The sequence below is a fragment of the Ixodes scapularis genome, unplaced genomic scaffold, assembly GCF_016920785.2.
Source record: "Ixodes scapularis isolate PalLabHiFi unplaced genomic scaffold, ASM1692078v2 PGA_scaffold4__175_contigs__length_147842914, whole genome shotgun sequence".
Taxonomy (NCBI): domain Eukaryota; kingdom Metazoa; phylum Arthropoda; class Arachnida; order Ixodida; family Ixodidae; genus Ixodes; species Ixodes scapularis.
In genome coordinates, this window is record NW_024609879.1 from 15,104,823 (window position 1) to 15,176,911 (window position 72,089).

General features: G+C 47.8%; 1 protein-coding gene and 1 pseudogene across 1 annotated transcript; both read left to right on the plus strand.

Moving 5' to 3' along the window:
* The first annotated feature begins 11,431 nt into the window (after positions 1 to 11,431).
* LOC120846173 (sodium- and chloride-dependent GABA transporter ine-like) lies at positions 11,432 to 55,146 on the plus strand. Its single transcript, XM_040503654.1, has 5 exons — positions 11,432 to 11,574; positions 18,927 to 19,167; positions 23,713 to 23,886; positions 49,809 to 50,120; positions 54,848 to 55,146. Exons 1-5 carry the CDS (start codon positions 11,432 to 11,434, stop codon positions 55,136 to 55,138), a joined length of 1,161 nt encoding a protein of 386 aa, XP_040359588.1. The 3' UTR covers positions 55,139 to 55,146.
* Positions 55,147 to 66,436: 11,290 nt separating this feature from the next.
* LOC120846172 overlaps positions 66,437 to 72,089 on the plus strand; it is a 10,141-nt pseudogene continuing 4,488 nt past the window's right edge.

The following is a 72,089-nucleotide window of genomic DNA, read 5'->3' on the forward strand; positions in this document are numbered from 1 at the left end:
CTACTAATGATATTAATTCAGATATTACAAGTCGCCGGGCACGGGGTGTACTAAAATGTAAATAAGGATTCTTGAGGCGGTCCCAGTGTTCTTGAAACTTCCTCTGCATTAAAATATAAATACACAAAAGCATCATCAATCAGTCACTATCAATAATTTGATACAAAACAATTATCTTGGTATATAAGTAGCATAGACGTAACTCAGATATCAGATTCTTGAGCTAAAGTGACTGCCGTAATAGTTCCTTCCATTTGACTGTGATGTCATCCCAAACGTTGTGATCGAACGGTCTTCCTCAGGCTGACTTTAGTCAGCTTGAAAGAGACCGTAAACTCAATCGTATGGTCTTACTTGAAGACTTCTCTTACCCTGTAATTTGCAATTTTCGTTTCCTTAGAAGAGTTTCACTAATTGACGGGAAAAGCTTTCTTCTAGCATAACGCTGGTTGCCATAGTGGGGTTTTCAATTCAAGCGATCCCTTTCAGAGTACTTCCTGAGCTTCTTATCTTCACCTTATGCTTCCGCCTGCCTCAGGGGTGTTCCTGCTTATATACGTTGCATTTCTGGTGGCGGTGGGCCACCCGCTCTACCTACTTGAGGCCATCCTGGGCCAGTTCAGCTCTTGCGGCCCGCTGCACGTCTTCAGCTGCTTCCCCCTGGTCAAGGGGCTGGGCCTGAGCATGTGCCTGCTGTCCGCTCTCAGGGCCCTCGACGGCGCCCTGGTGCTGGCTCAGGGACTTCTGTACTGGGTCGGATCGCTGCAGTTGCGCATACCATGGATGGACTGCAATGCCGATTGGGGCGCCGACAGGGACACCTGCTTCATTCGCTCGGAAGGAGTGGTGAGACTAGGATAACTACTTCAGGGTCCAGAATGCCCACCTCAGAGCGTTTCGATAGTGCACGACTAGACCTACCTTCACTTTACTGGAATCTTGTTTCTGAGCAAGCCCAGTGCCCTCAATTTGTGTGGGCAAGCACGGACTTGTTCCTATACCGCTTTTTGATCCGTGCTTGTTTCCAAACAGCGTTTTAGTTTCTATTTAGGTGTATTGCGCACAGCATTGTGCAGTAAAGGATATTGAGCAAGAACACGAGCTCTCGGCACTAGATTGTGCAGAAGTTCTTCTAAATTAAGTATTTTTAACTGCATTGTACCGCGCCAGTGCCCACGGAAATGGTGTAAGCAAATTATGAGACAATATTGATTCCTGTGTTTGTATATATTTATCAATTGCTATTTGGTATCCACAGCTGCCGGATGCGCGGCACATCTAGATAGGTGTACAGTGCTGGGCAGAAGCGACAGCCAACTGACTAGAGAAATTGTAGAACCGGAAGATATTGCCAGGTATGACGATAAATGTGTTAGCACTCCGTCGCTCACTTCATCTGGAAAAGAATAAGCTTATCTTTCTACTGTAGGATAAACGCGAATGATCGTCGTTTCATGGGACATTGAAGGAAAACAAGCCAATTTTCAGGAATCTATCGAAAAGGACCAGAAGGAAAAGAAGATCGCGTTGTGAGTCAGCGCTGTGTGTTTTGTCTGCTGTGATTTTGTTACTAAGTGTGGTCGTTTTTGTGGCCGGTGGTGACGTGTGCTTGCGTATAACGCCTTACTTGCACTGTTATTTAGAGACTCTGGAAGCTTACGCCATGAAAAAAATAGGGGGAGAACCGATGTGTCAGCGAAACATCGCTCCTTTTACGTTGGAAGGATGTTGCCTTCCTTGACACGTGCTGATTGACAGTGACCGTTTGTGTTGTTTTTGTTTTGCTGCTGTTAGTGTTTTGTGTTCCTTTCCATTAAATGTTTCATTCGAGAGTCAGCGTTTGTTCCATGTTCTCGTCTTTTGCGTGCAGTGTTACAATTCTTAAATATATGCATCAACTAGACCTCATCGGCACCTTAATTTATGAATGAGTCCTCAATGTATTAGGCTACTTATTTTTTAACAAAATCTGCAATAATCACTGCTACAAAATAATGATCGCTCACTTCTTCAAAAATAACTGTTCCCTCTGGTTTTCCTCCTTTAGTCCGCACATGTCTGACCATTGCAGGATTTTGTTAGTTTTCCACCTAATGTTTTTTTTTTCTCTGTAAACTCATATATCATTGCTTCCAATCATAGATGTGCCATATAATTGAGATATTTATTTGTCTATTAGACTTGGCCTCGATATATCTATATAAATGTCCCCTACGACTATTATGTTCATGTATTTTTTATTGTTTAACTTATACATATTACCTAAAAATTCAATTACATTTTCCAGTGGTGCTTGGTATAATCCCAGAATAAACGATTTTTTTTTCTGTGATCTTCAATTTTGATATGCAGTGCTTCGGTTGATCTGAGTGTAATTTTCTAATGTTTGGCTATTTTCCTTTTGTTATTGATACCTTAAACCAATATCCCCTCCTTTCGTGGCTATTATGCGAAAACGCTTCCAAAATATAAAAAAAAGGTTTCTTTCTCAGCTTTATGTTTTATTGCGTTAATGCAATCACATCTATATTATCGAGATAAGAGATGACCAAGCTATTTATTTCATTAAAACGTTTTAAGGCTGCGTAGATTGTGTGCAATAAAATGAAGCAAAACTGATTATACACTTCTGCCTCTTTTCCGAAAAAAGAGATGTTTGTGTTCTATCCATTTTGAATTCAATTTAATAGGTATGTTACCACCGTAGGTTGTACGGTGGTAATATACGAATACAGCACTTTTCTCCTCACTTCGTATCGTCGGGTAGCTTTCTTGCTTTCTCGCATAGGAAGACCCTTCCCTGGGCCAGATAAACTTGTTGTTTTACTTTTGTCCTGATATCAAAGCCCCGCTACGAATTTAACGCTATCGTATTTTTTTTTTTTGCTGATGGATTTTACCTCCGTTTGCGACGGTCCTAATTTGTGTGTGTGTGTGTTTAATTTACTCATCTCGATCGTTCCGATTGATAGACGTACAATCACCATGGGTGCTTTCTTTGCCTCCGTGGGAATGAGATACCCTGCTTCTACTTTTCCTGCTGTTAGCCTTGGCGATTTTATCTGGTCAGCAATATTGTTCAGTTTTTCGAAAACATTTTCGTTTAGGGATTCCTCAAGTCGGTATATTCGAGGTTATTTCTGCGCCCGTATCGTACCAGCTTCTTTCTTTCTTTCACTGGTGCGTTTCGTCAGTCATTCTCTACATTTCCAGTTTATTTACTCTCGTTCTAAGATGTCTAATTTTACTGTATGATCAATAATGTTAGGACATCATCATAGTTATCCGACATTGCTTGCAAAAGTTCTTCAATGGCCATCACGTTTTCTTTTTTTTTTTATTGTGACTAGCTTAACCACTTGTTGTTTGAGTGAGCTCAGTGTTTCAGCATACCCACTTTTTGTATCAGTTGTTCTTGGACATCCATCTCTTTTTCTGTCTCTCATCAAGTGTACTGCCAGTTCTCATATTTGCTCGTTTATATGTTTTATATTTCCAATAATTTTTTTAATCCTAGTTTCTTCCCCTCGGAAGGCGGTTTTTGCTACTCCTGAACACGTCCCTATATGGTATTCCAAATGACATTCATTGCACTCTAGTACAGCGCCTTATTATTTTATGTGTGTTGCATACTGCAAGCACACCCATCTCACTTTCATTTGTCATTTCAATAGTACAGCCGGCCACACAAGCTTACGGACCATGCGAACCGTTACCGAACTGCATTAGCACGCTTCCCTGAGGAGCGGCACATGTTGTCGAGACCCATAATGCGCAGATGCGCGCCCTTCGGTACTCGCAGGCATGTCAACTCTCCCACCTCCAGTTGACGCCTCGTTATTAGGGAGTCTACGTAGATTGTTTCCGCCGTCCCGCAACGCTCGCTGCAACTCTCTACGGTACCCGGAACTCTACAGTCAAGGCCTTCGGCGCGAAGGCGCAGTAGCCGTTTCTTCGTTGAGAAAGGCTTAGAGGAAGGGAAACGTGATCTACGAAAACTCTCTATACTTGCTAATACGGCGCCAAGCGACGCTTTGGTAGCCGCCGTTGGTCACCGTGCCGCAATTGTATCTCGGTGGCGCGATGACTGGCAGAAGCTGCGATGTCAATTACATCTTACGCCAATCGGCATGGAATTGTTTTCTCCAGCTCAGCAGCCAGGAAGACGGACACGCTGCCATTTTTTTTTTTCATTTCTTGTTTGGGTTTTAATGTCTTTTAAATTATATTGATAGTTTATTTATTAATTCGCGCAATATATTATAAATTACGCCTTCGAAATTAATCGTTGTCACTGAGTAGTTGACAGGGCAGCAAAAGCAACAAAAAAAAAGGTTTAAAAAAAAGCAGAATGGTTATTTTCCTGACCGCTGAACTGGGCAAAGCAATGCCACGCCGGACGGCGGAAGGTAGAGCTTCTATCTGGGCTTCTGCCAGTCACTGCGCCACCGAGATACAGCTGCGGCACGGTTGCCTAAGGTGGCTATCGAAGCTGCGCCCGGCGTCCTATTCGTGGAAATAAGAAGGTGTCGACCGGGACAACAGCTCCTAGACAACTCTCAAAGCCTGCGCGTCACGCCCCGGAGGCCGGCACGGGCGCTGATTGGAGGCGAGTGCCGCGTCAGCGTTCGCGTGGGACTCGTTTCCTATCATAGTCTCACGCCAAAGCTGACGCCCCACTAAAGTCCTATCAGCACCCGTGCAGGCCTCCGGGAAGTGACGTCATATTACGTGACGCGCAGGCTCGAAAGGTGTCTAGGGGGTTTTGGTCGGGAGCGGGAGAGTTGACAAGCCTACGAGTGCCAAAGGGTGCGCACACGCACTGAACGCGTCTCGACCAGAGTAGTATGGTTGGTCTGGCAGGTCCCCGCACCCTCAGATCACGCTTCAACCTAACGTCTGCAAAGAACGGCGATCTTGATGCAGCGGAATGCACATTGCCGAAGCACTTGGAAAGCTTTAGCATATACACGTTTTCTGTTTTTTTGTACTTCTCAGTTACGTGGGTTCCATGTCTGGTATGCGGGACGCCAAAATACTAAAACATTTCAGCCTGGAATATGCCAGAAAATATAAGCAAAGCAAAACAAGAATGTATGACAATCACGCATTTCTCGTAAACACGTTCCAGCGGGGTGGAAAGATCAAAACTACCTCTTACCGTAACCAGAAGTTACGACATTCCAGATGGCTGCGCCCATGTGGAAAATATGTATAGAACGTAGTAAACGCGTTATATAGTGAAACCGAACCTGGACACCAAAGGAACGAGAAATATAGAGGAGAGAGTTGGTCAAAGTTACGTTGGTGTCCAATTTTTGTTTTTTATTCAACATATTTGCAGCTCTTTAGAAGCCACAAAAATGGGTCTCATATTTCTTTTCTCTGTTTAATATAGAATGTGTGCCTTTGATGACCCACAATTGATTATACTACGTCGTTGTGTCTAAACCATAGAAAACGGCACGTGACCATAGAGTGAGCGCGACTCAAACCGGCCAGTTATTGCTCGGCAGTTTTCGGAGGGAAAAGAAACGAATTTCGAGCAGCAAATTGCGTTCTGAGTAGTTGGTCTCTCATATGCTATGTACAAATAAAAACCTTGGCGAGCCTATATACCTCCTAAATACCGAACTACGCCTAAAGACGAGTAGAACATCTGCATAGGTAGTTTCCACAGGTAAGCGTACGGCGACACAGTGCAGTGACGCGCACGCATCGTTTCTTGTTTTTTTGTTTGTATTATAATCGGAAGGTTGTCATCAAATGAGTAGTGAAATCGGAACCCTGATTCCACAGTGTCGTAGACAATACAGCTGATTGGTCTCCACTCACCATGCGGTCCCCCGACGCAGCGCATCTGCAAGGCGGCCACAGGCTACCTGCTGGAGCGGGAGTCCACTCTGCCGGCGCCAACGGCCGAGGAGAGCGCACAACTCGTGCCTCTGCTGCTCTCCAACTCGACGTTGGTGCACGTCCGCTACAGCGGCTTTATGACTCAGCTGCACGGCTGCGTCAACGCGAACGAGTCCTCGGCACAGCAATACTATTTGTGAGCTCTCTGGCGATTGTAATATCCTGGCGTACTGCTTATTTAGTTCATTCTTCAAAGCGATGAAGTCGTGTTTTAATTAAACATGTTGCCATTCTATGATGACCTTAATGTTGCCTGTGATGATCTTAATGTTTCTGAATATTTGCCTGCAAGTGTTACTAGCCATATTTTCAGATAAATATATGTTAAATTTAAAGCTGACGAACCCCAGACCCCATATAATTAACAACTGGAGTGTTTGTTTACACGAACATTGTCATTTTTATTAATGCAGGTGTTTGTGCGTGTTCTCTTTAACCACAACTTTATGTTCCTTCCATTTGTTTAAAATGCGTCGGTGTGTCATCTATCAATAGAAGTTTTTTTATTGAAAACGCTGATATAAAAATAAACCCAGTTATAACTGGGTTTATTTGGGGCAAAGCATACTTTTGGGCAAAGTATACTTTGCCCAAAAGTATAGCCACATGATGTTGTCAAGGTGTAAATACTTCTATTTCTCCTAATCTAACATCGATTCATAAAGAACATAATGAATATATACGACTCAAAACAGCCTACCTTCATTAGAAACAAAATAATAATTTTGGCAGAAGTGCGCCCGAAGGAAGTACCGTTTAGGTCTTTCACTAACACTTCAGTAACATTGTCGAGAATACAGATACCGCGAGTGATGCTTAGATCATAAATATCGATTACAGTCGGCGCATAATGCACGGGGGCTCAGGACTCTTCAACGTGGACCTGCTGCTTTGCTTCCTGACCGTGTGGACGCTCGTCTTTCTGGCGTGCATCCACATGCGGTTCTACATTCGAGTGAGCTTCGATTCACTTATGCATTACCACGCCCATGTGAAATCTATGATGGTTTCGCGCGCCGCAAATATTATTTGGCTTGCAGCCGATTACGTTGCCACATCTCGTTAATAGGCGAAGCATTACAGTGTATGTTTATATTCAGTATTTGTATGTGTAAGGTGGCGCACTTGTCGAATCTTACTCGAACCGGGGACTGCTACAAAGGCGGTTCCCGAAGCCAGTATTCCAATATTCCGATATCTGCTAATATACCCAATCCTATGATCGGAATATTGGCAGGTGCTTGCCGACTAGCGGCGAGCTTGTATTCCAGGCTGTTCTGAGTTGAGCTACGAGAGAACGTTTTGTAAGCCGTAAGCCATAAAGAATGCCAAAGAGGAGAAACCACAACCACTGCAACGAGAAATTAATGTAGCGTGCAAAGTGAATGTATTCTGCTGGACATATGTGAACGGCACTGGCGCCACAAAAGCAAACTTGCCGACGGACCAAAAAATAATACAGTATCAAGTAGAATGTCCTAACTTGTGCATGTGACAGCGGCGGGTATGGGGCAATTACTTTAATTTGGACTTTTTATTCGTATTTCAGGTAGCAAAGCGTTCTGGGCCAAAATTTGGCTTTTGTCCGAAAGTTCAGGGCCTTAAAAAGCTCGAAGAAGCCAAAGAAGAGCCAAACCTGACCTCCCTTGGCAAGAGTCTGGGTATTCTGGCCCTAATTCGCCAAAGAAGTGCCAGAGTTAGGCTTCACTCCCTCGTAGTTTGGCTGTCATCTAGCTTCTTGGGACTAAAATCGCGAAACGAGTGCCAGAGTAAGGCTTCCTACCTGGCACTGCTGCCATCAAGCATCTCTGGACCCAAAAATGCCAGACAAGTGCCGAAGTTAAGCTTCGCTTCCTGAAAGTCTGTCTGTCGCCTGGCAGCTATGTATGGCCCAAACTCGCCAAACAAGTGCCACAGTTGGGCTTACTGCATGAGCCCCTATCATCTTTGGGCCCATATCGCCAAAAAAAAGCCAAAGCTAGGCTTCATTTCCTGATAGTAGAGCCGTCTTCTGGCATCTCTGAGCCTCAATCGCGTAACAAGTGACAGTTAGGCTTCATGTGTGAACGTTTGGTGGTCATCTGGCGCTTCGGTCCCCAATCACCAAGCAGGTGTCAGAGTTGCGCTTCAATTCTAATAGTACGGTTAAGGCTCTGTTATGCTCCGACGCTGAGTGCAGCGACGCAGCGTAGCGCATAACGTGCGCCTTTCATTGACCGGCGAGCAGGAACTCGATATCTGCGACCAATCAGTATCCGTGTGCGCTCCGCTACGCCGCGTTTGCTGCGTTCGACGTCGCAGAGTAACCCAGCCTTTAGCATACGTCATCTTGGGACCTCGATTGTCTAACAAATGCCAGAGTTAAATAGTCAGGGTTGGTCCCGTTGGCGATGGTTTAGTTATGTTTGGAGGTAGATTGCCGAAGAGATATTGGTTTTAGGCGGGTGGTAAGCCACTTAATGAAATAAAAATCAAATTTACTTCTGCTCGCAATTTTTTTTTTTTTTTACCTTGCTTTGAGTGCATTCTAATTTCTTCAGTCCATAAGCGGGCAGAATGTTTCGCCGCAGCTGGACCAGACAATGGCGATTTCGCAAACTCAGATTGCGGTAGATTATTGTACTCTCGCGTTGGTACACGCGCCCTTATCTGGACGCGCCGTAGGACTGGTTCGACGTTATCACAACTGCCACCATGGAGCGAGCGCTGCACGAGGTGTGTGCTAATCTCCTTAACACATGCAATTAGAAGCCAAAGCGTTGCAAAAGTGAGTGGAGATCTGTGCGTGTCTTCCATTGTGATTCACAACTGTGAAAGCCTAGAGATAGCAAAAGCAAAAGCGGCCGTAGCTCTGTAAAACCGCGCCTGCTTCATTCTCGGAAGGACATTTTAGCATCTTTTTAAACAAAATCCTTGTGGCGACAATTTTTTTTTAACGTTCACTTTAAGCATTTTACATCAACCCGGCCCTTGTTGCTCTCACAATCTTTCGCCCCCCCTCCCCCCCCCCCCCCCAAAAAAAAAAAGAAACACAGAAAAACAACAAAAACGATTAAAGGTCCCTCTGAAGTGTGCTCACTTTTTCACAGAGATTGTATGAATGCATCGCAGCTGCATATATGATCATGCTTCTTCACACTCAATGTTTGTTTTACTCTGCAAATATGGCACGATTGATGTTTTTGTCCTTGATATTTTTGTGTAATGTCCGAGGAAATGTGCGTTGCAATGCTCCTTTCATGTTTATCGTTCACTACCAAAAAAAATAAAAAAATATCTGACCAAATGTCAAAATATGGAAGCCATGATTTTTATGCCGATAAAATAAACCTATCCTTCTTTAGGGTGAGTGCTGACCATGTACTTTTCGAATGCTTGGATTGAATTCTATTAGAAACAAATCGTAAATCCACGGAACTTCGCACATGACGCAGCAATTATCGTATAATATACACTAAAATTACAAATACGTAGTAATAACTTCACACTTAGACCATGATTTTTTTCAAATTAACCTCGTATTTTTAGGATAGGTATTTTCACATTCAGGAAACCAAACAGTATCTCGCGCTGCAAACTCGTTCATCAAAGAAAACGCGAACAACGGGAAGATGGGTGTCAGGACCGGCTGAAGTTTATTACACTGAAGCTAGTATTGATTCTAGTCCCGCGTTTAAAAACAAAGGCAGGCTGAAGATTTGGTCAATTTATATCTCGTTGAACCGAATGATGCTTCACTTTTGTAAGGTTTGTATCACCACTTCACAAGCACCAACCGCACAAAAAATAGTAACACCAAAATTTGCTATTTCCTCAGCTAGTGTTTTGTTTTCCCTATCTGCCCCCCGCCGACATCCGAAGACTAACTTCCCATGAACCTAAAAAGGATGTCTACAGTTCGTCTCGCGCCACAGTGGCATAAACACCAAGAGAATTAGAGGCCAGGCAGAAACGACGTATTAAGCCAAATACGTCTCATTTGACCTAAATGCCCGCCCTAAAATGCGTATCTGAACGGTATTCCACGTTTTATCTAACTCGCCCGTAAATGGACCTAAATCTCATGTATACGGCAAAGTAACGCGAACCTCCTCTCCTTATGCCGGTTCTACATCTTCAAGAGGAAGACCCTTCTTTCTTTCTTTTCCTGGCAGACGACGCCATTTTCAGCGAAAGAATGAGGACGGCGGGGGTTGTCTTTCAAAGGCCCGGCCTCTAGCTCGTGCTCCATGCCTCGCGCCGTGCTCTGGCTGCGCGCGAGTGCTCGAAAGGCACGAGACGGCCAACCATTGTCGAAGGCAGGGAGCTCGAGGGCGGGACAACTGAAGTTCCTCGATGCCGCTCTCACATCCTCAGTGACTGTAAACAACAAGGCAGTAGTGCAGAATTATCAACCACGTAAAAAAGCGGGACACGAGCAAGAGTGCTTTGTCAGCGTTTGGCAGATACTCGTCTCCAGTCATTGACAGCCCTAATCTCAACCAAGCGGTGACGTACAACTCGTCTTTTTTTCCTCCCGGCGCGCCCGAAAATGGCGTCGTCTGCGGGTAGGGGATACAGAAATATTTCAAGGGCAAAGAGGAAGGCCGAATACAATGGCCCGCGTTTCTTTCAATATAGAGTGGATTTAAATGGACGTAGTGGTCCGTAGTATTGACTGAAGTTCATAATAGGGCATGACTGAGTTTAAGAACAAACACTAGTCTGTTTTTCCGTATTGATAAGGGGCTAAACCTTTCAAACTCTAACCCCACCAATTAATCATAAAAAAATCAACGGCCAAAGATGTTCTAGTTTGACAATGCGTGACCGTGTCGCCGAGAGCGCACGCTCCCCCCTCCCTCCTCCTCCTCCTCCTCCTCCTCCTCCTCCTCCTCCTCCTCCTCCTTCTCCCCCCCCCCCCCCCGAAGTCGACCAAAGAAGCTAAATCCGGCTCGCCTCACTGAGTGACAATAACCTAGATAGAGCTCCACCGACGTCCGTTTTCTGACTATAGCAGCTTATTTATTGCCGCAATAGTAAAAAAAAAAAAAGAGACTTTTGAAAGAAAAGTTTCTTGCCTTTTCCTTTGTTTTAATGGTGCACATTGTTGTATCGTGCGCTCAACCTCTCTCTCCGCCATCGGCTAGATGACACCAGCAATTTCGCAATGAGCTAGAGAGCTTCGGTTTAAAAAAGGGAGCTACTCAACCCAGCATAGCGTTTGCAATATAACGTCAGACACCTCATAGGCAGACTGGTTGTCCAGGCGCATGCGTGCTTTCCCACCTGGAGAGACGATGGCTGGCGGACAGGCTGAGCAAAGCCTGAAGGCGCTTCCGAACCCAGAAAAAACGCTACGCCAATCTAGCAGTTGAAAACACTCGAATCTAGGCACAATAAAATGCTTGATTAGGCAAGCGAACGGTGATCGTCGCAGGTGCTTCGGCTGGTAGCCCCGTCAACGGTGGTGGTGCTGCTGATGCTCCTCGTGGGCGCCCTGAGGCTCCCGGGTGCCTGGTCGGGCATCCGCCATATGGTGAGCTTCGACACGACCCGGCTCTGGGAGACTGCACCATGGCACGGCGCCACGTCGGGAGTGCTGACTTCACTCGGAGTGGCCACGGGTTCCATCTTCGTGTTCGCCAGCTTTAACCAGATCACAACGCCTGTGATACGGTGAGCCTTCCCGAGAAAAACCATACAACACGGCCCGTTGCCCTAGGGTTCAATGCATTGAACATTTTTACTGTGCACACCGAAAAAAAAAACAGTCAAAAGACACAATGGACCGTTCATGGAGGCTTAAACCCGAAAATCAATGCTCAGATACACGATCAAATATTCACTGACACGTAAGACCAACAGCGAACTTAGAAGACACATTTAGAATTCATAGAAACGTGAAAGCACACACAATGCTGAACGAAACGATAGAGGGAAAGTTGGGTGGGAGTAATGAGTGTGTTAAGCTGGATGACTCTCAGTGAGTGTGTTTGCGAGGTGGTAAGCTGGGAGTGTCATGTAGGCAGTGTCTGCACCAGGGTGTAAGATAGACAGTTGGGGAAACGAGAGCCAAATGAGCGACCGGATTGTGTCCCCTCGGCCTTCTCTTTTTCTGTGGCGCCATCTATGTGGAGCAGCGCGAACTCCCACGCCGAATGGGCGACCGTTGGCGACCGGCTAAACTGACAGAGATGGTTTCTCATGGATTTTCAATGGAGGACTGTCGTGGTCTGTGTTTATTTTGCGCACTCTCCCATAGAGTTCCATGCAAATCTGATTCCAACTTTTTCCCTCTCGCCGCAGCGCCATCTGTCGCGAATCGTGGGTACCCGCAAGCAGACGAGTACACAATCCGGTCACGGCGCTGCGGTAGGCTTCTATGGGCCGTTTCCCCACCTGTCTATCTTACACCCTGGTCTGCACTGACTGTTCGAGTTGTGCCTAGTGTTGTTTCGCGGTTTTTTTTTTTAAATTTTCCTCGATCTGCCATGGGTGGAGAAGGCCAGGTACCAAGAGGAGGGGAATGGGAAGCGTCACGTAGCATGTGGTAGTGTCAGGTGGGAAAGGATAGTGGTGCAAGGACCGGATTTGACGGCGTCCAGCATGTAGGCCCATGGTCATGCAGACAGAGAGCGGTGCGCCTCGAATGTTTTCGGCAAAAGTATTTAAGGGGAAAGAGGGGGGGGGGGGGGTGTAAGAAGAATTAAATGGGTCGTATGCCAGCTTGTTGCAAGAGCCAGTGACCCTGCGTCAGTGTTATATTAATTACACTACAGAAGTATTTAAGACAAGATACTAAATGCCTATTTCAAATTGTATTTAGAGTAGTATTTAAGTTACTTTACTACAAGCTATTACGAGTAAAGTACAAATACGTTTAAAAGGATATTGAATTACATTCGAAAATACTTGGCATGATTTGAACGCTAGTAATATAAGAATAAAAAGGCACAAAGGGAAGCTCTATTTGTAGTGACTTCTCTGTAAATAACATTTTGCTGTGATCATTATGACCTTCAAGAACCATATAAGAACTATATAAAACTATATAAGATATATAAGAAAATATAAGAACCATATAAAAAAATTGTGAAAAGTTTCTAATACCTTTCTTATATGGTTCTTATATGTTCTTATATATCTTGTATGATTTGTATGGGTTTATTTGACAAAATGAATGTCTCATACGAATGGCTTTTTCACTAGGAAGGTCAATTAAAATAAAAATTATCACGACCTGTTGGCTATATTTATAAAGTAGCAAACCGTGTGTCTAGGTTGCTCGTTTAAACATTGTATTACTCCCTATTGTATCCCAAAAATGTTGTATGGAATCTTTATTTCACGTACAACTACAATATCCAATTACAATAAGTTATTATTACTGCAGAAAAGGTTTTACGCACACTAGATAATTATCGACATAACTTAAGAGAACTGACCACGGAACCACTTTTTATCAAGCACAAGATTCTAAACGACAAGCATGTATACTATTTCAAATTATTTTAAGTTACTTATAAAAGACTATATATAGTAGTCCCAACGAAACAGGAACATCGGCGTACCCGTTGCGTCATGTTCAAAGAACGGAAGCCTATACCACAACAAATTATGGAAGGCAGAGTGTGCAATATCGGTTAATTGGATTATTAAACAACGTGCCTGATGTCAACGATATGCAATTATTGCCAGCGTTTGAAAAGGAATGCAGAACTATGCTGGTATGCGGAGGCAATATTTCACCGAAATTTGGATCACATTTGCACTGTACGCGAATCTGTGTAACGCGAAATTAGAGCGCAGCTCTTGAGCAGGCGGAGGGAGGGTACTGAGGGGAGGGTATGCCCCTCCTCCTCCGTACCTTCTCCACCTCCTCATCCTTCTCCTCCCCTCCTCCTACTCCTCTTTCCCTCCTCCGTACCCTCCCCTTCTCCTTCTGCGTACCTTCCTATCCTCCTCCTCTCTACCCTCCCCTCCTTTGCCAGTTTCCCCACTAAATCGAGCTGAAGAACTGACGCCACGTGACTTAAAGACCGATTCAATTTCCCCGCTACATTTAGCGGGGAAAATGACGACACATGACTTGATGTCACGTCACCTATGAACAAAGTCAGTTTCTCCCCCAGATTTATCCGGAAAAATGAGGTCATGTGACCTCAACACCAATGCAATTTCCCGAATTTAGCGGGGAATTTCCCCGCGAAATCTAGAGGAGAAACTGAATGTGTATACTAGCGGAGAAACTGAATATCCCCCCCCCCCTAAACTTAGCGGCGAATTGAATTGGTGTTTACGTCCCATGACGTATATTTTCCCGCAAAATTTAGCGCGGTTACGCCGACGTCGACGCCGCAAAACACGGAAACGGGGCGCCTAAGAGCTGCGCTCTAAAAGACTGAGTCGGCAGCGTCTAGGGAGATATGTTTTTCAAGGATGGGAGGTGGTACAGGTTGTGGACCAAGAAGTAGACGGAGTAGATACAAAGGCGATTTGGTGTGCAAGGTGTCGTTAATAGAGCCGCAGGTGCGATACCAGTTCGTAGTGGCGAGTGTAGTGCAGTGGGTGAGAATATCACTGTTTAAGGTACCTAGTGCCTGTCGGAAATGTGAGTTTCGTGGTTATCCGAGATTGCATGGCATTATCTGACGTGCAAATACCAAAGAGTGCACTAAGAATAACAACCGCTTTCATAAAAATATATCTCGATGTGAGCATTTCTCGGAGTCAGCCCGCGGGTCAGTTTTTCTCTGGTTGCACCGAAAAGGATTGAGCTTCTTTTCCGGTGAGCTTTTCTCCGGGATTTCTCCGGGATTCAAAAGTGGGACAGAGGCATAGGCGTAGACTACGGGGGGGGGGGGGGGGGGGGGCATCGGGGCTTGTGCCCCCCTAGTGAAATCCGAAGGAGGGGGGGGGGGGGGCTCTGCCTCCCCCCCCCGCCCAACTTTGGCCATGATCCTTACCGAGACACTGTTTACGTGCCATGTAACGAATTTCTATAGTAGTGGCATCTACACAAAATAATGCTCACGTTGCCTTTATACAAAATACATGAAAAATAGAATTCCAGCGTGTTTCCGGGGGGGAGGAGACGGGGTGCTTTTCCGCTTGCGCGGAAAAGCACCCCTTACCCTTTTCCTTGTTGTTTTTTCTCGCTTCGTGCGGTGTTCTGTATTTTCGATTTTATATTCCTTGCCCCCCCCCCCCCCGCCCCCCTTATGTAATGCCCATTGGGCCTTTAAGGGTTGCATAAACAAAATGAAATTCCCCCCCCCCCCCCCCGGAAAACTTCTTAGCCTGCCCCGGGGCAGGCTAAGAAGTTTTCCTCCATTTCCCCCCGGGGAAATGGAAAGTCTACGCCGCTGGACAGGGGCAAGAGATTCTCCAAAATCAAGAGGAGGAGAGCCTGTCCCGATTACTTGAAAAACGCATCCGTAGCGAAAATGATAGGAAAACCAAATATGTACTTCCGATTTCCGAAAACGGAAGCAGCCTCACGGGGAGTTCAGTGTGTTGCATTTAGACTCAATTAAAAAAAAAAAAGGCTACAGGTAAAGAAGTATTATGTATTTCCTTTCAAGCACTAATCTTTCAGAGTGCAGCTCCTAGGCGGCCGTTTTCGCCTTGAGCGGCGTCAACGTCGCCGTCGGCGTAACCAAGCGTTGCATTAGGGGATGTTTCCATAATGACGTCACACGTGACGTCACGTGTGACGTCATACTCGCGACATCATACGGCGTGTAAGCTTAACGGGAGTATCTCGCCGCCAATTTTGGCGGGGAAATTTTTTCCGCTAAGTTTGGCAGGAAAAGTTTCGAGCTAAAATTAGCGAAAAAAGTTCCCTGCTAAATTTAGCTGAAATCTTTCCCCGCTAATTGTAGCGGAAAAATTCCCCACTAAATTTACCGGGAAAACTTTCCCGCTAAATCTAGCGGTAAAAATTCCTCGCCAAACTTAGCGGAACAATTTCCCTGCTAAATTTAGCACAAATTTAGCGGAAAAATTTCCTCGATAAATTTAGAGAAAAAATATCCCCGCACAATTTGGCGAAAACAATTTTACCTGAAAAAACTCCCACCTAACTTTTGGCTGAAAAATTCTAAGCTAAATTTAGAGGAAAAATTTCCCTGCTAAATTTAGTGGGAACTTTAGCGACAGTTTTCCGCTAAAAGGGAGGGGAGCAGAAAAGAAGGAGGGGCATACCCTCCACTCCGCATTCTCTCCTCCTCTTCCTCAAGAGCTGCGGTCTAATTCGGCACTACAGAAATTTGTAAACGTCTTTCATTTGTCTTTTCAGAGCGCAGCTCTTAGGGGCCCGTTTCCGGCTTGAGCGGCGTCGGCGTCTCCATCGGCGTCGCCGTCGCCGTCGGCGTAACCGGGAGGTCACGTGACCCCCCCGAGGTCACGTGACCCACCCAGGTCACGTGACACCCCTAGGTCACGTGACCCCCAGAAGTCACGTGACCCCCTGAAGTCACGTGACCTCAGTGGGTCACGTGACCTAAGGGGGTCACGTGACCCACCCAGGTTACGTGACCCCCGAGGTCACGTGATCCCCAGAAGTCACGTGACCCCTGAGGTCACGTGACCCCCTGAAGTCACGTGACTTCTGGGGGTCATGTGACCTCAGGGGATCACGTGACCTAAGGGGGTCACGTAACCCACCCAGGTCACGTGACACCCCTAGGTCACGTGACCCCTTGAGGTCACGTGACCCTCTGAGGTCACGTGACCCCCTGAGGTCACGTGACCCCCTGAGGTCACGTGACCCCCTTGAGGTCACGCGATTCCCCTAAGGTCATGTGACCCCTTCAGGTCACGTGACCCCCGAGGTCACGTGACCCCCAAAGGTCACGTGAGCCCCTGAGGTCACGTGGTCCCCTGAGGTGACGTGACCCCATCAGGTCACGTGAGCTCTTAGGTCACGAGACCCCCTGAGGTCACGTGACCCCCTGAAGTCAGTGACCCCTTGAGGTCACGTGACCTCAAGGAGTCACCTATCCCTCAGTACGCTTCCGTCTTCCTCCTCAAGAGCTGCGCTCTAACTGGCGTTACAGGGAATTGTAAACGGCTTTCATTTTTTTCTTTTTACGTCAGGACAGTTTAATTCTTGTTTTTCAGAGTGCAGCTCTTACGCGCCCGTTCCGGCTTGAGCGGCGTCGCCGTCGCCGTCGCCGTCGGAGTAATTGCGCGTAACCCTGAGGGTTGTGAGGGCTTCTTTCACGAGGGTTACAAAGGTTACTCTCCCAACGGTTACGAGGGTTACTCTCACGAGGATTACCCTCACGAGAATCACGAGGGTTACCCTCGTAACCCTAGTGAGGGTAACCCTCATAAGGGTAACCCTCGTGAGAGTAACCCTCATGAGAGAAACCCTCGTAACCCTTGTAACCCTCGCGAGGGTTACAAGGGTTAGTTACCCTCAAAAGGGTTACCCTCACGAGGTTCACGAGGGTTGTGAGAGTTACCTTCCCGAGGGTGATGAGAGTTACCCCTACGAGGGTCACGAGGGTTAACCTCACAAGGGTTACTAGTGTTACCCTCACGAGGGTTACCCTCACGACGGCCATGAGGGATGCCCTCACGAGGGTTACCCTCACGAAGGTCGAAAGTGTTACCCCCTAAGGTCACGTGACCCCCCTGAGATCACGCGACCCGCCTGAGGTCACGTGACCTCAGAAAGTTAGCTATCCCTCAGTACCCTTCCATCCTTCTCCTCGAGAGCTGCGCTCTAACTTGGCGTTACAGGGAGTTGTAAACGGCTTTCATTTTTTCCCACAGTTTACAATCAAACGGGACTTGAGGTTAATTTTCGGAGTTTATTGGAGTGGGATGATCACCGATGAAACGGCTCTCGCTTTTACAGTCCCGGTAGTGTTGACCGTAGACGTGATTGCGTAGCTTTCAGAATGGCTTCGGGCAATACCAGCAGTAAGTTTACGGCCCACGCCTTTCCTTATCTGACGTCATAGTGGATACACGCAACACCGTCTTCATGGCGTTGGGATCGCCGCGAGCGCGCCTTGCAGTGTCTCCCACTGAGCGCGATGCTGGCACGCGACGATGTCAATACGCGTGAGTCTTCCGCTTTGCTGCGTACTTTCGTCGAGCGCTCCCGTCACTGGGCGTGGGTCGGTGATCCCCCAATGATGACGCAACACGCACGTCTTGCTTTCTTGGCGGTTTTGGCTCAGATATCCCTCAGCTTAAAAAACGTCGAAACCTGCGGCTTGGGATATTTGCTTCGACTAGAAGGCTGCCGCTAAAGAGGCGTCTGGCGATTCCGCACAGATGGTCCAAGAAAGATACTATACGAAAGCTCACGATTAGCGTCATGATCATACACCGATTAGTGGCATGCGTTCAGCAGGCACTTGAGGCGTAGATAAGGATTTGTGTGCCCCAAGCTATGCTTAGGCGTTGGAGCAAGATGCTCCTATATTATTTGCTTATTCAATAGCTTATAAATCGTTCAACGAGTTTATCAGATGAGCGTTAGAAAAGAAGCCAGTGTTTTAAAACAGGACATTAAGCTTCGTCTGCCTTCGTGTGTTAACGAAACATCCGCTGAAAAAATCTTAACATACTAGACTTACGAAGCGTCAACCGCCACCCTGAGGTCCTTCGAGAGGTGCCTTTTCAAATTATCCTGCCAACTTCTGGAATGTTATGGGTTTCGTTGGACTAACCCTTCATTCATAAGTAGTTTTTATATTTTATCTTTTATTTCTGCTTATGGCAGGGTTTTATGAGAAAGTCGGTTCAAACCGAATCGGATTGAACATTACGGGTCCTGGAAAAGCAAAATGTTTGCGTTACCAAGATTGCATCCCTCGTTGAGAGATGCAATCTTGGTAACGCAAGCCTCGAAAAATTACAGGTAACGTCACAGAGTCACAAACCGTTTGCAGTAGTTTTGGGGACCCCCAACACTCCTATCGGTTTTGTTGAGAAGGCTCTTCGTTTGTTGCGTACTTGGCACCGTCCTTTGGAATTTCTGCGACCGTACTCTTGCCGGGGTGCAGCGTGGTACAGGGAGTGGTGTGGCTGGACCTGGCCACGAGTTTGGTGTCGTGCTGCCTGCTGTTTTCGGTGCTGGGCAACCTGGCACACTCCACCAGGGAGCCCGTGGGGGACATCTTCACCGGAGACGGCACGTCCATGATGTACGTCCTTTGCAGCGAGCTCATTGGCCAGCTCCATTTCAGGCAGCTGTGGGCCTCGCTCTTGTCGCTGCTGCTTTTCCAGCTGGGGCTCAACCAGGCGGTGAGTTTGCAGCTCCCTGCCTGCAACAAGCTGTTTTTCATCCGCAGCATAGTGCCTGGAGCGTGTTTCCGACTGGTGTGTTTAGCAAGTCCTCAACAGTGGTCCCTCGATCTCTGTTTAAAGTCTCTATAAAAAATCTCGTACTGTTTGCTGTCGCGACCCTGGGGGCGGCACAGCACTGGGGGTGGATACGGCCGACGCATTTTCTGCTGCGACTGTCTCCAAGCTCGACAGTACACGGAAGATACCGTAGCAAAGACTTGAGACATCGCGTCAAGAGCAAGCCTAGCATTCCCTGTTCTTTTCTTTTCCCTTTTTTTTTTGTCGGAAGTTCTAAAATTACTTTCGGGATCATGGCATTCGACAACATGCGACACTCCGGATACTGTGATGTCACTTTGAATTCACTTCTCACAGATGTGGATAGAGCGCTGATCTTTGAAACAACTTTTTACACATCTGGATAGAACGCTAAACACCTGCGTAGAGCACGCGTCTTAGGTGCTTTGCACGTAGCAGAGACTGTTTCAGCGTGCCCGCCAGATTTCATCTACCAAAGCCAACTTTTTGTCGCCTCACCGAGATACCCAGCAAAAGAAATTGGCAATGGCGAATGCACGAATTGGGTTCCATAAAGGGTTTGCTATGGCTAGTTGGTTATTTAACATTTTGAGGTAAAAACAGCGCAACTGGACGAGGACGAAGAATAAAGACAGAAGGGGCTCGTACAGTGTGCTGAGTGGAAACAAAATAAGATATCAATTGATAGTCAGCTGAGTCCTGTCTGTTTTGTTCTTCATCCTTGTAGAGTTGTACTTTTTTTCTTAGCTCAAGATGACTACGTTGGGGACAAGGTGACTGTCGTACCTGAAAAGACAAGAAGCTGTCGTGTGAACCACGGTGATGTACTCGAACGAACGGAATGAAAAGAAACTAAACGTGAAGTCAGTTGCGGCTGCGCTTATATGCAAATGATTTCTACATCCTCCTCCTATATCCACCTTTGTACAGAGATGTTTCAAGTAAAAACATCATTTCACACGCGAGATCAATTTGATTCAGTAACTACGGTAACACCCTCTATTCGAACTATCCTAAGCACATTGACGTATTCTTCGAAATAAATAGGTGGAGGTAGTGGTGGTTAAAACTCCTTTATTAATATACAGACATCTGTCCCTATGGAACCGCTAGGTGAACCTGTTCCTTGAATTTTATGTACAAGAATCGATACAATCTATTATGTTCCCGAGATCTCGCCCATGCGTGTGCAAATAAAAGTTGATCACCAAAATACTTTCCCGATAGCGTACTCACGATGAGTTAAAAAAAAATGGTTTGCTCTGGAGCACTTGTACAGAAAAATGCTGTGACGGCAAGTCTGAGAAAAATGCTGTGACGGCATCTGAGAAAGCCTTGGCTACCCAGGGACCACTAATGAAACACAGGAGTCGAGCATCTGCGTGTGCTTATTATACGTAACGCGACGAGCCTTAGAGGTGCCCCAAGAAGGTTCCCAAGAAGATGCCCCAAGACAAAAACGGACATTGATGATGATACAGCCGCAAACGCCGCCCTCAAAAATTTCGTGAACATTAGAAATCAGCGGTTTTGTCTGCATCCGGCAGGTAGCGCAACAAAACACCCAATCTGTTATAATTGTTTTTAAAATTAGCTAAGCTCTACACCTGTTAAGAAACCAAAGCCAGATCATTGTGAAAATCTAATTCATCGCAATGTATGCCTATTTCATACAATAAATGTTTTAGATGCCAATAAATCTGTTTGATGCCCATAAAAGATATGCGTCAAAAACAGGTAAGCTTGAAGAGCTCCTGGAGCGTTATGACTTCGAAAATAAAAAAAAAGTCATCGTCCACTTCTTGGGCAACCATTGTAGTTCTAAATGTTATAAAAGATGTCATTATAGTTTAATCATTTCCTCACGTCATTTGAAGCACCGTGACTCGAAGCACAAGAAAGTGCTATCTTTGATATAGAATATCTAAATAAAAATATTTTTGCACACCATCACAATTTTCTTTGCGTATTACCAATTATAAGCACTAAATTTGTAGCTAATTTCATTGCCCTAGTGCATGTCATTAAAAACATATTTGTGCTGGAAAATTGCAATTTTGCGGCAATATATGGAAAGATGGACAAAACAAAGTGGTGAAAATACCAAAAATCTATATAGTTACACTCTTATCCAACATCACCTTAACAAAACTGCTCTGTTGGAACCGTGTTGTATTTAATAGTTCGTTCAAAAAATATGAACTAGCGGAGCAAGTGAGTGTCCGCGCCATCATCTTCGCAACGCTACATAAGCGCTTGAACAGTATAAACCAATACATACGTAATATCAAATGAAAAAGAAATGTATTTCCTTTCAAACGATATCAATCCCACAAAACAGTATTCAAAAGAAGAGGAGTAATGACCTGTCAAAAAGTACCTAAACTGCCACATTCAGCGGGACCGTGGCCTTAAAACTGCGGGACCCAAATCCAGTGTTGGGTAAAGTCCATCTAAGAACTACCTTAAGTGCAAAGTAAATGAGACGTGAGGTACTTCAAGCAAAGTAGTAAGTACACTGGGTGCGATGTATTTCATGTAAAGTACAATAAATAGAATAGACTTTCTAAGTAAAGTACAAGTACCTTTTAACACAATAGCAATGCGCAGTTCATTATCCTGTGCAGCTATTTTTTAACGGATATGCATTGCCCCAGGGGGGGATGAGGGCTGCATAACTTATTTTCGGAAATGGAGGCGAATATTGGATAAAGTCAAGTGGCCAAACAGTAGTTATTTTCAGAAATGACGCCAAATTTCAGAAGTCCCAAAACCTCTGAATTCGGCACCGCTTCCATTGGCTTGTTCCACCCGAGTGGGTTAAACGTACCAAGAGACAGCATGACGTCAGCACCGTAGCATCCGCAAGCAATCCACTCGTAAAAGAGTGTCCGCTCCTAAACGAAAAAAACAAAAAACAGTGAGTGTGCCGGCGAGCTGGTGATAATTAATCGTATCGTGACATCTGGAACTCTGGTGCGAAGTAATTAAGAAATTTTGTCGAAGATACAAAAGAGAACGTCTCAAAACATGTACACATCTGCTCTGTTGTATGTTTCTTCGACTCGAACATTTGTTTGTGTTTCTGCAACATAGTATAAAGTTCGGCATTATAATTAATTGTCTTCCTTTCCTAATATGTTTCACCTCTACACTTACGCTGACCGAGCGAGAAGTAGCGAGCGTTCAAAAAGCTGCGAAAAAGTCGCCCCAGAACAGACGGAGTGATGGGACGTCTGCTTACGTTTCTAGAGAAAGTAGAATGTCCCTCCAGGCATTTCTTCAGTTAAACAAGAACACATTTCTGGTAAAAATTATGAAGACCGAAAATGGGGAATATACTTTGAAGTCGGGAGTTGTACTTTCCTCGGAAAGTACCAGAAAAAAATTGCTTTAAGTAAAAACAAGTACATAACAATCACAAAATTATAGCGCAAAAGACTAGGATGGGCCATTGTTCCTTCCTTCCTGCGCAAAAGAATATGATCGGCCATTTGTTCCTTCCTGTCCAAGTCTTTTGCGTTACGATTTTGAAATGGATAACCCACTAGCCTAAGAGTTAATTTTAATTGAGTTTCTTACAAGTACATAGTAGGTCGAGTAAATTACAAGTGTTTTAAACCTACTTAAAGTATTACTTTAAGTGCATTGTACTTAAACTACTTTTTAACACTTCCAGGTCGACCAGTCGAAAACCATTTGTAATCTATTCAATCTAGTCTCTCGTACTTCATGTTGCACCCTCTTTAGGCAGCACTTTCAATTGAGCAAGCAACGGGTGTGAATTGCCCCAGAAAGTTTTTTTATGTTTCCTTCTTTCATAAAGGAAAACCGTCCATTGATATTTTCCCGCCAAACGTCCATCGCGAAAAACACCTCTGTAGTTAATCACAGCGCGATACGTTTAAGGAATCTAATTTGCTGACAGTTTAAAGTAAGCTCGAAGTGCTAGTGCACATGATGTATGTACATACTACCTTGCGAGTTGTAAAGCATGTACTGCTTTTTGACGAAACTGCCATCTCAGACATTTGTCCGTCCGTCCGTCTCTGCCTCTCCAAGTAAACTTTAGAGGGAAATTGGCGGCTCGTGATTTCGTAACATCACGTCGGATAACGTCATAAATCACGGGACACCAAGGCGACACTAGAGTGGCATAACCACGCGCGTGATATCAGGTCACGTGACTTGCTCTTTTCCACTAAACTAATAAAGCAAGTAGCGTCGCGTAAACGATGAGGTGACTGTGTGAAGTTGTGGTGTCATGTAAAACCGTAAATTCAATTTTCGGGGGGAATTTAACGAGGAAAGCCATATACAATATGTTATTAACTACCTTTAGTGACTGTTTACCATCTTCCAAAGACTTGTAAACAATCGCTCTTTAAATACCCTATTCCATGCGCACTAGGACCTTAAAAATAAAGGTCGATCAAAATGATTTTTTTTTTTTTTTTTTTTTAGATCGTTGGGATTTGGACTCTCATTATGTGTCTGACGGATGAGTTCACGCTTCTGCGGCCCTTCACCGGCGTTCTGATCTTCCTGTTCTGCGTGCTCGGCTGTCTGGCAGGCCTGCCCTTCTGCACCCGCTCGGGCTACCACCTCAGTCTCCTGGTGGATCGCTTCGCCGTACAGGTGCGTCCCGCAGAGCCCAAGATTGCGCAACTTGAGTGTCAAGTAATTCGTTGCGTGGGTGCAAAACGCAAAGTGTCATTGGTTTTCGGTATCTACCAAAATAGCTAAACGTAATTGTTTTAAAATTATGTTTTATAAAAAAAAAAGAAAAAGAGTTTTGGGCATCCACAGCTCCTCTACACGCAGCGGCCAAAACTCGAATTACGGTTGGCGTCCAGAAGAGGGGTTCCGCTACCCCTCGTTCTACCTTTCCGATTCAAATGAGTCACGGAGGAGACAAAGCAAGTATCCCAAAAGCCAGTCTGAACGCCAATGTGGAAAACGTTAAGTTAGCCTTGGAAAAAGTCTGCTTCGTGGTCGCCATCACCGTTTCGTCGACGGTATTAGTCGTTGCCGTTAGTCATTGTGGTTAATGCGCGGTCATACAGCGGTCAATTTGAACAAGTCATTAGTTCAACCTCTAGATGGCGGCACCCATCCACTTGGCTGAAGAACTTTGGCTCGTGGCGCTGAGGTTACTTCTTCGCTCCTAATTTTCTCCTCTTTTGCAGAGTCCGTGCACATTCACCGCATGCTCTCGCTGGCGTTGTGCTTATTGTTGAGAACGCGCAGTGGCAGCAGTGGTCAGCTGGTTCAGAAGCGCAGCCCAGCCAGCTCATCTATCTGAGCGTGGATGCCCAGCTGGGTAGCTTTCATTATTTGATGTGGGTTCATTAATACCCTATTGAAAAATCTTTTCGTGAAACACCCTATAGCTCTCATATAGTTAATCTTTAAATGGTTCTTATATGTTTTCATATATATTGTACGATTCCTATGTGTTTATTGGGCACAACAAATTTCTCATACAAATGGCGTTTTCACCAGGGTAAGCGACCCCTGCGAAATATCAGGATTTTGCACAGTTCTTAACTCTCAAAAGAAGTCTAAGACTATTTCCGAACGGTGCACATGCAAAGCGTCTCATCCACCTTCCGCGGCTGAAGCACATGCTTGAAGCTTAGGCTAGCTGACTTTGATCTGACCGCAACTAGGCTCAATGCGACCTTGCCAAACTTGAAGGGCACGAAAGTGATTTGCTGTTTCGGTTTAATGATATGCAAGAACCCAATCGTTCTACCATGCTTCCAACCATTTTTTTTATGATTTATGTGCTATGGTGGCTCGGAACCCATTGCCCGAGATTCAGGAGCGTTCCAAGAGGAACTCTAACTCCAAAGATGACATCTTATGATTTTTTGTATTTTTTATTCTTCACATGGGAAAACGTTGAAGGGCTCTAAATGTAAGGTTAAATGCTCGTCACAGTTGCTGAGTAGCACGGTGTGCTAACTCGAATAGGAAGTTTAAAAAATGCTTTCTAACGAGCATAATTCGCCCCATTCCACCATTTTTGCAGGGAGGAGTAGAACATCAATTACGAGGAATGGGAAAGATGTCAGATTGCACTGAAAATGAGTACTAATGAATATTATATGCCAAAAGGTCGACGTCAAACGTGAAGCGCGATATCAGTCATTTTGTTCCTTCAACTGTCTGTGGTTCTCGCAATTTTGACACAATGTCGGTCTTCGGTACGGTGCCTATATCTACCTAAAGCGGAAACTAGAGCTTAAGGCTGTCGTCTTTCCTCCGTAATAAGTTCAAAGTGATAACAATGTCATAGTACCTTCCGCTCTACCGGCGAAAACGATAACTGATCTTTTTGTACAAACTTTTACAAGGACGATGTTTTCTTTTGGAAGTTTGACGACTGCCAATAAATTTCTGAGAGCTCGTGATCCCCATCGCCAGCAAAAGACACGTCACTTTGTTTTATCAGGCCGAATGGCTGTTGGGCTATTATCATCGCTTGAGGAGTTGGACACTTCTCGAATCATCCTTTTATTCCTACGATGCTTCTTAGCAGTTCCATCCGCCCTGGACAGTTGTCGCATTTCTTGAAGCTTCTTTCTTTTCATCCTTTCATTGGTTTCTTATTCAATGGGAAGTTTTTCTGGGGTATCGGTCAGCACTTTGGTCGTCCCTTTTATTCTTCCTCTTTGCCCTGTTTTGCGTGCTGCAGCCTTTGGATAAGCACGAATGTAGCTGGGAAGAATTGGGGTTGTGAGCTTAGTTGGTTTGTATGCTGCATCCTTGCTTCTGCACATGTCGGCTTCACGCAGGTTGTTGATGCTGTTAGTTGTGTTGAGGAAAGTGCCTGTAATTGCAACCCCAGCGAAAGATTCACGCGAACAGCTTGCATCACTCATTTTAATCACTGTTTCTGTAGCTATCAGTTTACTGGAGGGTGCCTCGGGTCGGTTTGTAACAGAAGACATCAAGTAGTCCTCATTGGTGAAAGGTTCGCTGTTGAATGGGCAAATACCAGTCCTTTAAAAGCCTGAAATGATGTTCTTCGGTGTCACTGCTGGCGTTTACGCAAATCCCACAAGCTATCAAACGCTGTGGAAGGCGATGGCTTTTCCTGGGTTGTTCAACAGCCAGTCGTTGCGCACCGCATAGCATCAAGATCCCAATCGTGCGAATACCGACCCGTCGAAAGGCTGCAGACGATGGCTACAGTGAGCAGGAATGTAAGCAGGCAGACGCAACTTTCTTTCGCGTTGTTGATGACGCCGATGCTCACTGTCGAGAACTAAGAGGATGTAATCGTCCTTCGAGCACTTTCTGTGTCTCGCAATGAGTTCCAGTGCCAGTGGAAACAGTTCCACGGACATCTATTCCGATCGACGGAATAAACCAAGACTTATCGCTGGAAAGGAATCTTTAAATCTAACTTATGGGAAGATGAAAACCTGAGGCAGGGCGTTATTTATAGCATTCACAGCGCACAGCACGGTAACCAATTTACCACGCTCGGCAGATGTCACTTGACCGGCTTGCTTATTTCCTTGTGATGCAGCAACTTTTTAGTGGATTGTGTACTGTAGTAAGTTCAGTCTCATCGCAGTTGGATATGATGTAACTAGTGAATTCGTAGCAATCGCAAAAGCACTTCAGGTTGCGGAGGAAAGCATCCACATAGCTTTTGAAGAAGTTTATGGCTGGTTCAAGACTAGTAGCTTCGTCGAACAAAATAAGAGCTCAGGGTGGCGCTCTATGAAGCCCATAAATCAGTCCTTGCCAATCAATTTGTTGATTACCCATGACGCTGGACACTTTATATTTAAGGCGTCTTCGTACTGATAAAGAAGTGACCGGACCTGCATGCTTGTGAGGAGAGAGTGCGTCTTTCTTGTTGTAAGCTAGTAGCGTGTTAGGCGGTTTTCGTTCTCTGCTGTGAAGGCTATTTCGGAAAAAAGACTGGCATTGAACACGACACTGCCATTCTCACCACTAAACTCGTATTTCTTTGCATGTCGTGCAAGTCACGATTTTTATATCTGTAGAGCTCGTGCCACTTCCCGTGTTTTGTTTTGTTTTTATTTTTTTTATTTTCGTTGTACATTATCCGCACTGCCCCGGATATCACGCTGTTTGATGCTCGAGTTCTCTCGAGATATTTATTTTTTTTCCATTTCCTTGCCATCTTTCAGCAAATTAGAAATAATTAGATGAATAAACCCTATTTTGGTAAAAATGAGATCAACTTTGCATCAATTATTCAATACTTTGAAAAATTCCAAATAAGGTATTCTTACATAAAAATGTATATGCAAAAAAAAGTTTCCAATTACAAGAGCATGCCGTCGTAGAAAAAGTTATTAAAGAGCCACTGGCGTCTCCCAGGGCAGTCAAATTTTAAATAAAACTAATAATTAGACGAATAAATTAAAAAAATAAAGATAATTAAAATGTATTTCGAGTTAATTGCAATATTGACCTGCGAGTCAAAGCACCAGTCTTGACGAAGGGAGGAGTGGGACAGCGTCCCTTACCTCCCTCCACCTTTCTGTGCGATTCCTCCCAAACTGCTTCTCACACGGTACAACACCTCCCGCACTAACCAGTTATCCCTTAGGCTTAACGTTCCTAATCTTATTGCCACATCTTTTAAAAGTCCATTTACTACAGGCGTCCGCCAAACCTTTTCGATTCAAGCATCAAGGAAAAATATGTGTGCCGAAAGATGTGTGCTGAGTGACGAAAACGCGATTGTCGACTAACAACGGGAATACTACGTCGAGCAGGTCAACCATTACAACCGGAAGTACTGCCGCGGACGTGCCCTCTGTCCATCGAAAGTCAAATGTGTGGAGCTTTACAGTGAAACAATATATCCATTGTCACACTCCTCCCGCCGTAACTTTCCTCCCTACTCTCCCTACTGCTGGACTTTGAAGGCAAATACCAGAAGCAGCTAATTATTCCCACGCCAAGCTTCCGTTCCTAAAACTGTCAAGATTTGGATCAATATTCTGGTGTGAGGCACTCTTCACAACAATAAAGGTGGTAAAAAAAACAAAAAAACAATAGCGTCCGGCCCTGGCGGACAAACACTTCAGTTGATCACGATACAGTTACGTCATTCTAGCCTTATGACGACGCATAAAAAGAAAAACATAATGAACAATAGCTTTAGCAGTAGAATTCGCTCTGGTCACGAAATGAAAAGAAATAAATAAAATCTTTTTATAGCGCGTTCTTACTCCGAATTGTTATTTTGATAGCTCTTTGCACTCCTCAAAATGAGTGTGGTCATAACCTCCTCTCTGGTTTGGTCAATAAGAAAAAAAAAAAAGTACTAAGCTCGGGATCTTGGACCAGAAGGATCAAGGGCGTGCTTGCTCAACAACAAAGAATAGATAAGTGCACACTAACAACTGCAGTACTGACAAAGGCACGGCACGAACGCGTAACTTTGGACTATAGGGAGTATTCACTGGCGGCCATAGCTGTGTGCGCGAATGCAAAGCGCGTGCTGATGGCGAGCTTCCACAGTTCTTTTGTAACGTGCATCCCGCACCATCAAAAGTGCCGGTTGTAGTGTTTTCAAATTCTTCTACTTCCTCGTCCAATCGAAGTTGATGGCACGACTGTGCGCCCTGGGAAATAAAAGAAGAAAAAAAGAGGGAGCACGAGAAAAAAGGATTCGAGACAGATTCTGCCTGACAGATCGGGTGTCCTGTGTGATTCTCTCGTTCGGGTTGAGCTCGCTCGACTCAACTGGCTATCGCCGGCAGAACTTCAAATGAGGTGAGCGGGCTTGGAGCAACCTGCCCTAGGCTACGTTGTTTATGAACACTCGGCCCAGCGACGTACGCCCATAGAAGATTCACCTCGCAAAATACAAAATGGCGACGAGGATGGGATACTTCCTTAATTCGATACAGTTCCAAGTCTTGTTCCGTCTTCTGGGTAGTGGCCCGTTGCTGTAAGCACTTAAGGCTTTCATTGAACTGTCGTCGTTATGGCTATGGCGGCGCTTCCCCCTCCTGCGCCTTTCCTTGCTGTCCCTGGTTTGCCGTTGCAGGCTTGGCCGTCTTGGAAGCAAGCATTCCTGTCGTTTCTTGGCGCTTCTGGGTTAGACGATGTTGCGCCGAAGCGCAAGAAGCAAATTCTGTTTTCGTTGCTAGGCGTCGAGGGTCAGCGGATTGTGACCGCTTTTCGTCTTGATGCTGAGCCGGTTGCTGAAGGCGTAAATGAATTCGACGCATTTCTGAGCGCGTTAGAGAAACACTTCGAGTTTTCGGGGTGCATTGTGTTGGAGCGGAAGAAGTTGCGCGCGCGAGTTCAATTGCCCGGCGAGACGGTCTTGGAATTCCTTGCGGCCCTGCGCCATCAAGGTTCGTTCTGCGGGTACGGCAACACTCTTGATGAGCACCTTTGTGAAACGTTTTTGGAAGGACTCCAGTCGAAGCGAGTGCAAGATCGCATCCTCCGTGAGTGTGTGGGCACCGACGTGCCAACTCTCGAGCGCGCAGTTCAGCTAGCAAGGGAGTTTGAACAGCTGGCGCGGGTTTCTGGCGAGTTTAACCAACGGCTAATGCCTGCTACCCCAACGACGAACGTGCCTGTCGAGTACATCGAGGTTCCAGGTCCCTCGAGCGGTACCAGCCCACGAAGGCCTCGGCAAGATGGACATCACACCTACCCGCCTGGATTCTCTTGGCCATCCCCGGCGGTCGCTCCTGGGATGTCCCGGAGGCCATTGACGGCCAGTCATGTACCACGCGCCCCAGTTCGAATGAGTGAACCACCGCAACGAGAACCTCCTCCCTATCGTCTCAGGGAGTGGGAAAGCGGCGGCGAAAACTGCTGGTTCTGCGGCCGGCGCTACCATCCCAGGGAGGTATGCCCAGCGCTACATTCGCAGTGTTTTCGCTGCACCAAGATGGGGCACTTCGCCGTTGTATGCCGGAGTCGTCAATCTCCTCCAACGTCCTTCCCGCGAGATCAACGCCCGGCTGCATTTCCATCCCGGGCAAGAGGTCGCAACGCGGCGCGACAGTACAGCAGTCGAGCGTCGCCGAACAGTCCGGTCGAGGTCGTTGCAGAGGAGGACTACGATCCCCTGTACGATTACCAGTACAGCATAACAGCCGTGGACAACGCCGTTCCTGTATCAACCACGGAACAAAGAACCTTCGATCGATCCCGCATGAATGCTTTCATCGCGGACGTTAAGGTAAATGGACTTCCCTTACGCCTACTCATTGACACTGGTTCTCATGTCTCCATTCTAAACGAGAAGATTTTTCGTGAACTTGACCCTGACTGCAAGATCCGGCTGCATACGCCACCCAAGAGACTTGTGCATTACATGCAAGGGACAATCCCTGTCTTGGGGTGTTTTTTTGGTCAGACGGTTTTCAAGGACAGATATGCACCCCTCGAGTTTTACGTCATTTCAAGCGGACGTTCCTTGCTTGGTATCGACGCTGTGAGAGAGCTCAAGATTACTTTGTCGGGTGCCGAAAATGAATGTGCACATGTTGATGCAGCTGACAAGGGGCGACCTGTCCAGCGAGATGTGAGACCCGTTGACGCCCAGTGGCGCGGCCCGTTCACAGCATCGTCGCGCCACCAGCAGTCAAGTGTTCAGGATCCGTTCGGGATTCCCTCGTCGGGTACCAACGTTCCCCACCCACGTCCGTCATCGGCAGGTGATGCAACGGGTCAACAGGCTATCGGGAACCCTGGCTACCTATCGTCAGCCAGGCCGGTTTGCTTCCCGTCGAGCTCAACTTACCCTATACAAGTGAGCCATTATGAACGCAACTCCAGTATTTCAGCATCTCAGTGCCCAAATGCACATTCCGACGCAAGTCCCGCTGGTGTCCCTCTGCGTGACACGTCGAAGCTACCCCTGGGGTTTCAAGATTTTGAGTCTTTGCTCGGTCCCGAGTTGGGGTTGGTAAAAAATTACACCCACTCAGTCAAGGTGCGGCACAGCGTGCCGCCTGTACAATCTAAGCTTCGCCGAATTCCGTTCACGCTGCGAGATGCCGTCTCTCAAGAGATTTTTAAGCTTGAGCGCCAAGGCGTAATCGAGCGCATGGACGCGTTAGAATGGGTGTCCCCCGTTGTTATAGTAAAGAAGCCGGATGGTAGTATCCGGATGTGTGTGGACTTGCGCGCTCCCACCCAAGCTGTTGTTATAGATTCTTTTCCTCTGCCACATATTGATGAACTTTTGAGCTCCTTGCGAGAAGCCGCACATTTCTCGAAGTTGGACCTTGCATGCGCCTATCACCAGGTTCGACTCGACACTGCTAGTCGCGACCTGACTGCGTTTGTAACTCACGAAGGGCTTTTCCGGTTTAAAAGGGTTTGTTTTGGACTGGCGTCCGCGCCCGCTGCTTTTCAGAAATTGATGCACAAGCTGCTGAAGGACTGTAAGAGAGTACAATTTTACTTAGACGATGTCATTGTGTATGGAGCGTCTCAGCAAGAACACGACGATAATCTGCGCCACGTACTTACGTGCATTTCCCAGGCGGGAATGAAACTGAACAAGAAATGTGTTTTCAACGTTACGGAACTTGCGTTCTTGGGCCATCATCTTTCCACGAGAGGCTTAGCACCCCTCTCATCTAAGGTGGATGCAGTCCTGAACTGTGACACGCCGTCCGATCCAGCAAAGCTCAAGGCTTTCCTGGGGCTTGTCGAGTATTATAGTAAATTTATACGTCATTGTTCCACTGTGGTTGAACCGTTGCGCCGGTTGCTCCGTAAAGGAATTCGCTTCGTCTGGTCCCCAGAGGCTGAAGCCAGCTTCCAAAAAGTAAAGACGTGCTTGCAGCACGCGCCTATTCTTTCCATGTTTGACCCGACGTTGCCCATCGTCGTGGCAACAGACGCGTCCAACTACGGTTTGGGAGCCGTCCTCCAACAGCAGCACGGCAACAAGCTTTGTCCAGTCGCTTTCGCGTCGCGTTCACTTACAGACGCCGAAAGAAGGTATTCAACGGGAGAGAAGGAAGCCCTCGCCGTGCTTCGGGCGTGCGAAAAGTGGCATATTTTTTTGTGGGGACGTCACTTCACCGTACAGACAGATCATCAAGCCCTTGTCACCTTGTTGTCAAACCGAGGTTCAGGCGTCCGACCTCTACGCATCACTCGTTGGACATCGAGACTCCTAAACTATAATTTCAGGATTGAGTACAAGAAAGGCTCCACTAACGTTGTAGCCGATGCTTTTTCTCGTCTACCTGTATCTGACACAGAGAACGGCACTGTGTTTCAAGAATATGTCGTGTCTCTTATAGTGACCCCCCTGTCCAACACTGACCTCCAAGAGGCTACGGCCAATGACTTGGTTTTGCCCAGCGTGGTCAGGTATACGATCTCATCCGGGCCATCTGACATCACACCGGAGTTGAAGCCCTATTTTCACATCCGCGACCAGTTGTCACTGCACGAGGGAATCCTCTTCAAAGGAGAGAAGATTGTTGTTCCGGAGAGGTTACGCGATCAAGTAATTGAAATCGCACATGAAACACACCAGGGGATTTCCAGAACCATCAGCGCCACCCGAGACCAATATTGGTGGCCTCTGATGAATCAGAACATTAAGGTTAAAGTGGAGAACTGCACTGTCTGCCACTCCACTGACAAGACTGTAAAAGCAGCGCCTGCGCCGCTACAACCCGTCCAGTTTCCCAAGCAGCCTTGGGAGAAACTCGGACTTGATATTGTTGGACCTGTGGAGCGTGCACCTCCTAGTCAACGGTTTTTCATTGTATTAATCGATTACCACTCGAAGTGGCCAGAGGTTCGAGCTGTACCTTCTGTCACAACGACAACAGTCATCAACTTTCTTAAGGATGTCTTTTCCCGTGAGGGACTGCCGTTACAGATTGTCTCCGACAACGGAGTTCAATTCCTTTCTCATGAGTTTCAAGAGTATCTCCGCTTACATGGCATTAAGCATATCAAAATATCCTTGTACCACCCTCAGACCAACGGTCAAGTAGAAAGGTTTAACCGAGTCCTAAAATCTTGGCTCCAGTTAGCGGTGGTCCAAGGCCGCCCGCTTCCCGACGCTGTCCGCGACCACCTGGAAGCCTACCGTAGGACGTGCCACCCAGCAACAGGTCAACCACCTTCGCTACTACTTCATGGACGAATTATCGTTCAAGGCTGGATGTACAGGGCTTGCCTACACGACAAGTTCCAGTAACCCTTCCTTCAGAACGGGAACAGCTATCGGCTAAGGTCCACCACTATCAAGGTAAGATGAAGTTGTACTCCGACCGTCGTCGAGCTGTAAAACGACCTCAGTTTCAGCCGGGACAAGCTGTTCAGGTTTTCCAGCCTCGACACCGAGATAAGTTGACAAGCAGATATTCAGAACCTCAAGTCATCAAAGCCCAGATCGGTCCAGCCACTTACGAGTTTTCTGATGGTCGCAGATGGAATGCTGCGAAATTGACTAAGGCATCCGTGAACATTCAGCAAGGACACAATGACGACTTCGGTTTTGACTGGGATGATGACGATTTTTCCCCAATCACCCAGCCGATGCACTTTTATAACTCATCTACGTCAAATGCAAGTTTCATTCCAGTGGTGACACAACCACCACAAAGGGACTTACTCGATGATCCTGTACTGGATGAGGAGCAACCATCCCCCGACATCACTCCAGTGCCTGGTCCGGTGACAGAACCATCACCTAACGCCTCCACGCCTGTATCTGTTTTGGATCCTAGACAAGCCTGCGCCCAGGGCCCGGGTTCGGCTCTTCCAGATCCGGGGCAGTACTCGTCACCGGCTGTTTCTGGTGATTCAGCTCTGTCCCACCCCAAAGCACCCTCCAGCGGCATAGCATCATCAATGCAACCCCTCGAAGGCAGCACGAGTGAGTGCAGTGATAGCATAGGTGATGTGAGTGCTCCACTTGTAGTAGGTGCTCCAGCTACTTCGAGTGATCCAGCTGCAGCTCTAACAGAGAGTCAAGGTCGACCAGTCCGCCAGATCCGACCTCCGGTGTACCTCAAAGACTATGTGCAGCTCATTGGTGCTACGGCTGTCTTCTATTCAAAATGACCATATAGTGATATCGATGGAAAACTTTGAAGAGAAACATATGCCGACTATAGTGTCCGTGCAGCTTTTGTAATGAACATTTTTTTTGTTATGAACATATTTTTTTTTCAATTACCTTGGTATAAGTTTTCTTTTTCTTTTCCGCGGCGATGAGCAAAGACAATCTTGTTAATTCCTTTTTTTTTCTCATGAAAGAGAGGAAATAAGTGAAATAGAGAAATCGCGTCATTTTGTATCACGCGAATTGTTAAAAGCGTAAAATTCTCCAGTTTTTCTTCTTTTTTTTTTAAGGAAGGAAGAATGTAGTGTTTTCAAATTCTTCTACTTCCTCGTCCAATCGAAGTTGATGGCACGACTGTACGCCCTGGGAAATAAAAGAAGAAGAAAAAAAGAGGGAGCACGAGAAAAAAGGATTCGAGACAGATTCTGCCTGACAGATCGGGTGTCCTGTGTGATTCTCTCGTTCGGGTTGAGCTCGCTCGACTCAACTGGCTATCGCCGGCAGAACTTCAAATGAGGTGAGCGGGCTTGGAGCAACCTGCCCTAGGCTACGTTGGGATGAACACTCGGCCCAGCGACGTAAGCCCATAGAAGATTCACCTCGCAAAATACAAAACCGGTCTTAGCAGCCTATTGATGTGAGCTCGTTCTGAGCATGCGCTCTAAACAGTACCCACAAATATGGCGTCTAGTGAATACTCCCTATAGTGCTTTCGATGCGCGAGCTCTCGTGCAAACAAGGCGTTTTGCTGAGCTAGGATCGCGAGTCTTTGATTTGTTTCCCTCTGTAGCTATTTGTGAGATGGATATTTTTAAGATGGCTGGTAGGAGAAACTGAGACTGGTAGAGACGCCGTTCAGTTGCTCATCCTCCGGCGCAAACTACCTTCCATCGATAGCGCTTTAAGGTACGGCGGAAGGCAACAAGCGCGTTCTGGATGGCGGGCTTCAGAAAAAGACGCCCTGCTGTTCTCGTCCTGCCAGAGACTATGCTGAGAGACACTGAGGGAGAGGAGGAGATGAAAGCACGCGGGGGGACGTCAGAGGCCTGAGCTCTGATTCGAACGATTAGCGAGTAGCCGCAGAGCTGGCTTTGTATACTTACTGCTTCAACACTAACGTTCAACGCCGGACGGCTGCGTTCGGCGTTCATACGTGTTCGAACAGTGAGTATAGAGAGACAAAGGAACCTAATTTTCAATCTACACACTAATCTTTCCAATTAGAGCTTGGGGCGCTGACATCCCCGTGCGCTTATCACCTGCTCCCACTCAGTTCCTATCCATAGAGTTGGAACAAGAGCTTCTAGTGTGCGGGTGCTCGTTCGGTGGGCGAATTCTTTTGTTTAACATTCCGCCAGTTGTTGCGTTGTTGGTACTAAAACTTATGCATGAAACCGGAATCCCTCAGTTGGCTGAGTTGGTGATATTGCGTAAAAAGTCGAATACAATACTTTCGTTACATGTTTAGACACAATTTCGCGATATATTTACTTACTAAAGACGAAAACGTTTAGCAAGGCAGTGCGTCTGCTAGCCTGGGGCTTTTAACGTGCATCACGCAGTAGTAATACACGATAACGTGAAGATACGATGCTCATCCAGATTGAAACGGACAGGGCTGTTGATTGAACCCAAGATCCCTGAGATTTATGCTAGGCGAATGCGAGGTACACCTTTACCGTTAGCATACAAAGCCAACATAGCGACGGTATAGTAGTCTAGAAAGAGGGGAAGGGGGGAGGCAATCGCTTCCTTCAACTGGTAACCGAGAGTGGTCCCACACTTTCTGTCTCACGTGTGACATGCAACCTCACCATGGTAGCATCTGTAAGTCGGCAGCGGCGATACAACGAAGGAGACCAATAATTTCTTTGAAAACAGAGCTCAGCGAGCAAAAACATACCAAACAAAATAAAAGGTCGTCTTCACATTTACAGCTGAACGATACCTCTACACAAAAAAATAAAATGCCAATCTGTCCAATTTTAAAGATTCTATTTTTGTTACTAGTTTTGGAATGGAAGCTGGCGCTTCTTCCAGAATACCGAGTATGCTGCACTTTAAGAGCACGAATGGCGGGACCGCTCTCGCCCGTGCGATCGTCACATGCCCTCCAGTCCACTATGGCGACAAGGTGCCCGAGTGCCCCTCGTGCCAACTGCTCGTGCACTCCGCTCCCGTCATCTATTGCATTCCGGTCTTTTTCAGTGAATATAAATAATAACAATAAATACTAACACTAATGCATTGGTTTCTTAATCGGACGCACTGCCTGAGCCCTTAATTTATCAATAAATCACGCCAATATTTTTGCGTGCCGAGCAAAAACCACAGTGCCAATGATGATGATAAAGTCGTCAACACCAAGCTCCACGGTTTCCAGAATAAATAGGAATCATCAGATTTCGGCCTAACAGCAGGTGGCGCCACAAAGCATCAAAACAGTTTACGTGATTTTTAAGCTGCCTATACACTTATGAAATTAGTACTCCAGGTATCAATTACTAGGGAAGTAAAATTAAGTATTATATGTTCATTTAATACAACCCGAGTAGAAACTCTGTGACCCAACCATTTTCGCTGTTCCACACATCTGCTCAACAGGTTCTGTTGTTGTTGTTGTTTGCGGGTTTTTTGGCGCAACAGCAACGGAGGCCATACTGCGCCAGACTAAATAACTAATGAAACTCCTATGGTTACCTCATTGCAAAAAGATGATCCTGAAAACAACTGGGACTAGATCTGGTGTATAAGGCCAGTACTAGTAACGTATGATAAAACTCGATCAAGAGGAACGAGAGTGTGCTTTCCCAGCAAAAGAGCGGGATGAAATGGAATACAAAATCTAAAAAACTCAGGAAAATGAGCGCGACGTTCGGTGTCGAATTCCGGGCAGATCCACAAAATATGAAGAACAGTAAGATTGTCTCCACAGTGCTCACAAACTGGTGGATCCTCCCCATAAAGGAGATATCTGTGTGTAAGGAAGGAGTGCCCGATTCGAAGCCGGCACAATACAACTTCGTGAAAGCGGTTCTTAAGTGAGGAGCTCTCCCAAGACCCAAGGACTGGTTTGCTTACATGGAGCTTGTTACTAGTCTCCATGGCCCACTCTGCCTGCCATTGACGAAAAAGTGACGACTTAATTAATGACTTGATATCCTGATAGGGCAAGCTACCTTGATATTTAGAGCAGTTACCTGAAGATGGTGCGAGCCTGTCTGCCTCCTCATTACCCTTTATTCCCACATGACTCGGAACCCAGCAGAATTTTATATTGTGACCTTTACGTAAAGCTCCGTTAAGTTTATTTCGCACCTGTTCCACAAGCATATTCTTAGTGGCTTTTAGAGAGCATATTGCAGTAATGGCACTTTGAGAGTCCACAAATATTACGGCCCGTCTAGTTTTAGACTTCAGAATATGATCCAATGCAAAAGACACAGCATAGACTTCAGCAGTAAATATTGTCGCAAATTCCTCTAGACGTGTAACTTTTACAAAACGACCTGAATGCACGGCACACCCGACAAACGATGAAGTCTTGGCACCGTCTGTGTAAAAGTGAGCATAATCTTTATATTTCTCTTCCAGGTCAAGGAATTCCTGCTGAATCACAAGAGCTGATATGCTATTCATATTAAACTTAGTGAGAGTCCAGTCACAAAAAACACGTACCACATTATAGGGCGCCAACCAGACTGTGTTTTGAATTAGGTTAAGTTCGTCCAGACGAAGTTGAAGTGAGGAACAAAATTGCTCTACACGAAAACTTAACGGTCTGACGATGCTTGGCTTATTTTCAAAGAGACGGTAGAATTGAGACCTTTGTATGGAATGATACGTTGGGTGATCAGGGTTTGCTAGGATCCTAGACGCGTAGGTTAGGCTGAGGTATTGACGTCTTTTGCACAGCGACATCTCATTTGATTCCGCATACAAACTAAGTACAGGCGATGTCCGAAAAGCACCTGTTGCCAAACGCAAGCCAAGATGATGTACAGGATCCAACATCTTGAGAGCAGATGGGCGAGCCGATCCGTACACCACGGCGCCATAATCAAGACGAGATCGCACAAGCGCTGTGTACAAATGCAACAGACATTTTCGGTCCGACCCCCATGATTTATGAGCCAAAACTTTCAGAAGGTTTGTGGAACGAAGGCAAATTTCTTTCAGAAATTTCAGGTGGGGAATGAAGGTAAGTTTTTTGTCAAATATGTCACCAAGAAACTTGTGCTCCTTCCTAACAGGAATTAGAGTACCGTTTAGTTTCAAAACTGGGTCTAAGGAGAGCCCACGACGTAGGGAAAAAGGCACACAGACTGTCTTTGCAACAGAGAACTTGAAACCATTTTCGTCTGCCCACTTACAAAGTTTGTTTATAGCCAGTTGTAACTGCCGCTCACAACTAGAAAGATTGCAAGAAGATGAGGAGATCTGTACATCGTCAGCATAAAGAGAGTAGGAAATAGACCGAGGTAGCATTCGTGTGAGAGAATTCATTTTCAGTACAAACAAAGTGACGCTCAAAATGCCTCCCTGTGGGACTCCGTTTTCTTGAATAAAAGGTTTAGAGAGGGTGCTCCCAAGCCGGACTTGAAAGGTTCTGTTTGTTAGAAAGTTGTTAATGCATTGCAACATCCTACCACGGATATTGCAATCATACAAGTCTTTCAGGATACCATATCTCCAAGTGGTATCATACGCCTTGTCTAAGTCAAAAAACACTGCAACACAGTGCTGCTTGTTCACAAATGCCTCGCGTATAATGGTTTCCAGGCGAACCAAATTATCGAGAGTAGATCGACCTCGGCGAAACCCGCACTGATTTCTGTCAAGGACCTTTTGCCTTTCTAATATGTATACTAACCGCCTATTTATAAGCCTTTCAAATGTTTTCCCAACACAGCTCGTCAGAGCAATGGGACGGTAACTTGATGGTAGTGAAGGGTCTTTCTGCGGCTTTAGGAGCGGGATGACATGAGCATGCTTCCAGGCATGGGGAAAGCAGGCTTTTTCCCACAATAAATTGAAAAACAAGAGAAGACTTTTCAGGGACTCAGGAGAAAGGCGACGAAGCATTTCATAATGAACTGCGTCGGGCCCTGGAGCAGAAACCCTCGTTATGTCAAGTGCCATTTCAAGCTAATACGGCGTAAAAGGCTGGTTATAAGGCTCAGAGTCTCCTCCAGACATGGAGATATTTTGCCGCTCTGCACGAGATTTAAATCTACTGAACGAATCACTGTAGTTTGCCGAGCTGGATGTGTTATAAAAATGTTCACCAAGGATGTTACCGATGTCAACTAAAGATGAAGAAGGGGCATCAAAAGTAGGAATTGCAAAGCACCTATAGTCTCCATTTATTTTCCTGTATCTATCCCAAACCTCCTTGGCTGGCACAAAACTATTTATAGAAGAGACATACTTCATCCAGGATTTCCATTTTGACTGCTTCCTGGTCCAACGGGCTTTAGCTTTCCGCTGCCTGAACTCTGCGAGATTACCTGATGTGGGGTATCTGCGAAGTTTGCCCCAAGCCCTGTTTTGATTCGCTAAGGTTGTGGCACACTCCTTGTTCCACCATGGTTTGCATTTTTTTGGCACATTACCAAAGGTTCGTGGAATAGACACCTTAGCAGCATTTAGTATCTGCTCAGTAATATACAGTGTAGCATCTTCGGATGACATAGAAGAAAGCAGAGAAGGGTCCAAGGTGGAATGTAATCCAAAAAGTGACCAGTCAGCTTTATCTAACTTCCACCTAGGGATACGTTTTAAAAGTGATGGCAACTGAACAACACTCTCTAAAACAATCGGAAAGTGATCACTGCCAAAAGGGTTGTTGAGAACATTCCATGTAAAGCAAGGAAACAATGAGGGGGATGAAATCGACAGATCTATGGATGTAAATGTGGTGTGAGCTGCACTAAAAAATGTTGGCTCTCTCCCATTAAGAAGGCATAGTCCAGATGCCAATAAAAAACGTTCAACTACACCTCCACGAGAGTCCTGACGAATACTACCCCATAGGATGATGGGCATTAAAATCGCCTAGAATCATAAAGGGTTGTGGGAGCTGACCCACAAGACCCTGCAATTCACTAAGATGTAATGGAGTGTTAGGTGGTAAATAAAGTGATACCACAGTTATGCGGCGGTCTAAAAGAAGGCGCACTGCCACGGCTTCAAGTGGTGTGCAGAGCGGGACCTCAGAGCAGGCGACCCCACCTTGTACAACCACTGCCACGTCACCAGAGGGAGTATCACTAAGACGGTCTTCTCTAAAGACCCGGCGACGTCTTAAAATATGAGGAGAGCGATCATGAAGATGAGTTTCCTGGAGAGCAAGAGCTATCGGCCGAAGCTCATCCATGAAATGATTTATATCATCAATATTTCTTAAAAGGCCGCGACAATTCCATTGCATAAAATTCACTTTTGACATTTATAAAATTTGTTTACGTAGGAAAGTGTAAATCAATAAAACTCGGTAGTAAAAAGATTAAAACTCGGGAGGGAGACCACTTGGATTACTTCGGCGCAGTAAGCGGTTTTTTGTTCTTCCCTGCACGGGTCTGCGTCTGCCACTCCATGCTATCCGGGTCAGAAGCAGGAGCAGCCGAGTCGTCCAACTCCATGGACAAGTCTGCCTCTTGAGTCGTGTCGCTTGTCGCTGGTGTTGGCCAGCGTTTTCTTCCGGCTTGGATCACGGGGAGCAAGGCCCCGGCCGCGACCAGCCGAAGAGGCAGCGGAGGTGCTGGGCAGAGTGTCTTTCAACTCTGCCTGCTCCGGCCCCTTGAGTACAGGGAGAGCAGCACGAGAGTTGTGCCGCTCTTTGGAGGAGGTTCTCTCCAGTGAGTTGGAACGAGAGTGTCGCTCCTTTCCACCGGAGGAAGGCGTCGCGGTCAGGACGGGCATTGGCATTGCCTGCCTGTCCTGAGACTTGGGGGCTGCTGATGTGCTCCCTCCAGAAGGTGGGGGAAGCTGCTGCCCCTGCGGGGGGGTGGGGGCCCGAAAGGCCACTGCCAGGGCTTCAGGCGAGACCTGGGTGGCCTTCGATTCCGTTCGCGGCGGAGGGCCCCTGCGCACCGCGTCGGAGTATGTGCCTTTCGAAAGAAAGGAGAACCTTTGCTTTGCTTCCGGATAAGATAAGTTTTCTTTTGCTCTTAAGGTGAGGATTTCCTTTTCCTGTCGCCAGGAGGGGCAAGAACGAGAGTACGCAGGGTGAGGACCCTTGCAGTTGGCACAGAAAGCTGCCGCTTCACAGTTGTCGGTTAGATGGTCGTGGCTGCCGCACTTTGCACACGTCTCCTTCCCTCGACAGCTGCGTGATCCATGGCCATAACGCTGGCAACGGAAGCACCGCTGGGGGTTGGGGACATTTGGGCGGATGCGGCAGTTAAGGTATCCTGCCTTGATGGTTTTCGGCATTGCGTTTCTTTCAAAAGTAAGGATTACGTGTTTCGAAGGAATTTCCTCACCATTTTTACGGAATATGATGCGCTTAACGGCAACAACGCCAACACCTTGGAGTCCCTCGAGAAGTTCTTCCTCACTAGTGTGTAAGAAGTCGTCCTCGGAGAGGACCCCACGGATGGTGTTGAGCGTGCGGTGAGGGCTAACCGACACTTTAACATCAAGAAAACTAGTCAGTTTAAGGATCGCTTCACTCTATTTTTTGTTGGTTACCTCCACTAGGAGGTCTCCGGAGTGCTGCTTTTTACCTTTGTAGGAAAATCCGACAAGGTTTTCTAGTACCTTCGCAACAACAAAAGGTGACAGCTTTGCAACAGGTTTTTGTTCATCAAGTGAATGAACAACAAAAAACTTCGTAAATGTTTCTCCTTCAGAATCTTTGTCGATGGTCTTGGGTTCAAGACAACGCCTTTTAAAGGCTTGCCCTGAACGAGGTTTGGAAGAGGGGGGTGCCATAGGAGGGCAAAGAGTGTTCAGAACCTGTGGTGTGCTGCCCACCACGGAGCCCAACGAGGGAATAGTTAACGGACCATAACAAAAAGGGCTTTGCTGGAACCGTTAGACTATTAGCACTGCCCAGGTACTATAACCAAGTGTGGTTTTGGACAAGGGGTCTGTCGCCACCCAAGGTTAGCCCTTGCCGCCAAAGGAGTTGAAAAAGGAAAGAAGAGAAATGAGAAGAGTGAAAAGAAGGAGAAGACAAAGGTAAAAGAAGGAAGGGGATAGTAGAAGTGGCGACTGACTGAATCATCCTGGACGGGCCAAGCCAGGACACCCGTCTACGGGAAGCGGGGGCCGAAGTGGTGTATTGCCTCACCCGGGGGGCCCCAAAGGGTCCTAACCTACCCCGGGTTCGACTCAACCACCAGGATGCCCTTTTCCCCGGACACGGGAAAGCCACGCACAGCCAGACGTGGGCGGGCGAACCCGCATGGCTCGGGGTCCGTGGAGACGCCACTCTCCAAACACCTGCTTTCACAGGTGCCCCCTGCGGGTACAGGTTCTGTTTCGCCTGGCCCAAGAGTTTACTGTTGTGTTCCCGAATTGCAAAACGACATCAGGGAGAGCTTCTGGTGTGTTTTCGTCAGATGCCCAGCGAAGATACGCTAAGCACTGAGTGGAAGAAGAGGATACCATGGGAGAACCTTGCTGTGAACGATAAATCTCTCTAGGCTTGTGTACTGAAATTACTTTAAACTGAACGATTATGTACTATCGGGAAAAAATGAAATGCGAACAGAGGAGCGCGTGGCCCACGGTACAGGCTGCGCCGCCTGGAAGTGAGCCTAGGAGCGAGGGTGCGTGGCCTAGTCTGACGTGTTCACGCCCCTTCCTCTGCGCTCCCCAAGCTTCAGCAGCGTGCCTCTTAGTGCGCTGAGAGCTATCACCGCTATATTTGCTGGCTCAGCGCGCGCGGTGCAAAGAAGCTCGCCGCACTCGCCGAGCAGGCAAAGATAGCGGTGACAGCTTTCAGCGCACAAAGAGGCGCACTGCCGAAACTGGGGGAGCGCCAATTGAGGGGCATAAACACATCGAAGTAGGACACGCACCCTCGTCCCTAGGCTTACTTCCAGGCGGCGCAGCCTGTACCGTGAGCCACGCGTTCCTCTGTTCGCATTTCATTTTTCCCCGATAGTACCTGAATACGGCGTAAAAACCTAGTCCTTGGAGCCGCGCCCACGGTGTTCGATGGTTCTTCGAAAGATCTAAAATCTGGGCCCAAGAAAGACCGACGAAAACCCGTTTTTACGCAGTCGGCATCTTCCTCGCAATGCAGAGGGCGAAAGACGTCTGTTGGCTCCCCAAAACGATTGTGAAGAGACCGAGCTGGACGAACCAAACTGCTCTCAGTTTTAAGCATGCGCTCTCGTACCTTTGACTAGATAAAGGACGACGATGACGAAGACACAGGACGTGTGTGGACGCTCCTCCAAGACCTTCAATGGGCGGCAGCAATATATTGCGTGTACTGGGACCTGCAACTGCCGGTTCCACTGCAGATATGTGAATATTGCCGCTGCAGAGTATAAACTTCTCGTTCAGAACGGAGCCAGCACCTACGAGTGCCACGAGTGCACCAAACTGCCCGGCCTCGATTCGGCTAAGCTTGGCTCCGACGATGTGCCCTGTTGTGTGGATCCCAGTGGTGATGCAGGCCAAGAACAACCTGACTAGAAGGAAGGACCTGAAGACAACGCAGACATCCGAACGATCATCCTTCAGCTTTGCCGGAAGGTTGATGCTCTCTCATCTGAAGTACAGGCCCTGCGAGCAGACAATGAACAGCTGCACCTTCAACTGGCCCGTAATGCGGAACTCCTTCGTAAGTCCTCGGGCACAGGTCCTCCTCGCTCCCCTTTGTCAAATCAAGAAGCTGCAGATGCAAGTCATATGTCAGCGACTCTGAGTACTACGACTAATGTGACGGAGCCATCTTGATCGACTTCCTCAAGTTTCGAAGCTAGACCTACCAGTTACGCATCCATGCTTCGGACCACTACGACTGGTGGCGACATGCACGCAGAGAGACAAGTACGCCCCCTACCAGTTTGGAACCGTGCACCTAACCTGGAGCATGGGGACTCCTTGGTAGCTTCGACCACCGGTATCCGCGGCAGTCGATCGACTACTGACGAAGGCGGATACACCCTTGTCCAAAAGAAGAGGAGGGTGAAGCCCGCCACGGGTACGAACTCTACAAGTAAGCTGACGACTGTACCTCGACCTCCGAGGAGTAGGGCGCTCTCAGAGACTCGGCTTGACCTACAACCACTGTTGACGACATCGCAGCAATACTCAGCAACGTCGTCAAAACATGTGTCTGTACCAAACCTCCGTCTATACATATGAGCTATGAATCGTTCCACACCGCTGTAGAGTGGGACGATTTTGACAAGGTGAATGACGCGAATGTGTGTGGCCCATTGACTATCCCTTTAGGCGGTTTTTTGGGTTGTTGAGGAGAAACGAAGATGCATAATGAGGGTACCATTTAGTATCAGAATGTACGTGGTTTGAGGACTAAGGACGCCGAGTTTTTTTCGGAGGCTATGTCAAGCACGTATTCAATGATATGCCTAACAGAAACTTGGCTTGTAGATGGAATTTCTAGATCTAACTATTTTCCACCCAAGTATGAAGTATATAGACGTGATCGTTACTATGTGAAAACGGGAAAGAGCTTGGGGGGAGGTGTATTGATTGCTGCAGATAGGAGCTTGAAAGTTCATCGGAGGAACGATCTCGAGTGTTATCCTGAGAGCGTGTGGATTGAAGTACTCTCTACCGATGGTAGAAACTTTCTCATTGGCAATTACTATTTTCCGCCGATGTTTGATCACCTTATTTTCTGTGAGCATATCAACTTCCTGGAAGAAAAAATTGACTTCTCTAAATTTCGAGTGCACATGTATGGCGATTTCATCCTTCCTTGTTACGATTGGGAGTCAGGCAGCTCCTTAGTCATACGAACACAAGATTGAAGCTACTTTGTCTATTAGACTTTGTTCATTTCAATGGTTTTGAACAACCTTTTACTGTACGCAACTGTTGTGGAAACATACTTGACATTGCCCTGGTGACTTCGGTTGTTGATATCAGTCTTGCCAAAGCTCCGCTATCTCGGGTGGATAACTATCATCAACCTTTTTATTGTATCAATTTTCTTCCCACTTGCCAAGCGAATTTTTCATTCGCAATCATGGTTTTCTTCCTCAAACTGTGATTACTATTCATTTTATCAGTATCTTCGGGACTATGACTGGAGTAGTGTTCTAGCTGATCAGTGTGTTGAATCATCAACTTCCACACTTTCAAGTATTGTCCAGGAAAGCATGCAACTCTTTATACCAAAGAGGGTGTCTCATAAAAGTGACTATCCCATATGGTTCTCGAAGGAACTAAGGCATTGCTTAAGGCGCAAGCTAGACTATCATCGCCTGTACAAAAAAAAAACTGGCAATGTCGTTTGGTACACGAGATTTAGTCATTGTCGCGCAGAGGCAAAACAATTGTTTAAGCGAGATAAACAACAACATGCTGACATCGCCGAGAAATCATTGAGCGCACAGCCACAGTGTATGTGGAAGTCTGTCAAAGAGAGCATCAAAGAGAATGTTACCACGATCACACTGCGAGATAATGAGGATTGTGTCTCTGACCCTGTTGATGTAGCTAATATTTTTGCGCGCCACTTTAGTGCTTCTTTCAGTACAAATAATGGCCTGATGCCTAGCTCGAATATAAACTGCCTGGATTTTTTTACTGTTGCTTCAATTATTGAATCTGAAGACTTGGAAGCAATTAAAAAATTGAAACCGAAGTTATCTACGGGAGTAGATGGAATTCCCAGCTTCATAATAGTTGTGCTCCACTCCTTTGTCCAGTTTTGGTTCATATATTTAACTTATCACTTGCATCTGAAACATTTCCTACAGCTTGGAAGCGCTCTGTTGTTGTTCCATTACATAAATCGGGTGATCGATCCATGGTTAACAACTATAGGTCCTTTGTAGTTTGTCTAAAGTTTATGAAATTGTTTTGCAAACTCACCTTTATGCATATTTTTGTCGAAGGATTATTCCTGAGCAACATGATTCCATGAAAGGCCGCTCCACAGAAACAAACCTGTGTTCCTTCCTACATCTGATTGTAACATCTGTCCATAGCAGAGGACAAGCGGATGTAGTCTACTTTGATATGAGTAAAGCTTTTGACAAAGTTAATCACCGACTACTGTTGAGTAAACTCTGTAGTTACGGCATGTTCCTTATGTACTGTCGTCTCCTCGATAGTTACTTATCTCATCGGCTGAACTTTGTGCGAGTATCCGGCCGATTATCTGCTCCTTTTTTTTATTTACTTCTGGGGTTCCTCAAGGCAGCAACCTCGGCCCTTTGCTGTTTTTAGTTTTTGTAAATGATCTAGCTTCCTGTATTAAACACACGCAGTTTTCGTTATTTGCTGATGATATTAAGTTGTTTACAGCGGTTAAAACGATTGACGATTGTGAATGTCTTCAGCGCGATAGAGGTTCTATTTCAGCGTGGTGTTTTTCAAATGAGTTACTCTTAAATGAGTCAAAGACAAAAGTTATGTTCTTTTTTAGGAAGCGTGAAATTCTGAGTTTTCCCTATGTATTAGATTCCGCCAATATTACTCGCGTTGAGGTCATCCGTGATCTAGGCGTTTTTATGGATCCTGCAATTAATTTCAATCATCACGTGACTACAATTACGAATGCTTCCTTTAGAGTGCTGGGAGCCATTACACGAGTGACACGCGATTTTTCTAAACCACTTTGTATTTTACGTTTGTTTTCTTCAATGGTGCGTAGTCGTGTTGAATATGCCTCAGTTGTCTGGAACTGTATTAGAGTGACAAATTCAGGTGTAATTGAGAGTGTTCAACGTAGGTTCGTTCGTGTTTTGTTTGATCGTTATTTTCAACCGAATTATTTCTATAGTTATGAGAGGATTTGTGAGCTCGTGAAGTTAGACTCGTTGCACAACAGGAGAGCAATTCGTGAACTGACATATTTGTATAAGATTGTAAATGATATAATTGATTCCCCAGAGGTACTTAGTCACATCTATTTGCACGTTCCTCGTCAGTCTTGCAGACTTTATACTTTGTTTTACCCTTTCGACTTTTACCATGCTGCGCACATGACAAGCCTACAACTGACTTATAACCATTTAGAACAGATTTGTGCGAATTTTAGCTTGATATTTTTTATGAAAAGCGTAAATTTCGACAGTCTGTTGAGGCTATTGTTTTTCCTAACGTTTCGCTTTTATCCTGTTTAACGTTGCATTTCTGAAGGAATAAGTGCACCACTAAGGAGGCGTTAAGCTGTTGGTGGGTCACTGAAAATAAGAATAAATAAAAAAATAACTAAATAGCCACCAAAAGATGTTGCGCGCTGCTCACGGCCACCCAGTAGCGCTTTCACCCAACTGTGTGTCAGTGACTCATTGCAGCCATAGGTGCTTTTATACCTCAATGGAGAGGCCATAAGACAGTGAGCGTGAATTCAGTCTGGCCGTGACACCGAAAGAAATCGGGCTATTTTTTTCGCCGCCTCGTGCTGTTAGATACGTAAACGTATGTTTATTAAATAATAAACGAACACATAAATTACTCAGGCAAGAAAAAGGACGTGTGAAGTTCTGAACGGTACGGACTATCCCAGTCACACGCCTATGTTGCTAATTCGTAGAGCACAATTTAAGCTCGGAAAACCCTGAAATTTTGTTCTCTCAAACTAATCCAATCGTTTTTTCTTTTCTTTTTGCACTTATGATTGCACAGTTTTTGGTCTCAAAACCTGCTTGCATTTCAAAGACTCACCAACCATCTGGACAGACTTTCAACCAGTTGGTTCTGTGCTCGTGGTGTCCGCGTCCGTTCACTGCGAAAGTCTCCCAAACCGGTATCTCAGAAAATGGTGTACTGGCTACAACATGGACACGAATATTCGCCGACGAATTGATTGTTACCCAGCGCAGTTCAAGTAACGGAGCGCTCATATTCAATATGTGAGCTGATTTGAATGACGAGCTTAAAAGTTGATGCAGAAGAACGCTTCTGGGAAAGGAGGCGAAAAGAAATGGAGCTTTCTTATTTTCGTCCTTGTAAATTGAAAATCCTACTTCACTCCCCTCCAATGCAAACTTTCTTTTCTCCAACGAGTATGCAGTTGGTAAAATTAAAATGCACGACCACTAAAAATTATATAATTGTATATTCAACGGTAACAACTAACACCGTTGACTAACGCTGACAAAACAGCAACGTCGACCGTGAATTCGAATGAAGATCTATTGTAGGCCAGCGGTGTGGTGTGTTAATGAAATCGAGCTGCGTCTACCAAGTAGTCAAACTAGGTTGATGAAGGCCAACAATGTGGTTAATTAAAGTGTACTCGTTTTTTTTTTTTTTCGTTTTTTTAAGCAGGTTCCGCGCATTATTCATGCATTACGCGAAGTCGTTCTTACAAGGTTTGGTTGTCGGGGGAAGAAGCGACGTTTTTCACATATGAAACGTGTACTTGGTGAGATAACATATACATATCTAATCTAAACTTGACCTACATATATTTTAATTCTCCACATAAAGGAAGGAATTCGCAATGCTCAGAGCGCAGCTGGACGTTTTTACTTCTGTTCTTGAGGTGAAAACGAGCCTAGCTGATTCATAATTTTAAAAACAGTATAAAAGCGTCGAAAACAACAAATACCAAGACCAAGTAACACAATCACAAGCCGCCTGGTGTTGCCTCACTTCGTCTTAGTCTTTGTTGTTTATGGAGCTTTTATACTTTTTAAACTATGACGGACAAAACGTATGCATGCCCAACTTGGCCTGCCCGCGGAATACCCCGATGTGTGCCACGTCGTCTATGTTAGTGCTAATTCATGTAATGAAGACATTAAGTTGGGCTAGTTGGTGTATTTTGTGAAAAAAGAAAAACAGCGCTAAAACAGATAAAGTTAACAAGGAACAAACCACATAAACAAGGCGCCGACCGACAACCTGATATCTTTTTTTTCGATAGGAATGCGATGCGCAAATAAGTTTTTCGGGTGACTGTCAGCGTCTGGTGGGTTCTATTTGCTCTTTGTGTCCTTTGTTTATTTCAGCGCTGTTTTTCTAGACCAGACGGGCTGTCCAAGAAGACAGGCTCTGGGTACCATGAAGTGTGTGTGTGTGTGTGGGGGGGGGGGGGGGGGGGGGTTCTTAATGCAGGCCACTTGGATTCGAGTTCAAAGGGGCCTTTGTGGTGTCCCATCCTTACGCCATCTGACGTAAGAATGGGACACTACAGTTTCACATGAGCCGAACCGACGTTGAGCCCCCCCCCCCCCCACCCCCCCACCCCGCAACCAATCTTGAGGGCCACATCAACCAGACAGGACCACGGGCCATTGGAGCGCCGACACTGTCACCGACCACCCGTCACCGAGCGACCATCACCGACCACCTCACTGCCCACTCGCAGGTGCCCGTGCTGCTCGTCGCCTGCCTGGAACTGCTCGCCTTCGTCTGGGGCTACGGCACGGACCGCCTGGTCTTCGACGTGGCCTTCATGCAGCAGGTGGCGCTGGCGCGGTCCCTGGTACGCCGCTGGCGTCGCGTGTCTCCGCTGGCGTCCCTGGTTGCTGCCGCCGTCTCCCTGACCGCCGTGCACGTCTACGTGGACGAGATGCAGGCCATGGAAAGGCCTGTGCGGTTCGCAGCCATCGCCATGGTCGTGCTGGCCATGGCAGCTGTGCCCCCACTCGTAGTCACCTGGCTCCTCGAAAATAATTGGGTGCGACTCCTACGCGCATGCGCGTTCGCCCAACTCCATGACGCTAGTGTCGCCCAACATCATGACGCTAGTGTCAAATTTTTCAAGTGATAGCCCAATATATGCGAACCCTCTACGTACCTTTCTTGCTTGTGTTGGTATGACCGCATGACGCCGCAATATCACGTGACTGTCTTGGTGTCACGTGGGATCATGCAACATAAAGTAATGATGTCACGTAACGCGATACTTCACAACAAGATATCGTGTCGTCATTCACGTTACGTCATAGTGTCATGGCGTGACATGAAGGATGACACGCTAAATTTGTCTTGCTGAATCCAGTGACGTCATGATGTCATGACGTCACGGGATTCAAGAATCACAGAATTTATTGTCGCGTGACGTCATGGAATTTTGCGATGTCGGTCAGATGACGTAAAGATGAGACACCACAGTTTCACGCTACGTGACGTCGCAATTTCCCCGCTAAATTTAACGGGGAAATAGCAGGGAAAATATCATAAGGGTGCAGGCGAGCTGGTGAATATTAACCATGTTGAATTAACCTGAGACTGGGGTAGAGAGCAAACATCAAAAGGTAGAAGAGGCAAAAAATAAGAGAGGAATTTCGATAGAAGGGTGCTCCTGCACTCTAAAAACTGCCTGCGCGTCTACTTACCCGCAAAACACTCGAAGAGCCAATCTCTTTGATCTATGAAATCTACTCAGCGAATGATGAGGCACAACATCTGTTTAGACCTCAAAATAAAGTCTACGCTGTGGCATTACGCAATACAAGCATGACGCTTTGCATTGCGTAATTCCACAGCGCAGACTTCATTTTTAGGTATAAACGGCATGTTCCGCTTCATCATTCGCTGAGCTGATCTCGCAGATCGCAGAGATTGGCTCTTTGAGTGTTTTGCGGGTAAGTTGACGCGCAGGAATTTTTTAGAGTGTACTTGGCCTCGTTATTTATGAGGTGCTGACCATAGAAACAATATAATATTCGATAGGGGGCAAGTCCTATGCACCTAGGCCACTTGGGAGCGGCAGGGCATAGACGCGGACCAGGGCGGTCCTGATGGATCCATATCGCTGGCGAAACCTTAATATGCACAAGGAAGCAGCGAAAGATCACCTGTAAGGTGACCTTTCGTTGCATTCTAGTGCTTTGTTCTTTTCTAGTAAAACACAGGAATCGCGCAATGTATAAAACTACATAAAGTTTATAAGCGCTCCAACAGCTTCAGCTCGTCGCGGAAAAACGAACCCGCCTAACTTTTTCTATGCGCACTTTCCCCGCTCCTCTGTCACTCTCTTTCTTGTTCTTTTTCTTTCGGGACTACCGATGTCATCGCCCAGGATTTGCCGCCTTCTGCTCCCGTCTTTGCCCCCTAGTGTTGACTCGTCACGCGACGCTTATAGTCGGTGAAAGGTTAAGAGCGAAGGGGAAGCTCCTCCCACCTCTTCCCACATTAGCAGAGCGAACACTGTATACAGGAGGTCGCCTCCTCTCCATCATCCGCTCTGCTAGAGTGGAAAGAGGTGGAAGGAGCTTCCATTTCACTCTTAACCCCTCACGGACTATGGCTAGAATTGAACTTGCTCGCTAACGGCGCTTCTTACCGCTCATTCACACTGGAAGCGGATCTGCGTTCGCAAAGCGGCTGAGAACGCGGTTGTATAAAGATCCAGTGCAATCGCACACTCACTCGATGACATAAAGTGCGCGTGCGATCGTACTGGATCTTTATACAACCGCGTTCGCCACCGCTTTGAGAACGCAGATCCGCTTCCTGTGTGAATGAGCGGTTACCCGCCTTCTTGTATCCAAGTTCTAGTGTATTAGAAATAATATGTGATTATAGTAATTTATTCGAATGTGACAACTTCGGTACATTCAATCTGTGACATGACTACTTGAAGTTGACGCTGAAAGCGAAGACGTAGAAACATTCGAGACATATACCCCTTTTTTATTTTTGTTGATTTAGTCCTGCTCAACGAAAATCCTCCTAATGCGAAACTAGCTGTCAACGAGAGAAATAATATTCCCTTTTTATGACTTTTTATGGCAAGAAAACTTGCCAAAAACAAAAATATCATTAACAAACGGTCGATAAAATAACTTTCCAAACGTTTTCTCACTACTTGATAAATATATAACCTGGTGTCGATTTATCAGTATAATTGAACAATCCCCCTCCCCCTTCCCCCTCCCCCCAAACAAGAATACGTTGTTAAGAGTAAAATATTTGCGATATTTAGACGCTTATAAAAGTCGTATGTGGCTTGCATGCGTATAACTGGCTATATTATAATTTGAATATTTCAATAAAATCGGGGCCATCCTAAGTCGGTTCACTTCAATTAAATCTTCCGTGTTTTCAGTGATGCCTTCGCGCTTGTGTACTGGAGTGCAATGTGCGCATTACTGACAGATTCCAGACAACATATTTTTAATAGAGAACCGCATTCTAGCAGTGCCTAACTCGCATTTTCGCTGCACGCGTGTTGTGGCGTGGCAGAGTGGTGCGAAGAAGGTAGCACAACTGGAGACCATGGAGCTACTCTTTTCAAACCCCCCCCCCCCCCCTCTCGCTCTCTGCGGACTTCATTGGCCACCTGCCAACCACCCGCCTGGAAAACCACCTGCGCGTGCAGAAACGAGATGTGAATGTCCACACGCTCCATAAATGCAATGGCAACTAAAAGACCCAGGTCCGCGCAATACGTGCGTCGTGAGTGGATTCCCGATCCGCCCCAAGCGGCAAACATGCCGAAGATCGACGAGAGTTGACTCAATGCGGCCGACGCGTCCGACTTGGCGTCGCCCCGCGCTAACGATGCGCTCATTGTGTGACGCTGGAAGACGCGCTGCCGATGACGCTGCCGCCATGGTAGGTGAGCCGCTGCTACACCAGTGAAGACGTTTGGTGGGAAAGGCCCTGTCTTCTATGTGCCATTGCTCCAACGTCTGTGCACCCTCCGTGTCGTCGCGAGAAAACGGACGCAAGAAGACGACGTGTCGACGCGTTCCAGGAAGGCGGATAGCGAACCTGAACGTCGACTGCCTTTGTCGTGAAATGCGAGTCTGCATATTATAATCAGATCAATCAATCAAGATGAAAGCGCAATTTTTATTAAAGCGATAGTTAGGTAATAGGAACCGCCTCTGGTCTTGATCGCCAGTGTTTGTATCAGTCGCACCCAAGCAAGACCATGAAATGGTGTGTCATCAAGAAAAGACAGCTGTTCGTTAGACTACTTATCATGCGCGACCAGCGCCTCACTGAGTTGACGGGGGAAGGGGGGGGGGGGGGTGAGGCCTAAGTGGTGCGCTGACTGTAACACTCTCCCGTCTCCCCCCCCCCCCCCCCACCCTTCCGCTGCATAGGAACGGAACACGCGTAACAGGGCGGCAGGTATTAGGGAGTTTTCGTAGACCGCGCTGCCTCCTCCGCTAAGCGTTCCGCAACGAAGAAGTTGATACTGCGCCTGCGCGCCGATAGCCTTGACTATGGAGTTCCCGCTATCGTAGCGGGTTGCGGAGGGCCTTGCGGGACGGCGAAAACGATCTACGAAAACTCCCTATTGATTATTGCCGTGAGCGCAGCTGACTAGGTAGGCAGCGCGCTTGTGGCCTAACGGTTATCGCGCTCTCCTTCCACGCAGAAAGCCAGGGTTCGATTCCTGGCCGCGGGCTCGCATTTTTGTCGCCTCTAATGTGATGCTCTGGTAAATTCGAGAACCGTGTTGGGGGGCTAATTCGAGGTCCGAATGTTCTACGCGTCGAACCTTCTACGTCGACCGTTCCAGAAGCCCACGCGTGTACTGTACATAAGAGGCTTCGCGTGGCGAGCCAAAGTCGGTCGCCCCAGCGCTCGATCCTGCGGTTTCGCCGACATCGACGCCCGCGGCGCTCTGCTCTTTTCTTCTGTTTCCTTTTTGTTTTGGGCACAAGTTCGCCCCATTAAACGTTTATTTAGTTTCTTCAGTTATCTTCGCCTCATCAATAGTTATTCGTGACAATATTAGTATCAGCTGACTCAAATAGCGGCCAAGCTCTTTAAATCGACCACAAAATTCGGTCTCTTGACCTATCGCGCTACGATTTTGTGCAGCGTTGTCCAGGGGTGGTGCATTTTTTGCAGAAAATTTGCAAAGAACAAACTTACCTGAGGAAAAAGTAAACAAATAAAAAGGCTTAACTCCTATGGAAGCCCAGCAAAGCCACCGGTCCTGAATCAGTAGGGTGGCCTATTGTTTAAAGACCGGCGACTTCACTACGTTTCCGCAGGAGTTAAGCCTTATTTTTTTTTTTTTACTTCTTCCTCGGGAAAGTTCGCTCTTTATAATTTTTATAGAAAAGATACACCACCTGCGGGCAACGCTGCAAAATATTGCAGCCCGATAGGCTAAGAAACTGAATTTTCCGGTCGATTTAAGGAACCTGGCCTCTACTTTGCACACCCGGTAGAATAATCTAGTAGGCACGGAGGTATTTCACTGTCAGGCTTTATGCGGGGCGGAATTTCAGAGAAAAGGAAGCCTTGACCCTGAAGAAGAGGTGCATGGATGACGAGCCTTGTTTTTTATACATTCCCAATTCCTTCACCGCGCGCCACGTTGCATATTATTCTGATAGCAAGTGCTGCCAGTTAAAAAATACCGTCAAGTGCTATCGCGCATTCGTTCCATTTACCCGTACCCTAAAGCCAGGCTTTCTCTTCACCGCGCAGGACGTGGAGCTCTCCCTGCTTCCTTGCGCCCACTGGGGTCCCAGGGAGCCGCAGCAGTTCCGGGCGTACCACGATGCCATGAAGACGTCCAGCCTGCCGGCCCAGAAGAAGGTGCATCGCACCGACCGCAAGGAGACAGTGGCAGAGCGTTTCACCCTCTACCTCGTGCGGCACAGCCCTAAGTACATGGGCAGGTTCATCCGCCCGGCCACCACGGACCACAAGACGGCGGAGACCGCCGCCGCCCAAGACCTTGCCCATCCACGGAGGAGCCCGTTCCCGTGCGACTAGAACGATCATACGCTCTAAAATCAGGCCTGCGAGTTCTTTCAGAACAGAAGTGAGCCAATCACGACGAACAATGCAAAGATTATAACCAATCGTAAAAAACTCAGAATTTGATCAAACCAATCAAATTTGATGTGCACAGGGCCAATGGGCGTTACCTTGTACTTGCTCCCTTACGGGATCAAGATGCAAGTAGATTACATAATTAAGATTAACTCAGTATGTGTGACAGCCCAACAATCACAAACCGCGCTGCCCTGCACCGAAACATGCATAATAAATAAATCAATAATGCCCACAATATTAACACAACATACACATGCACAAGACATAAATCAAAACGGTGCAACGCCCACAATATTAACGCAACAAACAGTCTTTGCCGCTATTGAACATTAGAAATAAGAGATGCGAACACCTGCCGGCTACGTGCACTTACAACATTTCTTGGCAGTTGGTTCCAATCCCTCCTTGTCCGCAAACATAATGAGTATTTAAAGCATACCTTAATAAACCTTTTTTTCGCGTGACTTCCGTGCCAATTCCTTGTTATTCGCGACGTTACTTATATATTGACGCTTGTCAACATGAAAAAAGTTGTTAATAATGCTGTAACAACAATACAACCTGTTTTTTTTTTCCTGCCGAGTTGGAGCATCGGTAAATAGGCTCTGCTGTACAGGAATGAAAGCGATTCCTGTCTGTGATACCGAGAGTATATGAAACACAATGCTCGTCGTTGTTCGCTTTCCAATTTTTACTCAAGCTTTTTACGTACGTATCCCAGACTTCACACGCATACTCCAGCGTTGGCCGCACAAACATCTTACAATAAAATACAATAAACTTTATTTTTCCAGAAGTACTGGAGGGGTCCCCAGACAAAAAGCTGCTAAAAGCAGCTTGACTGGGTCTGGGTTCATAACGTATGCGATCAGCTTAATTTCCAGTGAAGCCAGCTTGAGCGCAGACTGACAAATCCTAATATGTTGTTGGCTTTGCCGATAGACCTATTGCTATATTACCCAAGCATCAAGGAGAATGCAGGGATTGGTGTTCCACGCGCCGCACGTGCTGACCTCAGCAGTAGTAACTTTTCTAAAGTAAATGCCTAAAACAAATGGCGTATTGCATGCGCGTTCGTCAACGCTTTATTTTGTTTATTTACTTCGAATCTTTTATACGGGGAAGGCGTGCGCGTGTGGCGCGTGGAACACCAATCCCTGCATTCTCGATGCTTGGGTAATATAGCAAATGGTCTATTCGTTATCAAAGTGCTTTGTTCATCTAAGATATGAACTCATAGTGATACCGAAATATTATTATTCACTATCATTGGCTAAGGTGACTCCCTGTAGCGTGTATTTAAACGCCAAAGGTCGATATTTGCGCGTTATGGCCAAGCGTAAGGTTTTTGGCGTATTTCAAGACATTTAGCATTTTGTACACCGATCATTTATTTTAGACAAATACTCATTTAACCTAATCTGATCGGTGACAGATTTGACATCAGTATAAATAGTACAGTTATCTGCAAATAATCTTACTTAAATATATGGATCAGCTCTAAGGTCGTTAATTTGTACCAGAAGCAACACTGAACCAAGTACCGAGCCGTGTGGTGCGCCCGATTCAACATGACGTATTCCTAACCTATTTCCGTCGATACTTACGAATTGCTTACGATTAGTGAGAAATTGCTCTATCTACTTAAAAAACGTTACTCTGTCCCTATATCCTGAATCAGATTGAAATTTAATTGGAAGTTTTTTATGACTTAACTAGTCAAACGCCTCTTAATATCCAGATATTTTATATTGCCGCGCGCGCCGCTGGCCGAGTACAGGCAGCGCGCGCATGGGCTAACGGGTATAGTGCCTGCCTCTCACGCGAAAAGCCAGGGTTCGATTCCTGGGAGTGACGCGTTCTTTATTTATTATTGGAATTTAGTGTTCTGGTAAATTCGAGAATCCTTTTGGGCTTGTTCCCGGCCAGAATGATCTACGTGCCGCACATTCTAGGCCGAATGTTCCGGAAACCAATGCAACTACAAAAGGCGCTCCGCGTGGCAAGCCGAAAGCAGTCTTGCCCCAGCGCTCAATCCTGCTGTTTCGCCGCAATCACCGCCCGCGCCGCTCTGTTGTTTTTTTCCCTTCCCTTTTTGTTTTGGGCACAACTTCGCCCCTTTAAACGTTTAAATTCTTCAGTTATCACGCTTCATCAGTTGTCATTCGTGACATTTTGGTGGAGGTACGGGGTATTGCATTCTATGCCCGTTGAGCGTAACCCTCCGAAGACATCCCGGCCAAGCGACGTACTCAGCCCTGGAAGGCTACCCTTCGCCGAAGACGCAGAAGCCCGAAGAAGCCATCGTAACGGAGGTCAGTCCCCCGAATTGGGTCTCTTGCCCGAGAAACGGAGGAAGAAGAAACCGACAATGGCCACACCACCCGTCGTCGTTCAACCCGTCGCTGCCCGCACTCCCGCGTCATTTCATGGTGAGCCCTATGAAGACGTCGAGGACTGACTACAACAATACGAGCGAGTGGCCCAGCACAACGGATGAACGGACGAACAGCGCCTTCAGAGTTTTCACTTCGCACCCGAGGGAACGGCCAGGCACTGGTTTGAGAACCGCGAGACTTCGCTGGCCTTATGGACCGCCTGCAAGGATGCGCTAAGAGGGACGTTCACCAACCAATATCGACGGCAGAAGGCCGAGGACCTTCTTCAAATGACCACCCAGGGCGCAAACAAAACAATCACCAGTTTCGTCGACGATGTCCTGCACCTGGTCGCTCGCGCCGACCTCCAAGCCACCTTCAAACCACCGACAAGAAGAAGCTACGGATCCTGATGCGGGGTGTTAGGGAGAACATCTTCGGAGGCCTTGTCCGCAACCCGCCGAAGCCTTCGTCACGGAGGCAACCAACATCTAGCGCGCCCTTCAAGCGCGCGATTCCCGCTACCAGCGACACCCCGGCGTCGCTGCCCTTCACCTCTCAGCTACAACAGCCCGGATCTCCGTCAGATTATCCGCGACGTCGCTCGGGAGGAGATCAGGAAGGTGCTATCCAGTGCCGATCACCCTCCCTCGCTCTCCATGACCGAAGTAGTGCGAGAAGAGGTGCAGCGGGCCTTCCAGCCACAGTCTCCCGTCGACCTGGCACCACCGGAACAACCGACGGTGAGCTGCGCCGCCATGGCCCGACGACCGCCACCTGCTGCCCGTCAACCTCCTACGCCACAACGACGGTACGCAGCAGCACAGCCGTACCCCCGACGTCTCGACGATCAACCTCAGTACGTCCGGTCGCGAGAACAACCGGCGCCCAGGAAGACCGACGTGTGGCGAACGGCCGATCGACGCCCGCTGAGCGACCAGTGAGGTGAAGCCGACCACATCTACCGCCGTAGCCCCTACCGGCAAATGGGGCTGTGCGGCTTCCACTCGAACGACCCCCGCCCACGCTATGGTGAGCGACCACAAGAGATAGAAGAGTACCTTCGACGACCTCAGTCTCCACCCCCCCCCCCCCTGCACCTGGCCGCTAGTCCCGGTCGCCGTCACCACGACGTTCAGCTTCGCCGATACACCGACCCCGTCGTGAAAGCCTGTCGCCCTTGCCCGCCGAAAAAACTAAGCGTGGCAACCCCCGGAGGTGAAGTTGCCGTGGACGGACGACGTAAAGAGTCTCCACAAACGCCGGAGAGCTCCCATTCTTCCGACGCCACGCCTCGCACCGACGCTCCGCCAACAGTGCCCAACAACTTAAACGGTGTTATCGACGGCCACGATGCATCGGCACTCGTTGACACCGGAGCGGTCTACTCAGTCTTCGCCGCCTGCGAAAAGTGACAACGCCGTGGGAAGGCCCTCAAATACGAACCGCCGGAGGGTACCTTATTACACCAGTCGGGAGATGCACTGTTCGTGTCGAGATCCACGGTGAGACGTGCCCTATCAAGTTCGTCGTTCTGCAAGACTATTCGAGGGACGTTATCCTCGGAATGAACTTTCTTTGCGAGTATGGCGCCGTCATCGACCTCGGGTCAAGAAAGTTGACGCTGCGTAAGCCTTTTCTGCCACCGGTGGAGACACACACGACGTCAACCACAATCCGAGTTATGGCCAACCATGTGAACCTGCCGCCGCGCTTGAGTGTTTTGTAACCATCATAACCTACGCAGCCATGCACGGTGAAGCTCTTCTGGAAGGCAGCGTCCAACTGCTTCTTGAAAAGAAATTGGCGTCGCACAAGGCGTAGCGGATCTTCAAGAAGGACGTACAAATCTTCAAGTGACAAACTTTCGAGAAGAGCCGCAGCACCTAACGAAGGGTACCACCATGGGCCACGTCGAGGAGCTTCAGGCGCCAGCCGTGGTCAACCGCAATCGCTGAGGAAACCTCGTCGTCCCAGCAGAAGAGCACGTCGCCGCCGCAGCTCGACATCGACCCCGAGCTCCCGGCTCCTGGGCGCCGGCAACTCGTTTATCTCCTCACCGGATACAGTGACTGTTCTGCCACGTCGTCCAAAGGTCGCCAAACACCAATGACAAAACATCGCATTGTTACCGACGACTACGCGCTCACTGTCCGCCAATCGCCGTACAAAGTCTCCTTAAAGGAAAGGAAAGTGCTTCAAGGTCAAGTCCAGGAAATGCTCAGCGCCGACATCATTCAACCCTCAAGAAGTCCGTGGGCCTCCCCAGTCGTCCTTGTAAAGAAGAAGGACGGGACCCTGGGGTTCTGCGTAGACTATCGTCGACTGAACGCTGTGACTAAGAAGGACATGTATCCGCTTCCCCGCATCGACGATACGCTAGACCGACTGCGCCACTCCCGATATTTTTCGTCGATAAACCTGAAGAGTGGCTACTGGCAGATTAAAGTCGACGAACGCGACCGCCAGAAAACTGCTTTCGCCACTCCCGACTGACTGTACGAGTTCAAAGTGATGCCGTTCGGACTTTGTACAGCACCAGCCACCTTCCAGCGTGTCATGGACATCGTGCTGACAGGTCTGAAATGGCAGGGGTGCCTCGTCTACCTGGACGATGTCGTGGTATTTTTACGAGATTTCGACCAAGAACTGAGACGACTTCGAGCCGTGCTTCAAGCCATCAAGACCGTCAGCCTGTCACACAAGCCAACGAACTGTCGGTTCGCCTACGGGGAACTAAAGTTCCTTGGCCACGTCGTGAACAACAAATGTGTTCTCCCTGACCCCGAGAAGACCCACGCCGTAGCTGCATTTACTCCGCCGTCTGACAAGAAGGCCGTGAGAAAATTTCTCGGACTCTGTGCCTACTACAGGCGTTTTGTTCGAGACTTCGCCAAGCTGTCCGCACCGCTGACGCACCTTATGAAGGACGCCGTAAAGTTGGGGTGGACAGAAGAACACCACCGGTCATTCGACGAGCTCAAACGAAGGCTCTCGACGCCATCTAAAGAAGCACAAAAATTCAAGGAAGAGGAAGTAAACGGACAAGAGCGCTCTTGTCTGTTTACTTCCTCGTCCTTGTATTTTTGCGCTTCTTTACTGATCATGAACCAACTGGCCCAAACTGCTACCCTAAAACTCTCGACGCTCCCGACTCTTGGCCATTTTGACCAGTTTTCCGAACCAGAGATTCACACCGATGCCAGTAACACCGGACTGGGTGTGGTACTGGTGCAAATGCAGGACGGGGTAGAGCGAGTCAAAGCATACGCAAGTCAGACGCTGTCTAACGCAGAGAGGAACTACTCAACGACTGAAAAGGAATGCCTCGCTGTCGTCTGGGCAGTAACAAAGCTTTGCCCATAATTGTATGGAAGTCCTTTTCGCATGGTCACCGACCACCACTGGCCCTGCTGGCTCGCGAATCTGAAGGACCCCTCTGGACGCCTCACTCGGTGGAGCCTACGGCTGCAGGAGTTCGACATGACCGTGATGCACATGTCCGGCCGGAAGCACAGAGACGCCGACTGCCTGTCAAGAGCCCAAATCGAGGCCGTTCCTGCCTGCACCAAAGACGACGACGATGAGTGTTTCCTTGGCACCCTGAGTGTCAGCGACATGGCAGCACTCCAATGAGACGACTCTGAGCTGCGAGCACTCATCGAACACTTAGAGGGAAGGGGAAGCGCCGTCCCCCACGTTTTCGTACGAACACTGCCAACCTTCTCCATCCGACAAGGTGTGCTCTACAAGGAGAACTCTAGTGACAACAACACGGCGTGGCTGTTGATGATCCCTTCCAGCCTTCGAGAGGATATACTTCAAGCCTGCCACGATGACCCGACGGCAGGACACCTTGGCTGCAGCAGGACTCTTGCCAGGATACGCGAAAGTACTAGTGGCTTAAGCTTGCGAAGACAGTCCACCACTACACCCGATCTTGCCACGAGTGTCAACGACGGAAGAGACCACTGACGAGACTGGTAGAACTTCTTTAGCCTATTGCGCTGCCATTTGCCCCATTCCAGCAAGTCGGAATGGTTTTACTTGGACCATTCCCACCATCGACGCAAGGAAACCGATGGATAATTGTCGCAACCGTTTATCTCATACGGTATGCCGAGACTAAAGCGCTTCCATCAGCTTGATAATGTGGATGCTTGGGCAAGTTGGTGATTCATGCTTGGATCGAACAGCGCGGATGGACAGGCACACTTATAATTACTTACAGCGCGACTGAGACAAGGACAGACAGGGGACAAACACAGAAACACAGGACAGCGCTGAATTAGCAACTGATTCTATTGAAAAGAAAAGACATGTGATACTGCTGCTGCTCGTGCAGGCATGCCCCTCCGTGGCCCTGGCGCTTCTTCTTTCACTCAATGCGAAACCGGCCAAGTTATCCGAGATCCAAAAAGCCGATCTCGCTCTTCATCAAAGTCACTGTGGGCTGGCTCACACACAAGGATCCGGTTTTTGTTATGTGGTAGGTCTCCATCATTTCTCGGGGTAGTTTGTCGTTGTGTCGGAACATCACTGTAGTCTTGTTGAACAGGGGTTGGCATCCGCAATCCCGGCAATGCATCGCGAGATGCGTGTGAGTGGTTCCTTTCATAGAACTGTGGTGTTCTCGTAGTCTTGTGTTGAGGCAACGCCCAGTCTGTCCTATGTAGGCACGCCCGCAGGAAAACGGAATATTGTAGACCACTAGAGTAAGCTTGAATGTGCGCTTAAAGCAATCTCGCACGACACTTATCGCGTTGAATGAGGCGCCCGTTATCTACCGAAAGCTGTCGTGACGTCTTAAAATATGTCCCGGTGACGTCTTAAAATATGAGGAGAGCGATCATGAAGATGAGTCTCCTGAAGAGCAAGAGCTATCGGCCGAATCTCATCCATGAAATGATTTATATCACCAATATTTCTTAAAAGGCCGCGACAATTCCATTGCATAAAATTTACTTTTGCTATTTATAAAATTTGTTTATATAGGAAAATGTAAATCTATAAAACTCGGTAGTAAAAAAGTGAAAGCCGTTTACAAATCCCTGTAACGCCGAATTGGAGCGCAGCTCTTGAGGAGGAGGAGTGAAGGGTACTGAGGGGAGGGTAGACCCCCCCTTCTCCTCCTCCTCCCCTCATTGTTTAATATGCTCCGGGGGGGGTCACGTGACCGCGGAAAGGGGGGTGTCACGTGACTTCGGGGAGGGGGTCACATGACCTCGGGGAGGCGTGACCTGGGGGTCACGTGACCTTGGGTGTCACATGGGGGTCACCTCAAGGTAACGTGACCCCCAAGGTGACCGCCACGGGATTTCAGGGGGTCACGTGACCTTGGGGGTCACGTGACCTGGAGGGGTCACGTGACCTCAGAGGGGTCACGTGACCTGGGGTCACGTGGGGACCTTGGGATCACGTGACCTTGAGATGATCTTGGGAGGGGTCACGTGACCTTGGGGGTCACGTGACCTCGGGGGCCACGTGACCTTGGGGAGGAGACCACGTGACCTCAGAGGGGTCACGTGACTTGGGGTCACGTGACCTTCAAAGTCACGTGGGGTCACGTGACCTTGAGATGACCTTGGGAGGGGTCACGTGACCTCGAGGGGTCACGTGACCTTGGGGTCACGTGATCACGAGGTCACGTGGGGTCACGTGACCTTGAGATGACCTTGGGAGGGGTCACGTGACCTTGGGGTTACGTGACCTTGGGATGACCTTGGTTACGCCGACGCCGCTCAAGCTGGGAACGGGCCCCTAAGAGCTGCGCTCTAAAAGATCAAAACTCGGGAGAGAGACCACCTGAATTACTTCGGCGCAGTAACCGGTTTTTTGTTCTTCCCTGCAATGGTCTGCGTCTGCCACTCCGTGCTATTCGGGTCAGAAGCAGGAGCAGCCGAATCGTCCAACTCCATGGACAAGTCTGCCTCTTGAGTCATGTCGCTGGTGCTAGCCAGCGTTTTCTTCCGACTTGGATCACTGGGAGCCAGGCCCCGGCCGCGACCCGCCGAAGAGGCAGCGGAGGTGCTGGGTGTCATAAAAAGCGCCTCGCGGTCTGGGATGCGTGTGGGGAGAAAAGAAGAAGACGAGTTGTGTGCACCCTATTAAAAATATTTCTAAAGGGCCCGTCAGCCTTGAAGGATTATGGGACCTCACAGGCCTTCAAAACCCTTCAAAAATACCCTTCAGAAAAACCCTTCAGGGATACCCCATAGAAAAACCCTTTAGCCCATCAACCCTCTAGACGCCCAAATGACTGTGAACCATAGACAAAAATGAAGTTCAAGACATTATTGAAAATTTATTGCAGACATTTAGTTTTACATGCATATTATAACTCAAAAAGACGATAAAGAGTAACGCTTGCTCAAACCCGGCGCAAGGAGCTGTAGACGAGAGATAACATCAAACAGGGACAACTGACTTCTTGATCACAAAGAAAAAGATTTTTCAAAGTACTCACAATGCCGCTGGGTATATTCCTGATGTACCGTAGTTCAGCTAATAAAACCGAGCAGGTGCACCCCACGGAAACATACACAGTCTCAGTAAGCATGTTTAGCGAAAACCACGACCTCGCAAGCAGCACCCGCCGCCGTCGAGAAATCCCGAGCACAGTCACGGTTTCGTCCATGATGACGTCGCGCCGGCGTCTTCGGCGTATATTTCGCTTGCTGGATGCTTCTGAAGTCGAACGGACGAAGAGGCGCAAGGAACAAGTCCGAACAGCGGCCGTCATCCACCGTCTCAGGACCCACAGTGGCATAATCCCGGCGCGCAGGCACAACATGCGGTGGGACGCTGACCACGACTGCCAGGCTTTGCAGCGAGTAAATCGACACCGGCCATTATCTCCTTGAATGCGCCGAACACGATGGCGCTCGAGCGGTGCTGAAGGCGGCCAACGCCGAACTGGGGATCACCTGCGGAACCAAAGAAGAAACTGCACTGATCAAAACAGACCAAGGGGCGAGCCCTCAAAGCCATGCATGCTCACCTTCCTGGAGGAAATTGGTCCGCTCCGATAATCCGCGGCGGCTCTTGGGCTAACCGGAACCGCCCACGAGCAGAAAGAAAATGGCTACACTGGCTGCTGGCCTCCCCCGCTTGCACACACCACCCTCTCCCGCCGACCGCTGGCCTGGCTGCCCTGCACCCTCTCCCCATCGCCGGGCGGAGAGAAACGCAGTGTGGATTCTTTTTTGGGGACCGTCCCCCGTCGAGGAGCCGGTTCCCCGAACGAGCCGCTCCCGCGTGCATCCCTGTTCCTGGAAAACGCGCACTGCTCTCGGGTTTTTTTTTTCTTCTTTTTTTTTTTGGTTGCACGGATTTCGCCTCGAGCGGGCAAGATTGCGTTGGCCTCAAAACGCCGCTCGGTCAATACCACTCGGCCCGCGGCTCGTCAATTCTCCATATGGGGCGGTCTCCCTCGGTGGCCTCCTTGGCGACCGAACACCCGGGCAGTGACAGACGGGTCCAGGAGCCCACTCGTATTTGGTAGAAGAGCAGTAATAAAATCTGACCGTACATATATACGATCGAGATTTTCCAAAGACTTATTTTTGTTTTCCCGTAGCGTTCAATGAGCAACTATGTTCTAATTCTGCTAAATGTGTTTTCTCCACCTAAGCCTTTGCCCACAGACATCTAAAGAAGCCTGAAGGTTTTTCCGACCCCATTAGAAAAGTTCTTGACAGGCTTTCAGACGTTTCAAGGCACTGTAAAGGGGACTTCAGACATGTCAGGAGAGCTTCTGACAGGGCCAACGAACCCACCAGGAAATATCGATGCACCTTTCAAACATCTCAGAAATTCCTGAAGTCCCTTTCACACCCTTTAAAAAAATCCTGAAGTCCCATCACAGCGATTTTCAATAGGGCAGGAGCGAGGGATAAACCCGACGGTGTTCTAGTTCCTCTTGTCTTGGCTCTTCTTTACATAGCCCTCGGTAACACGACATGGTGGCAGCGGTGGGATTTGGCAACCGGTAAATATCGTCTCCGAGGAAGCTAGAAGCACCACAGGAGGAGACCTGATGAGAGCAGCGAAATCTTCCACCTGGCCGGCTCCATGAACGGGAACAGTGACGGCTACGGCACTTCTACCTCCCAGGCGAGCAGCTCCCAAGCGAGCAGCGGTCCTTCTTTCTTCAACCCCTTCGCGGTCGAGCTCCCTGAAAGTTGGATTTCAGGGATCCCACCGATTGGAAAAGATGGAGCACCCGCTGGGAAAGATACCGAATCATTTCCGGACTCCATCAACGGGACGCCGCGACACAGGTAAACACATTCCTGTACGCCATGAGGAGAGAAGCGGAAGACGTTCTCACGTCACTCCATCTGTCAGAGGCAGAGCTAAATGACTACGGCGTAGTGAAGAGCAAGTTTGAACTCCGCTTCATTCCGCGCGTAAACGTCATCTTTGAAAGAGCTAAATTTAACATGAGGAAGCAAGAACCACACGAGACAGTGGAGGCCTTCATCACGGCCTTACACAATTTAGCGGACTCATGCGACTATGGACTACTTCGCGAGGAGCTGATCCGTGATCGCACCGTCGTAGGTCTCCAGGACAGGAAGCTGAGCGAAAAGCTCCAGCTCGACGCCAAGCTCACGCTTCAAAGTGCGACAGCGTCAGCACGTTCTTTTGAGACAGTGAAACGACAGGAAGCGGAGCTTCACAGCGATAAGACGGAGTCCAGGGAAATCGAGGAGCTCCGAAACACATACCCAAAAGATAACGGCAAGAAAAAAGACACACGCGCTTGGGGTACATCTAATCGTCAAGGAGATTCTAACAGTGCGGCGTGGAAATGCCGATGGTGTGGCAGTTTGTGCAAACATGAAAAAACACAATGCGCCGCAAGAGACAAGAAATGCAACGCTTGCAAGAAGGTAGGACACTTTGAGAGCGTATGCCTCTCCAAGCTTGCATCAGGGTCTCACAGGTCACAAGTGCACAAACCAGGTCTCAACGAAGTGTTCCTGGATGCACTGGTACACGCAGATAACGGAGATCCCTGGTATATCAAGGCGAAAGTCAACAACCAGGAGATCACATTCAAGGTGGACACTGGGGCGGACGTTACCGCTATTCCTCATACCGAGTACAAGTTCGGAGAGATGGCAAAGCTAGAGCCAGCCGGAGAAGATCTTCGGGGGGCAGGAGACTCGCCGTTGACAACACTCGGGAAGTTCCAGGCGACGATAACTTAGAACGGCAGAACAACGAGAGAAACTGTCTACGTATCAGAAAGACTCCGACATCCTTTACTCGGCCTCCCGGCGATTCAGGCTCTGCAAGTGCTGCCAAGCCTGAATGAAATCAAGGCTGACAATGATCTGGAGCGTGATCGCGTACTTACCAAGTACCCGTCTCTATTTCAAGGACTGGGGAAGATGAAGGTACTTTATACGATCTCCGTTCACCCAGATGCGAAGCCTTTCGCCATCAGGTACCCACGACGAGTGCCCATCGCACTTCTGCCCAGTGTAGAGCTGGAATTGAAAAGAATGCAAGAGATGGACGTCATCGAGAAAGTGGAACATGCCACAGTCTGGCCAACAAGCAAGATGGAGCTCTCCGGATCTGTGTGGACTATACACAGTTAAACCAACAGATTATACGGGAACGAATCATCATGCCGACGGTGGAGGAAAACCTAGCCAAACTCGCAGGAGCGACTGTCTTCAGCAAGCTGGATGCGAATGCAGGATATTGGCAGGCACCACTAGCTCCAGAGTCAAGAGAGCTGACGACATTTATTACACCAGTGGGACGGCTCCAGTTCAGGCGACTACCGTTCGGGATATCGACAGCGCCAGAATTCTTTCAGCGCGAAATGCTGCGGATCCTCGAAGGAACCCAGGGACAAGTGTGTCACATGGATGACATTTTAATTTTTGGTCGAAACAAGCCTGAACATGACCGAAATCTTGAACTTACACTCCGCCGCCTTCTTGAAGCTGGAGTGACCTTACACACGAACAAGTGCGAGTTCGGCAAAAGCAGCATCAAGTTTCTAGGACACATAATAGACGCAAGAGGTATTGCGCCTGACCCCAAGAAAACTGAAGCCATGGCCAAGATAGAAGCTCCCGCAAACTTGGTTGAGCTACGGTCATTTCTGGGGATGGTGAACCACCTCGGAAAATTTCTTCCGAACATGGCGGAGGAAACCAAGCCGCTCCGAGATCTTCTGAAAGGAGATGCAAGTTGGCTCTGGAGTGAAGCCCAAGAACAAGCATTTCAAAGGAGCAAATACTTGTTGGGCAAGACTCCAATCCTCACGTTCTACGACCCAAACGCGCACCGAACACTATCAGCTGATGCTTCATCGTATGGACTTGGAGCGGTGCTACTCCAGGAGGATGAGGACGGCATCAGGTGTCCAGTAGCGTACGCTTCGAGAGCACTGACTCCGACGGAGCAGAAGTACGCGCAAGTCGAAAAAGAAGCATTGGCGATCGTTTGGGCTTGCGAACATTTCCGCACCTACTTGGTAGGTCAGGGGTTTAATGTCGAGACGGACCATAAGCCATTGGTACCGTTGTTGTCAACAAAACGTCTAGACAAGATGACGCCAAGATTACAGCGGTTGCGAATGCGCATTTTCGAATACGACTTTACGATATCACACGTCCCGGGCAAGCATATGCACACAGCAGATGTGCTGTCCAGGAAACCTCTACGAATGATGGAACACCCGATAGACTCTACGGAAGCGCTAGTCCGAGAGTATGAAATGCTCACGGTCGACCTACTCCCGGCGTCTGTTTCATTTTTGGACAGATTGAGGTCCGAACTAAAGAAAGACCCATGCACGGAAAGGGTAATGACGTACTGCGAAAAAGAGTGGCCGGGGAGAGAAACACTTCCTACGGATATGAAGGGATTTGCTAGCCTTTCTGCAGAGCTGAGCATTGCACAAGGCCTACTCATGCGCAATGATAGGCTTGTTATCCCACGGAGCCTCCAAGAAGAAGTACTAGAGCGACTTCACTGTGGACATCAGGGGGTCGTTCGGTGCAGAGCACGACCAAGAGATTCTGCGTGGTGGCCCGGAATCAGCAAACAGATACAGGACTACGTCAGCCGGTGTAAAACTTGCATTCAGCATCGACGGCCACCCACAGAGCCTCTGCTTCAGACTCCTTTACCAGATCGCCCGTGGCAGGAACTCGGAACAGACATTTTCGAGCTCAGTGGAAAGAAGTACATAGTAGTCATCGACTACTACTCGAAGTCCAAAGAGCTGGAAGAACTTTCACGAACTAACACAGAAGTCATAACAAAAGTGTTCAGCCAGATATTTGCGAGACATGGATGCCCAGAAGTACTATACTCAGATAATGGCCCTTCGTTTCGATCGAACGACTTTCGGCGGTTTGCGAACGAATGGGGAGTGAAATTGGTGACTTCAAGCCTTTAGTACGCTCAAAGTAATGGAGAGGCTGAGCGAGCTGTACAAACAGCCAAAAATCTTTTGAGCAAATCACCCAATGTAGCACAGGCTCTTCTAGCCCACAGAACAACTCCAAGCCCAGAAGGTCTCTCTCCAGCGGAACTCCTCATGGGGAGGAAGTTAAGATCAACTGTTCCAACAGCGCCAAATACGCTGACGCCTCGGTGGCACCACGTACGCAAGTATTGGCGACAGTACGGCAAACGAAAAACAAGAGAAGCCTTGCACTAAAATCGACGCCATCGTACAAGAGTTCGCAGTACGATACCTCCTCACTCAGAGGTGTGGATACGCGCGGGCGCAGCTTCTCAAGGAAGGATACACCGCCAGACGGAAATGCCGCGGTCATACGTGGTGGAAACAAGTGAAGGCACAGTGAGACGCACAAGCCGTCATCTGCAGCCCGCGTTTTTGGAAGTAGACAACCAGACGGTCGGGCGACAGCAGCCTGCTATTTCGGATGTACACAACCGGACAGTCGGGCAACAAAGCACCGAAACCTCCGCAACTGTAACAAGGAGCGGCAGGGTATCACGCCCACCAGACCGCTACGGACAATAATGCTTCGAAAGGGGGAGGTGTCATATCAAGCGCCTCGCGGTCTGGGATGCGTGTGGGGAGAAAAGAAGAAGACGAGTTGTGTGCAGGAGCGAGGGATAAACCCGACGGTGTTTTAGTTCCTGTTGTCTTGGCTCTTCTTTACATAGCCCTCGGTAACACGACACTGGGCAGAGCGTCTTTCAACTCTGCCTGCTCCGGCCCCTTGGGTACTGGGGGAGCAGCACGGGAGTTGCGCCGCTCTTTGGAGGAGGCCCTCTCCACTGAATTGGGGCGAGAGTGTCGCTCCTTACCGGGGGAAGGCGTCGAAGTAAGGACAGGCAATGGTATTGCCTGCCTGTCCTTAGACTTGAGGGCAGCTAGTGTGCTCCCTCTAGGAGGTGGGGGAAGCTGCCGCCCCTGCGGGGGGTTTGGGGCCCGAAGGGCCACTGTCAGGGCTTCAGGCGAGACCTGGGTGGCCTTCGATTCCGTTCGCGGTGGAAGGCCCCTGCGCACCGCGTCGTAGTACGTACCTTTCGAAAGAAAGGAGAATCTTTGTTTTGCCTCTGGATACGATATGTTTTCTTTGGCTCTCAGGGTAAGGATTTCTTTCTCTTGTCGCCAAAGGGGGCAAGAGCGAGAGTAGGCAGGGTGAGGACCCTTACAGTTGGCGCAGGAAATGGCATCTTCACAGATGTCGGCTAGGTGGTCGTGGCTGCCACACTTAGCGCACGTCTCCCTCCCTCGACAGCTGCGCGATCCGTGGCCAAAGCGATGGCAACAGAAGCACCGCTGGGGGTTGGGGACATAGGGGCAGATGCGGCAATATAGGTATCCTGCCTTGATGGTTTCTGGCAGTGTGTGTCGTTCAAATGTAAGAATGACGTGTTTTGAAGGGATTTCCTCACCATTTTTGCGAAATATAATACGCTTAACGGCAACAACACCTACACCTTGGAGTCCCTCGAGGAGTTCTTCCTCACTAGTGTGCAAGAAGTCGTCCTCAGAGAGGACCCCACGGATGGTGTTGAGCGTGTGGTGAGGGCTAACTGACACTTTGACATCGAGTAAACTGGTAAACTTCAGGATTGCTTCACTTTTTTTCTTGGTGGTTATCTCCACCAAGAGGTCTCCGGAGTGCTGCTTTTTAGCCTTGTAGGAGAACCCGACAATGTTTTCTAGTACTTTCGCAACAACAAAAGGTGACAGCTTTGCTATAGGTTTTTGTTCATCAAGCGAATGAAAAATGAAAAACTTTGTAAATGTTTCGCCTTCAGAATCTTTGTCGATGGTTTTGCGTTCAAGACAACGCCTTTTAAAGGCTTGCCCTGAACGGGGTTTGGAAGAGAGGGGCGCCATAGGATGGCAAAGAATGTTCAGAATCCGCGGTGAACCGCCCACCACCGAGCCCGACAAGGGGTTAGGTAACGTACCATAACAAGAAGGACTTGGCTGAAGACGTTACGCTGGCACTGCTGCCAGGAAACTATACCCAAGTGTGGGTCAAGACAGAAGTCCATCATCAACCAAGGTTAGCCCTTGCCGCCAAAGAGGGGTGAAAACGGAATAAGAAGTAAGAGAGAAGTAAAAGAAACAGGGGAAGACAAGGGTGAAAGTAGAGAGGGGATAGTAGAAGTGGCGACTAGACTGAATCATCCTGGCCGGGCCTTACCAGGACTCCAGTTTATGAGAAGCGGGGGCCGAAGTGGTGTATTGCCTCACCCGGGGGGGCCCGAAGGGTCCAAACCTACCCCGGGCTCGGCTCAACCACCAGGATGCCCTTTTCCCCAGACACGGAAAAGCCACGCACAGCCAGACGTGGGCGGGCGAACCCGCATGGCTCGGGGTCCTTGGAGGTGCCACTCTCCAAACACCTGCTTTCACAGGTGCACCCTGCGGGGCTGCTGCGAGCTGGAATCTGTTGTGACTGATATTCACCACTACTTCAAGTATGCAACGAGACATGCTGACATGAAAGAATTGCAGAGTAAACTTGGATTATATGAACTGGAATTCTTGTGGCATGTAAGCAGTAGGTGGCTCACACTACTTCCTAGTATTGAGCGTGTGCTTACGTTGTATGATGCTGTGAAGGCCTTCTTCTCAAAAACAAGTCAGCGAACAGCATCAGTGAGGCACAATCGTTTTGCGTCTGCGTTTGCCGACAGCACAATGCGAGCAAAATTGCTCCTTGTACAAAATGCTGCCTAAATCTTTGAGAAATTTCAGACGCTCTAGTTTCAGACGCTCTTTCAAAGTAAAGAACCCCTCCTGCACGTCTTCTACGACGAAATGGTTACACTTGTCAAGCAATTGCTCGGAAGGTTTCTTCGACAGGAATTGTTTCTTGATGCGAGTGGCTTGCACTTAAAGGACCTTGACGTCGAATCGTCGATCAATTGGAAGGCAAAGCCGGAGGTCACTGTAGCGTTGAGGCTACATAAATATTTAATACGTTATTTCGAAATACATCCAGTTCAAACCACTAGCCCCGACGAGATCGGTT

Excerpts from the sequence above, each read along its gene's own strand:
- LOC120846173 (XM_040503654.1), top strand. The coding sequence starts at position 11,432 with ATGGTGAGCTTCGACACGACCCGGCTCTGGGAGACTGCACCATGGCAC. Across the intron at positions 19,168-23,712 it reads AGCTGGGGCTCAACCAGGCG|ATCGTTGGGATTTGGACTCT; the intron begins GTGAGTTTGCAG and ends TTTTTTTTTTAG. Across the intron at positions 50,121-54,847 it reads GGCTCCTCGAAAATAATTGG|GACGTGGAGCTCTCCCTGCT; the intron begins GTGCGACTCCTA and ends TTCACCGCGCAG.